The following is a 62,746-nucleotide window of genomic DNA, read 5'->3' as shown; positions in this document are numbered from 1 at the left end:
CTGCCAACTGTTGTAGAGTCAATAAATAGGGTTGCTGATGATGATTTAAATCATGTGCAGGCCTCAAAACCGTTAAATGTCCATTTTGCAAGGTTGTGAGAAACATATGCTATACGGATAAAATACGGATTACTTACGGATGCTTACATGTGCAAAATACGCGGCCACACCTTGACAACGGATGACATACGGATCACTATTCAGGGACCATTTCTGCATATTATGACCGTACGTTAAGTGTGACTCCAGCCTATTTGTCACACACATCTATATATCTGCCTATTCTGTATGTATTTACTGTAAGTAAACCATTTATTCTAACCTTTTCTTCTATCTGTCTAATATAAATACATATATATATATGTGTGTGCCACTGACATGTATATATATATATATATATTATGTGTGTATATATCATATTTTTCGGATTATAAGACGCTTCGGATTATAAAACGCACCCCAAATTTTGAGGAGAAAAATGTTTTTTTAATAAAATGGTGGTGCTTTTTATAATTCATGCATCTTAATGCTTACCGGTGGTGGTGGCTGCAGTGAAGCAGGGTCCCAGGGTTTTTTCTGGAGGAGGAAAGAGTGGAGCGTTGCTGCAGGCTGGGATGAGGGGTATTCTGATGTGCGGCGCACCGCTGCAGGTGTGCAGTGCTGCTTCTGTCCTGTGTCTGGTGGTGCTGCCACTGCTGCCCTTTGTCTGGTGGTGCTGCCACTGCTGCCCTGTGTCTGGTGGTGCTGCAGTAGTATTCGCAGGATGCAGTGACGAGACAGAGATGGAGCAGGCTTAAATGTAACTTTTATATAGGGGCTATTTGAGTAACTAGCAAGCTGACAACAGTTGTCCTCGCAGGGATTCAAATAATAATACACAGATAACACGATATTAACTACCCGGTCAGAACCGGTAACTATAAGGCTGCGGTATGGCGACTATAACTCCAAGAACTATAATTAGTTAACTACGACGTGTCATCTATCCTTCTCTGACGTTCGGCAGAGTGGTTGCAGGTGTCTATTCGGCGTCTCAGCCGCTGGGCCCAGACGACGAGGAGTTGACGTAAGCTTCTGGCATTCCTACGCCCAGGTGGAGCCAGGGCACAGCAGACCCCTAGAGAGTTCCTCAGCATTGGGCCTTCCAGTGGAGGCAGAAAGGCTGCAGCCGGAGCCTGGACATATGAGCTGCAGCTGCAGGCCGGAGTTGGGTGGCGGCGGCCGCGGGTGGCAGCACGCAGGCTGCAGCCACAGGCTGGAGTCGGGCAACAGTGGGTGGCAGCGGGTAGGCCGCAGCCGCAGTCTGGAGTCGGGCAGTGGCCACAGTTGCAGGCTGGAGTTGGGCAGCGGCAGCCGCGGATCGCAGCAGGCAGGCTGCAGCCGCGGGTCTGAGTGTCGGGAGCGCGGTTGTCCGGTTGGCGTCCCCCTGCTGGGCTGCTTGGTGCCATGTGCTCCCTAATACCAGTGAGCCCGCGTCCAATCTCTCTGGTAGGTGCTCACGCCTTCCGGCTCTCTGGCGCCACCTAAGCTTCCTGTTCCTTTTCTCCCACTCTGTTGAGTGCCCTCTGCTGGCGCTCTGAGTTTCTTTTACACTTGCTTCGCCCCCACTCCTTCTAGAACTGTCCCTGGTCCATTCTCAAATTATGTCCCCTGGAAACAGTTCCCCTAGGAACCCCGGTGACAGTCTCTTTGGTTCTGGCCCGGTTACACATTGGAAACTCTCCCCCCTACACTGCCGACGCTGCTGAGGGCTCTGCTGACAATTTGTGAAAGGCCAAACCCCAGCAGTCCCATGGTTTCCTGCGCGGTGGACTCCGGGAAAACGGAAGCCGGAGTGCGACGCATGCACAGATGGAGATCTCGGTACCAAGTTCTTGGGAGATGAGATTTCATCATTTGAGCGCCTGTTATGAAGTCAGGTATAAGGGGTAAAGGACAGGGATTGTGAACTGTGATTTTATTACTCTCTCTAAGATCCAAGCACGGGCGCACGGTGACTGGAGAGGTGGACGCCGAATATGAGCCTCAGCCGAACTTTGGAAGGGTTTAAATAAAGGAGATTTCGGCATTTTCGCTCCTGGTATGGAGTCGATAGCACAATCATATGCCGCCATATAGTAGCCGTCCGGTAACTGGTGATAATCCCCTCATGTGTGGGGTCTATTTGTCTCCAGAGAAATCACACGTTACATTCCACACACAACACTGTGTAGAAAAGGCGGCGCGGGGGAATTGTGCCAGTAGTGAGGGGGAATAATGGCGGGAAGGTCACTGACTGAGGAGAAGGCTCCATGTCTGCACTCCGGAGATCATGTGACCCCTGACTCCTCCCCTCCTGTGACCTCATCACAGGTCCTGTGCGCACAGAGCAGCCATATATGTGGAGTGCGGCTCTGCGGGTGGAGGTAAGTGCTGGAGGCTCCATTATTCTCTATGTGGAGTGCGGCTCTGCGGGTGGAGGTCGGTGCTGGAGGCTCCATTATTCTCTATGTGGAGTACGGCTCTGCGGGTGGAGGTCGGTGCCGGAGGCTCCATTATTCTCTATGTGGAGTGCGGCTCTGCGGGTGGAGGTCGGTGCTGGAGGCTCCATTATTCTCTATGTGGTGTGCGGCTCTGCGGGTGGAGGTCGGTGCTGGAGGCTCCATTATTCTCTATGTGGAGTGTGGCTCTGCGGGTGGAGGTCGGTGCTGGAGGCTCCATTATTCTCTATGTTGAGTGCGGCTCTGCGGGTGGAGGTCAGTGCTGGAGGCTCCATTATTCTCTATGTGGAGTGCGGCTCTGCGGGTGGAGGTCAGTGCTGGAGGCTCCATTATTCTCTATGTGGAGTGCGGCTCTGCGGGTGGAGGTCGGTGCTGGAGGCTCCATTATTCTCTCTGTGGAGTGCGGCTCTGCGGGTGGAGGTCGGTGCTGGAGGCTCCATTATTCTCTATGTGGAGTGCGGCTCTGCGGGTGGAGGTCGGTGCCGGAGGCTCCATTATTCTCTCTGTGGAGTGCGGCTCTGCGGGTGGAGGTCGGTGCTGGAGGCTCCATTATTCTCTATGTGGAGTGCGGCTCTGCGGGTGGAGGTCGGTGCTGGAGATTGTTCTCATTACTGAGCGGAGACTCTTTTGGGGTCTTTGTTGCCACTTTATAAGAATCATTGTGTTTTTGTTCTGTTTCCTGTAGAAAACACATACGACCCAACTATGGAAGTCAGGAAGGGAGGAAACAGATTGTTCTCCTAGTACAGGGCCCCTTTCTTGGCCCCTGCAGTTTAATGCCCCCATTATGCCCCTTATGCAGTATATATGATGCCCCCACACAGTATAATGCCCCCATTATGCCCCTTATGCAGTATATATGATGCCCCCACACAGAATAATGCTCCCATTATGCCCCTTATGCAGTATATATGATGCCCCCACACAGTATAATGCTCCCATTATGCCCCTTATGCAGTATATATGACGCCCCCACACAGTGTAATGCCCCCATTATGCACCCTTATGCCGTATATATGACTCCCCCACACAGTGTAATGCCGCCATTATGCCCCTTATGCAGTATATATGATGCCCCCACACAGTGTAATGCCCCATTATGCCCCTTATGCAGTATATATGATGCCCCCACACAGTGTAATGCCTCCATTATGCCTCTTATGCAGTATATATGATGCCCCCCACACAGTGTAATGGCCCCATTATGCCCCTTATGCAGTATATATGATGCCCCCCACACAGTGTAATGCCCCCATTATGCCCCTTATGCAGTATATATGATGCCCCCACACAGTGTAATGCCCCCATTATGCCCCTTATGCAGTATATATGATGCCCCCACACAGTGTAATGCCCCCATTATGCCCCTTATGCAGTATATATGATGCCCCCACACAGTGTAATGCCTCCATTATGCCCCTTATGCAGTATATATGATGCCCCCACACAGTATAATGCTCCCATTATGCCCCTTATGCAGTATATATGATGCCCCCACACAGTGTAATGCCCCATTATGCCCCTTATGCAGTATATATGACGCCCCCACACAGTGTAATGCCCCCATTATGCCCCTTATGCAGTATATATGATGCCCCCCACACAGTGTAATGGCCCCATTATGCCCCTTATGCAGTATATATGATGCCCCCCACACAGTGTAATGCCCCCATTATGCCCCTTATGCAGTATATATGATGCCCCCACACAGTGTAATGCCCCCATTATGCCCCTTATGCAGTATATATGATGCCCCCCACACAGTGTAATGCTCCCATTATGCCCCTTATGCAGTATATATGATGCCCCCACACAGTGTAATGCCCCCATTATGCCCCTTGTGCAGTATATATGATGCCCCCACACAGTGTAATGCCCCCATTATGCCCCTTGTGCAGTATATATGATGCCCCCACACAGTGTAATGCCCCCATTATGCCCCTTGTGCAGTATATATGATGCCCCCACACAGTGTAATGCCCCCATTATGCCCCTTATGCAGTATATATGATGCCCCCACACAGTGTAATGCCCCCATTATGCCCCTTATGCAGTATATATGATGCCCCCACACAGTGTAATGCCCCCATTATGCCCCTTATGCAGTATATATGATGCCCCCACACAGTGTAATGCTCCCATTATGCACCTTATGCAGTATATATGATGCCCCCACACAGTGTAATGCCCCCATTATGCCCCTTATGCAGTATATATGGTGCCCCCCACACAGTGTAATGCCCCCATTATGCCCCTTGTGCAGTATATATGATGCCCCCACACAGTATAATGCCCCCATTATGCCCCTTATGCAGTATATATGATGCCCCCACACAGTGTAATGCTCCCATTATGCCCCTTATGCAGTATATATGATGCCCCCACACAGTGTAATGCTCCCATTATGCCCCTTATGCAGTATATATGGTGCCCCCCACACAGTGTAATGCCCCCATTATGCCCCTTGTGCAGTATATATGATGCCCCCACACAGTGTAATGCCCCCATTATGCCCCTTATGCATTATATATGATGCCCCCACACAGTATAATGCCCCCATTATGCCCCTTATGCAGTATATATGATGCCCCCACACAGTGTAATGCCCCCATTATGCCCCTTATGCAGTATATATGATGCCCCCACACAGTGTAATGCCCCTTATGCAGTATATATGATGCCCCCACACAGTGTAATGCCCCCATTATGCCCCTTATGCAGTATATATGATGCCCCCACACAGTGTAATGCCCCCATTATGCCCCTTATGCAGTATATATGATGCCCCCACACAGTGTAATGCCCCCATTATGCCCCTTATGCAGTATATATGATGCCCCCACACAGTGTAATGCCCCCATTATGCCCCTTATGCAGTATATATGATGCCCCCACACAGTGTAATGCCCCCATTATGCCCCTTATGCAGTATATATGATGCCCCCACACAGTGTAATGCCCCCATTATGCCCCTTATGCAGTATATATGATGCCCCCACACAGTGTAATGCCCCCATTATGCCCCTTATGCAGTATATATGGTGCCCCCACACAGTGTAATGCCCCCATTATGCCCCTTATGCAGTATATGTGATGCCCCCACAGTGTAATGCCCCCATTATGCCCCTTATGCAGTATATATGATGCCCCCCACACAGTGTAATGCCCCCATTATGCCCCTTATGCAGTATATATGATGCCCCCCACACAGTGTAATATCCCCATTGTTCCCCTTATGCAGTATATATGATGCCCCCCACACAGTGTAATGCCCCATTATGCCCCTTATGCAGTATATATGATGCCCCCACGCAGTGTAATGCCCCATTATGCCCCTTATGCAGTATATATGATGCCCCCCACACAGTGTAATGCCCCATTATGCCCCTTATGCAGTATATATGATGCCCCCACACAGTGTAATGCCCCCATTATGCCCCTTATGCAGTATATATGATGCCCCCACACAGTGTAATGCCTCCATTATGCCCCTTATGCAGTATATATGATGCCCCCACACAGTATAATGCTCCCATTATGCCCCTTATGCAGTATATATGATGCCCCCACACAGTGTAATGCCCCATTATGCCCCTTATGCAGTATATGACACCCCCACACAGTGTAATGCCCCCATTATGCCCCTTATGCAGTATATATGACGCCCCCACACAGTGTAATGCCCCCATTATGCCCCTTTTGCAGTATATATGATGCCCCCCACACAGTGTAATGGCCCCATTATGCCCCTTATGCAGTATATATGATGCCCCCCACACAGTGTAATGCCCCCATTATGCCCTGTAAGCAGTATATATGATGCCCCCACACAGTGTAATGCCCCCATTATGCCCCTTATGCAGTATATATGATGCCCCCCACACAGTGTAATGCTCCCATTATGCCCCTTATGCAGTAAATATGATGCCCCCACACAGTGTAATGCCCCCATTATGCCCCTTGTGCAGTATATATGATGCCCCCACACAGTGTAATGCCCCCATTATGCCCCTTATGAAGTATATATGATGCCCCCCACACAGTGTAATGCTCCCATTATGCCCCTTATGCAGTATATATGATGCCCCCACACAGTGTAATGCCCCCATTATGCCCCTTATGCAGTATATATGATGCCCCCACACAGTGTAAAGCTCCCATTATGCACCTTATGCAGTATATATGATGCCCCCACACAGTGTAATGCCCCCATTATGCCCCTTATGCAGTATATATGGTGCCCCCCACACAGTGTAATGCCCCCATTATGCCCCTTGTGCAGTATATATGATGCCCCCACACAGTATAATGCCCCCATTATGCCCCTTATGCAGTATATATGATGCCCCCACACAGTGTAATGCTCCCATTATGCCCCTTATGCAGTATATATGATGCCCCCACACAGTGTAATGCCCCCATTATGCCCCTTATGCAGTATATATGGTGCCCCCCACACAGTGTAATGCCCGCATTATGCCCCTTGTGCAGTATATATGATGCCCCCACACAGTGTAATGCCCCCATTATGCCCCTTATGCAGTATATATGATGCCCCCACACAGTATAATGCCCCCATTATGCCCCTTATGCAGTATATATGATGCCCCCACACAGTGTAATGCCCCATTATGCCCCTTATGCAGTATATATGATGCCCCCACACAGTGTAATGCTCCCATTATGCACCTTATGCAGTATATATGATGCCCCCACACAGTGTAATGCCCCCATTATGCCCCTTATGCAGTATATATGGTGCCCCCCACACAGTGTAATGCCCCATTATGCCCCTTGTGCAGTATATATGATGCCCCCATTATGCCCCTTATGCAGTATATATGATGCCCCCACACAGTGTAATGCTCCCATTATGCCCCTTATGCAGTATATATGATGCCCCCACACAGTGTAATGCCCCCATTATGCCCCTTATGCAGTATATATGGTGCCCCCCACACAGTGTAATGCCCCCATTATGCCCCTTGTGCAGTATATATGATGCCCCCACACAGTGTAATGCCCCCATTATGCCCCTTATGCAGTATATATGATGCCCCCACACAGTATAATGCCCCCATTATGCCCCTTATGCAGTATATATGATGCCCCCACACAGTGTAATGCCCCATTATGCCCCTTATGCAGTATATATGATGCCCCCACACAGTGTAATGCCCCCATTATGCCCCTTATGCAGTATATATGATGCCCCCACACAGTGTAATGCCCCTTATGCAGTATATATGATGCCCCCACACAGTGTAATGCCCCATTATGCCCCTTATGCAGTATATATGATGCCCCCACACAGTGTAATGCCCCCATTATGCCCCTTATGCAGTATATATGATGCCCCCACACAGTGTAATGCCCCTTATGCAGTATATATGATGACCCCACACAGTGTAATGCCCCCATTATGCCCCTTATGCAGTATATATGATGCCCCCCACACAGTGTAATGCCCCCATTATGCCCCTTATGCAGTATATATGATGCCCCCACACAGTGTAATATCCCCATTGTTCCCCTTATGCAGTATATATGATGCCCCCCACGCAGTGTAATGCCCCATTATGCCCCTTATGCAGTATATATGATGCCCCCACGCAGTGTAATGCCCCATTATGCCCCTTATGCAGTATATATGATGCCCCCCACACAGTGTAATGCCCCATTATGCCCCTTATGCAGTATATATGATGCCCCCACACAGTGTAATGCCCCCATTATGCCCCTTATGCAGTATATATGATGCCCCCACACAGTGTAATGCCTCCATTATGCCCCTTATGCAGTATATATGATGCCCCCACACAGTATAATGCTCCCATTATGCCCCTTATGCAGTATATATGATGCCCCCACACAGTGTAATGCCCCATTATGCCCCTTATGCAGTATATGACACCCCCACACAGTGTAATGCCCCCATTATGCCCCTTATGCAGTATATATGACGCCCCCACACAGTGTAATGCCCCCATTATGCCCCTTATGCAGTATATATGATGCCCCCCACACAGTGTAATGGCCCCATTATGCCCCTTATGCAGTATATATGATGCCCCCCACACAGTGTAATGCCCCCATTATGCCCTGTAAGCAGTATATATGATGCCCCCACACAGTGTAATGCCCCCATTATGCCCCTTATGCAGTATATATGATGCCCCCCACACAGTGTAATGCTCCCATTATGCCCCTTATGCAGTATATATGATGCCCCCACACAGTGTAATGCCCCCATTATGCCCCTTGTGCAGTATATATGATGCCCCCACACAGTGTAATGCCCCCATTATGCCCCTTATGAAGTATATATGATGCCCCCCACACAGTGTAATGCTCCCATTATGCCCCTTATGCAGTATATATGATGCCCCCACACAGTGTAATGCCCCCATTATGCCCCTTATGCAGTATATATGATGCCCCCACACAGTGTAATGCTCCCATTATGCACCTTATGCAGTATATATGATGACCCCACACAGTGTAATGCCCCCATTATGCCCCTTATGCAGTATATATGGTGCCCCCCACACAGTGTAATGCCCCCATTATGCCCCTTGTGCAGTATATATGATGCCCCCACACAGTATAATGCCCCCATTATGCCCCTTATGCAGTATATATGATGCCCCCACACAGTGTAATGCTCCCATTATGCCCCTTATGCAGTATATATGATGCCCCCACACAGTGTAATGCCCCCATTATGCCCCTTATGCAGTATATATGGTGCCCCCCACACAGTGTAATGCCCCCATTATGCCCCTTGTGCAGTATATATGATGCCCCCACACAGTGTAATGCCCCCATTATGCAGTATATATGATGCCCCCACACAGTATAATGCCCCCATTATGCCCCTTATGCAGTATATATGATGCCCCCACACAGTGTAATGCCCCATTATGCCCCTTATGCAGTATATATGATGCCCCCACACAGTGTAATGCTCCCATTATGCACCTTATGCAGTATATATGATGCCCCCACACAGTGTAATGCCCCCATTATGCCCCTTATGCAGTATATATGGTGCCCCCCACACAGTGTAATGCCCCATTATGCCCCTTGTGCAGTATATATGATGTCCCCACACAGTATAATGCCCCCATTATGCCCCTTATGCAGTATATATGATGCCCCCACACAGTGTAATGCTCCCATTATGCCCCTTATGCAGTATATATGATGCCCCCACACAGTGTAATGCCCCCATTATGCCCCTTATGCAGTATATATGGTGCCCCCCACACAGTGTAATGCCCCCATTATGCCCCTTGTGCAGTATATATGATGCCCCCACACAGTGTAATGCCCCCATTATGCCCCTTATGCAGTATATATGATGCCCCCACACAGTATAATGCCCCCATTATGCCCCTTATGCAGTATATATGATGCCCCCACACAGTGTAATGCCCCATTATGCCCCTTATGCAGTATATATGATGCCCCCACACAGTGTAATGCCCCCATTATGCCCCTTATGCAGTATATATGATGCCCCCACACAGTGTAATGCCCCTTATGCAGTATATATGATGCCCCCACACAGTGTAATGCCCCCATTATGCCCCTTATGCAGTATATATGATGCCCCCACACAGTGTAATGCCCCCATTATGCCCCTTATGCAGTATATATGGTGCCCCCCACACAGTGTAATGCCCCCATTATGCCCCTTATGCAGTATATATGATGCCCCCACACAGTGTAATGCCCCATTATGCCCCTTATGCAGTATATATCATGCCCCCACACAGTATAATGCCCCCATTATGCCCCTTATGCAGTATATATGATGCCCCCACACAGTGTAATGCCCCTTATGCAGTATATATGATGCCCCCACACAGTGTAATGCCCCCATTATGCCCCTTATGCAGTATATATGATGCCCCCACACAGTGTAATGCCCCCATTATGCCCCTTATGCAGTATATATGATGCCCCCACACAGTGTAATGCCCCCATTATGCCCCTTATGCAGTATATATGATGCCCCCACACAGTGTAATGCCCCCATTATGCCCCTTATGCAGTATATATGATGCCCCCACACAGTGTAATGCCCCCATTATGCCCCTTATGCAGTATATATGATGCCCCCACACAGTGTAATGCCCCCATTATGCCCCTTATGCAGTATATATGGTGCCCCCACACAGTGTAATGCCCCCATTATGCCCCTTATGCAGTATATATGATGCCCCCACAGTGTAATGCCCCCATTATGCCACTTATGCAGTATATATGATGCCCCCCACACAGTGTAATGCCCCCATTATGCCCCTTATGCAGTATATATGATGCCCCCCACACAGTGTAATATCCCCATTATGCCCCTTATGCAGTATATATGATGCCCCCCACACAGTGTAATGCCCCATTATGCCCCTTATGCAGTATATATGATGCCCCCACACAGTGTAATGCCCCATTATGCCCCTTATGCAGTATATATGATGCCCCCACACAGTGTAATGCCCCCATTATGCCCCTTATGCAGTATATATGATGCCCCCACACAGTGTAATGCCCCCATTATGCCCCTTATGCAGTATATATGATGCCCCCCACACAGTGTAATGGCCCCATTATGCCCCTTATGCAGTATATATGATGCCCCCCACACAGTGTAATGCCCCCATTATGCCCCTTATGCAGTATATATGATGCCCCCACACAGTGTAATGCCCCCATTATGCCCCTTATGCAGTATATATGATGCCCCCACACAGTGTAATGCCCCCATTATGCCCCTTATGCAGTATATATGATGCCCCCACAGTGTAATGCCCCCATTATGCCCCTTTTGCAGTATATATGATTCCCCCCACACAGTGTAATGCCCCCATTTTGCCCCTTATGCAGTATATATGATGCCCCCCACACAGTGTAATATCCCCATTATGCCCCTTATGCAGTATATATGATGCCCCCACAGTGTAATGCCCCCATTATTCCCCTTTTGCAGTATATATGATGCCCCCACACAGTGTAATGCCCCCATTATGCCCCTTATGCAGTATATATGATGCCCCCCACACAGTGTAATATCCCCATTATGCCCCTTATGCAGTATATATGATGCCCCCCACACAGTGTAATGCCCCATTATGCCCCTTATGCAGTATATATGATGCCCCCACACAGTGTAATGCCCCCATTATGCCCCTTATGCAGTATATATGATGCCCCCACACAGTGTAATGCCTCCATTATGCCCCTTATGCAGTATATATGATGCCCCCACACAGTATAATGCTCCCATTATGCCCCTTATGCAGTATATATGATGCCCCCACACAGTGTAATGCCCCATTATGCCCCTTATGCAGTATATATGACGCCCCCACACAGTGTAATGCCCCCATTATGCCCCTTATGCAGTATATATGACGCCCCCACACAGTGTAATGCCCCCATTATGCCCCTTATGCAGTATATATGATGCCCCCCACACAGTGTAATGGCCCCATTATGCCCCTTATGCAGTATATATGATGCCCCCCACACAGTGTAATGCCCCCATTATGCCCTGTAAGCAGTATATATGATGCCCCCACACAGTGTAATGCCCCCATTATGCCCCTTATGCAGTATATATGATGCCCCCCACACAGTGTAATGCTCCCATTATGCCCCTTATGCAGTATATATGATGCCCCCACACAGTGTAATGCCCCCATTATGCCCCTTGTGCAGTATATATGATGCCCCCACACAGTGTAATGCCCCCATTATGCCCCTTATGCAGTATATATGATGCCCCCACACAGTGTAATGCCCCCATTATGCCCCTTATGCAGTATATATGGTGCCCCCACACAGTGTAATGCCCCCATTATGCCCCTTATGCAGTATATATGATGCCCCCACAGTGTAATGCCCCCATTATGCCCCTTTTGCAGTATATATGATTCCCCCCACACAGTGTAATGCCCCCATTTTGCCCCTTATGCAGTATATATGATGCCCCCCACACAGTATAATATCCCCATTATGCCCCTTATGCAGTATATATGATGCCCCCACAGTGTAATGCCCCCATTATTCCCCTTATGCAGTATATATGATGCCCCCACACAGTGTAATGCCCCCATTATGCCCCTTATGCAGTATATATGATGCCCCCCACACAGTGTAATATCCCCATTATGCCCCTTATGCAGTATATATGATGCCCCCCACACAGTGTAATGCCCCATTATGCCCCTTATGCAGTATATATGATGCCCCCACACAGTGTAATGCCCCATTATGCCCCTTATGCAGTATATATGATGCACCCACACAGTGTAATGCCCCATTATGCCCCTTATGCAGTATATATGATGCCCCCACACAGTGTAATGCCCCATTATGCCCCTTATGCAGTATATATGATGCCCCCCACACCGTGTAATGCCCCATTATGCCCCTTATGCAGTATATATGATGCCCCCACACAGTGTAATGCCCCATTATGCCCCTTATGCAGTATATATGATGCCCCCACACAGTGTAATTCCCCCATTATGCCCCTTATGCAGTATATATGATGCCCCCCACACAGTGTAATGCCCCCATTATGCCTCTTATGCAGTATATATGATGCCCCCACACAGTGTAATGCCCCCATTATGCCCCTTATGCAGTATATATGATGCCCCCCACACAGTGTAATGCCCCCATTATGCCCCTTATGCAGTATATATGATGCCCCCACACAGTGTAATGCCCCCATTATGCCCCTTATGCAGTATATATGATGCCCCCACACAGTGTAATGCCCCCATTATGCCCCTTATGCAGTATATATGATGCCCCCACAGTGTAATGCCCCCATTATGCCCCTTTTGCAGTATATATGATTCCCCCCACACAGTGTAATGCCCCCATTTTGCCCCTTATGCAGTATATATGATGCCCCCCACACAGTGTAATATCCCCATTATGCCCCTTATGCAGTATATATGATGCCCCCACAGTGTAATGCCCCCATTATTCCCCTTTTGCAGTATATATGATGCCCCCACACAGTGTAATGCCCCCATTATGCCCCTTATGCAGTATATATGATGCCCCCCACACAGTGTAATATCCCCATTATGCCCCTTATGCAGTATATATGATGCCCCCCACACAGTGTAATGCCCCATTATGCCCCTTATGCAGTATATATGATGCCCCCACACCGTGTAATGCCCCATTATGCCCCTTATGCAGTATATATGATGCCCCCACACAGTGTAATGCCCCATTATGCCCCTTATGCAGTATATATGATGCCCCCACACAGTGTAATTCCCCCATTATGCCCCTTATGCAGTATATATGATGCCCCCCACACAGTGTAATGCCCCCATTATGCCTCTTATGCAGTATATATGATGCCCCCACACAGTGTAATGCCCCCATTATGCCCCTTATGCAGTATATATGATGCCCCCCACACAGTGTAATGCCCCCATTATGCCCCTTATGCAGTATATATGATGCCCCCACACAGTGTAATGCCCCCATTATGCCCCTTATGCAGTATATATGGTGCCCCCACACAGTGTAATGCCCCCATTATGCCCCTTTTGCAGTATATATGATTCCCCCCACACAGTGTAATGCCCCCATTTTGCCCCTTATGCAGTATATATGATGCCCCCCACACAGTGTAATATCCCCATTATGCCCCTTATGCAGTATATATGATGCCCCCACAGTGTAATGCCCCCATTATTCCCCTTTTGCAGTATATATGATGCCCCCACACAGTGTAATGCCCCCATTATGCCCCTTATGCAGTATATATGATGCCCCCCACACAGTGTAATATCCCCATTATGCCCCTTATGCAGTATATATGATGCCCCCCACACAGTGTAATGCCCCATTATGCCCCTTATGCAGTATATATGATGCCCCCACACAGTGTAATGCCCCATTATGCCCCTTATGCAGTATATATGATGCCCCCACACCGTGTAATGCCCCATTATGCCCCTTATGCAGTATATATGATGCCCCCACACAGTGTAATGCCCCATTATGCCCCTTATGCAGTATATATGATGCCCCCCACACCGTGTAATGCCCCATTATGCCCCTTATGCAGTATATATGATGCCCCCACACAGTGTAATGCCCCATTATGCCCCTTATGCAGTATATATGATGCCACCACACAGTGTAATTCCCCCATTATGCCCCTTATGCAGTATATATGATGCCCCCCACACAGTGTAATGCCCCCATTATGCCTCTTATGCAGTATATATGATGCCCCCACACAGTGTAATGCCCCCATTATGCCCCTTATGCAGTATATATGATGCCCCCCACACAGTGTAATGCCCACATTATGCCCCTTATGCAGTATATATGATGCCCCCACACAGTGTAATGCCCCCATTATGCCCCTTATGCAGTATATATGGTGCCCCCACACAGTGTAATGCCCCCATTATGCCCCTTATGCAGTATATATGATGCCCCCACAGTGTAATGCCCCCATTATGCCCCTTTTGCAGTATATATGATTCCCCCCACACAGTGTAATGCCCCCATTTTGCCCCTTATGCAGTATATATGATGCCCCCCACACAGTGTAATATCCCCATTATGCCCCTTATGCAGTATATATGATGCCCCCACAGTGTAATGCCCCCATTATTCCCCTTTTGCAGTATATATGATGCCCCCACACAGTGTAATGCCCCCATTATGCCCCTTATGCAGTATATATGATGCCCCCCACACAGTGTAATATCCCCATTATGCCCCTTATGCAGTATATATGATGCCCCCCACACAGTGTAATGCCCCATTATGCCCCTTATGCAGTATATATGATGCCCCCACACAGTGTAATGCCCCATTATGCTCCTTATGCAGTATATATGATGCCCCCACACCGTGTAATGCCCCATTATGCCCCTTATGCAGTATATATGATGCCCCCACACAGTGTAATGCCCCATTATGCCCCTTATGCAGTATATATGATGCCCCCACACAGTGTAATGCCCCATTATGCCCCTTATGCAGTATATATGATGCCCCCACACAGTGTAATGCCCCATTATGCCCCTTATGCAGTATATATGATGCCCCCACACCGTGTAATGCCCCATTATGCCCCTTATGCAGTATATATGATGCCCCCACACCGTGTAATGCCCCATTATGCCCCTTATGCAGTATATATGATGCCCCCACACAGTGTAATGCCCCATTATGCCCCTTATGCAGTATATATGATGCCCCCACACAGTGTAATGCCCCATTATGCCCCTTATGCAGTATATATGATGCCCCCACACCGTGTAATGCCCCATTATGCCCCTTATGCCATATATATGATGCCCCCACACAGTGTAATGCCCCATTATGCCCCTTATGCAGTATATATGATGCCCCCACACAGTGTAATGCCCCATTATGCCCCTTATGCAGTATATATGATGCCCCCACACAGTGTAATGCCCCATTATGCCCCTTATGCAGTATATATGATTCCCCCACACCGTGTAATGCCCCATTATGCCCCTTATGCAGTATATATGATGCCCCCACACCGTGTAATGCCCCATTATGCCCCTTATGCAGTATATATGATGCCCCCACACAGTGTAATGCCCCATTATGCCCCTTATGCAGTATATATGATGCCCCCCACACAGTGTAATATCCCCATTATGCCCCTTATGCAGTATATATGATGCCCCCCACACCGTGTAATGCCCCATTATGCCCCTTATGCAGTATATATGATGCCCCCCACACAGTGTAATGCCCCATTATGCCCCTTATGCAGTATATATGATGCCCCCACACAGTGTAATGCCCCATTATGCCCCTTATGCAGTATATATGATGCCCCCACACAGTGTAATGCCCCATTATGCCCCTTATGCAGTATATATGATGCCCCCACACAGTGTAATGCCCCATTATGCCCCTTATGCAGTATATATGATGCCCCCACACCGTGTAATGCCCCATTATGCCCCTTATGCAGTATATATGATGCCCCCACACCGTGTAATGCCCCATTATGCCCCTTATGCAGTATATATGATGCCCCCACACAGTGTAATGCCCCATTATGCCCCTTATGCAGTATATATGATGCCCCCACACAGTGTAATGCCCCATTATGCCCCTTATGCAGTATATATGATGCCCCCACACAGTGTAATGCCCCATTATGCCCCTTATGCAGTATATATGATGCCCCCACACCGTGTAATGCCCCATTATGCCCCTTATGCCATATATATGATGCCCCCACACAGTGTAATGCCCCATTATGCCCCTTATGCAGTATATATGATGCCCCCACACAGTGTAATGCCCCATTATGCCCCTTATGCAGTATATATGATGCCCCCACACAGTGTAATGCCCCATTATGCCCCTTATGCAGTATATATGATGCCCCCACACCGTGTAATGCCCCATTATGCCCCTTATGCAGTATATATGATGCCCCCACACCGTGTAATGCCCCATTATGCCCCTTATGCAGTATATATGATGCCCCCACACAGTGTAATGCCCCATTATGCCCCTTATGCAGTATATATGATGCCCCCCACACAGTGTAATATCCCCATTATGCCCCTTATGCAGTATATATGATGCCCCCCACACCGTGTAATGCCCCATTATGCCCCTTATGCAGTATATATGATGCCCCCCACACAGTGTAATGCCCCATTATGCCCCTTATGCAGTATATATGATGCCCCCACACAGTGTAATGCCCCATTATGCCCCTTATGCAGTATATATGATGCCCCCCACAACGTGTAATGCCCCCATTATGCCCCTTATGCAGTATATATGATGCCCCCACACAGTGTAATGCCCCATTATGCCCCTTATGCAGTATATATGATGCCCCCACACAGTGTAATGCTCCCATTATGCCCCTTATGCAGTATATATGATGCCCCCACACAGTGTAATTCCCCCATTATGCCCCTTATGCAGTATATATGATGCCCCCACACAGTGTAATGCCCCATTATGCCCCTTATGCAGTATATATGATGCCCCCACACAGTGTAATGCTCCCATTATGCCCCTTATGCAGTATATATGATGCCCCCACACAGTGTAATGCCCCCATTATGCCCCTTATGCAGTATATATGATGCCCCCACACAGTGTAATGCTCCCATTATGCCCCTTATGCAGTATATATGATGCCCCCACACAGTGTAATTCCCCCATTATGCCCCTTATGCAGTATATATGATGCCCCCACACAGTGTAATGCTCCCATTATGCCCCTTATGCAGTATATATGATGCCCCCACACAGTGTAATGCTCCCATTATGCCCCTTATGCAGTATATATGATGCCCCCACACAGTGTAATGCCCCATTATGCCCCTTATGCAGTATATATGATGCCCCCACACAGTGTAATGCTCCCATTATGCCCCTTATGCAGTATATATGATGCCCCCACACAGTGTAATGCCCCATTATGCCCCTTATGCAGTATATATGATGCCCCCACACAGTGTAATGCTCCCATTATGCCCCTTATGCAGTATATATGATGCCCCCACACAGTGTAATGCCCCCATTATGCCCCTTATGCAGTATATATGATGCCCCCACACAGTGTAATGCTCCCATTATGCCCCTTATGCAGTATATATGATGCCCCCACACAGTGTAATTCCCCCATTATGCCCCTTATGCAGTATATATGATGCCCCCACACAGTGTAATGCCCCCATTATGCCTCTTATGCAGTATATATGATGCCCCCACACAGTGTAATGCCTCCATTATGCCCCTTATGCAGTATATATGATGCCCCCCACACAGTGTAATGCCCCCATTATGCCCCTTATGCAGTATATATGATGCCCCCACACAGTGTAATTCCCCCATTATGCCCCTTATGCAGTATATATGATGCCCCCACACAGTGTAATGCTCCCATTATGCCCCTTATGCAGTATATATGATGCCCCCACACAGTGTAATGCCCCATTATGCCCCTTATGCAGTATATATGATGCCCCCACACAGTGTAATGCTCCCATTATGCCCCTTATGCAGTATATATGATGCCCCCACACAGTGTAATGCCCCCATTATGCCCCTTATGCAGTATATATGATGCCCCCACACAGTGTAATGCTCCCATTATGCCCCTTATGCAGTATATATGATGCCCCCACACAGTGTAATTCCCCCATTATGCCCCTTATGCAGTATATATGATGCCCCCACACAGTGTAATGCCCCCATTATGCCTCTTATGCAGTATATATGATGCCCCCACACAGTGTAATGCCTCCATTATGCCCCTTATGCAGTATATATGATGCCCCCCACACAGTGTAATGCCCCCATTATGCCCCTTATGCAGTATATATGATGCCCCCCACACAGTGTAATGCCCCCATTATGCCCTGTAAGAAGGTGACCGGATACAACACACAGACAAACCGGAAGTAACCAATATAATTATTTATTTCCCTGATAATGGGAATTGTGATCACTATGGCAACAGTGACTAATGCAAAACAGGGTGATTTCGAGGTGAAATATACAATATCAGATATACAATGAATTCTCCGGCTCACTCTCACTGTAATAGCCGCCTCTAACCAAATGTTACTTTAGTTACTGACAATGGTGACTTTCCTGACACATATAGTTGACAACACTGTCTCTTCTGTGAACACAGGCCATAGTGAGGTCTCCACCTTTTCCTGTTAGGCCAAAGTCCTCCTAAAAAAGTCTATCAAGGCTCGCTGGGCCGCGTTCACTTCAACCAGTTTTCACCTTGTCTTTTGTACTACCCTGGACCAACACCTATACTGACGTCAGTGCTGGAAGCAATGGCCCGGCTCACTCGCACCTCCTGCTTTTTACTTCAGATGTATACTATGTAGCAATATGTTATATGATGATATGGCCTCTCAGGGTCTCACTACCTTTGTGTGTACTATAGTCATGTTGGAAACTTTTTGGCTGTTGTGAAAGAGAACTCTTGTAATGGTGGATTACACATCATGAAATATACAGCCTGGAGATACCCACAGAGTGTGATCCATGAAAGGAAACAACTAACAGAACATACTACTGAGCGGAATCTCCTCACAGATCACTGGCACATCCGTCTCTTCTACCAAAAGTAATAAGAGCTGGGACTCTGCTCTTGCCTGGCCTAGTCTGGACATTGGGACTCGTCTGGTGCCGCCTGGGTTCTGCCCCACAACCAGCTGACTCGGGTACTTTACCATGGTCCAGTACCTCAGATTCTTCACTGGCACCCTGTTTTTTTTGCTTGGCGCCAAATCTGTTCTGGCTTTGGAGCTATGGCCTTTATAATAACAGTAAACTGCATCATCAAGGTCACCTGACCTGGTGTACCATCTAGACTCTTCCTTCATGAAACTCTCCCTCTTCCCATTGACTCCATAGAATCCCATCTGGATGGCATATGGCAGTCTTTTTGTACAAATGCCACACAACCCTGAGGATTTGTTCTTATGACACACTTTTTTACACCCCTTATACAGTACGAGTATATATGATGCCGCTCACACAGTATAACGTTTCCACAGTATTGGCATCTCTCACACAAAAGATATTTCTACAGTATCGCTATACCCCCACACATAGTATAATCTTCTCACAGTACCAACATACCACCATACACAGTATAATCTTCTCACAGTAACGCCATTCTCTCCACACAGTATAATTTTTTTTATAGTACCATCATCCCACCACACACATAGAATCATAGAATTGTAGAGTTGGAAGGGACCTCCTGAGCCCTCTGGTCCAAACCCCTGCTTAAAGCAGGATACACTAAATCATCCCAGTCAGATATCTGTCCAGCCTGTTTGAAGACTTCCATTGAAGGAGAACTCACCACTTCTCGTGGCAGCCTGTTCCACTCATTGATCACTCTAACAGTCAAAAAGTTTTATCTAATATCTAATCTGTGTCTCCTCCCATTCAGTTTCATCCCATTGCTTCTAGTCTTTCCTTGTGCAAATGAGAATAAAGATGATCCTTCTGCAAGGTGACAGCCCTTGAGATATTTGTAGACAGCTATTAAGTCTCCTCAGTCTTCTTTTTTGCAACTATTCCCAAATCCTGTAACCGTTGCTCATAGGATATGGTTTGCAGTCCAGTCAACATTCTGGTCGCTTTTCTCTGAACTTGCTCCAGTTTGTTGATGTCTTTTTTAAAATGTCGTGCCCAAAACAGTATTCCAGATGAGGTCTGACCAAAGAGGAGTAGAGGGCAATAATGACTTCACGTGATCTAGACTGTATGCTTCTGTTAATACATCCTAGAATTGCATTTGCCTTTTTTGCTGCTGCATCACACTGTTGACTCATGTTCAGGCTGTGTTCTATTAGTATACCCAAGTCTTTTTCACATGTTGCTTAGGCTAGCTTCACATTTGCGTTTAAGGCCGCAGCGACGGCCTGCACACCGCCGCCGCTAAGCCCCACCCCCTGCCACACCTCCTCCGGTAGCTCCGCCTACGGGCGCATGACGCTGCATGCGTCCTGCGTCCCCTATCTTTAGCACTGGGGACGCAGGCCGTGCGCAGGTATGCATTGGCGGTGCATGCGTCCTTTTGACGCTGCGCCGACCACAACCTGTTGCAATTGGTGCGTTCGGCGCAGCGTCAAAAGGACGCATGCGCCGCCAAACGCATACCTGCGCACGGCCTGCGTCCCCAGTGCTAAAGATAGGGGACGCATGCAGCGTCATGCGCCCGTAGGCGGAGCTACCGGAGGAGGCGCGGCAGGGGGCAGGGCTTAGCGGCGGCCGTGCACAAGCCGTCGCTGTGGCCTTAAACGCAAATGTGAAACTGCCCTTAGCCCTATTCCTCCCATTCTGTATATGCTTTTTTCATTTTTATTGCCCAGATGTAGTACTTTGCATTGTTCCCTGTTAAAAACTATTCTGTTAGTTGCTGTCCACTGCTCAAACTTATTTATATCTTTTTGAATCCTCTCTCTCTCTTCACTGGTATTAGCTATCCCTTCTAGCTTTGTGTCATCAGCAAATTTAATCAGTTTACCCTCAATTCCTTCATCTAAACCAGTGATAAAAATGTTGAACAATACAGGGCCCAGGACAGAGCCCTGTGGTACCTCATTTGAGACATTCTTCCAACTGGATGTACAGCCATTAACGACCACTCTTTGGGTCCAATCACTAAGCCAGTTATGAATCCATCTAACAGTTGCCTTGTCCATTCCATACTTAGCCATTTTTTCAATAGGGATTGTATGAGATACTTTGTCAAATGCTTTGCTGAAGTGTTTCCTCACTATCTTTCTGTTTATAGATATCCTGGATTCTTCTATTCCGTTATTAGGACAGTGAAGATCAGTTGATGTTACATTTCCTTTCTGAGAAAAAACAGATGCAAAATAGGAATTTAAAAGTTCGGCCTTGTCAACATCCTTTCTTACCAGTTCATCATTTTCATCCTGTAAATATCCTATAGCATCTTTGACTTTTCTTTTACTTTTGACATATCCCCCAAATTCTTTTTAATTGCTTTTGATGTCTCTTGCAAGCCTTAATTCATTGTCAGCTTTAGATAATCTGATTTGTGCCCTACAGGTACTGCAAACAGCATTATATTCTTCTTTAGATATGCCTCCCTCTTTCCATTTTATAAACATTTCTTTCTTCCTTTTTAGCATGCGTTTACGTTCTGTGTTCATCCATCCTGGTTTCCTTAAATGCTTCCTATTCTTCCCTTTTTTTGGAATTGTTAATGATTGTGCTTTGAGAATTTCATTTTTCAAGTTTTCCCATCCTTCCTGGACATTTTTGTCTTTAAGGATATCCAGCCATTGGATCCCTACAATTCTTTTTCTGAGTCCCTTAAAAGCTGCCTTTCTGAAATCTAACCTTGACGTCTGAGTCTTCACAGGTCTTCCTCCTCTAGTTATCCAAAATTCTAAAATAGCATGGTCGCTACCTCCTAGGGTCCCAGCCACTTTTACCTCCTCAACCATTTCCTCCCTGTTTATAAGGATTAGATCCAAGGTAGCAGATCCCCTTGTTTTCTCCCCTACCTTTTGGAAGATAAAGTTGTCAGCAAGAGAGGATAAGAATTTCCTTGACCTGATAGTTTTGCCTGAGAGAGATTCCCAACAAATGTCTGGATAGTTGAAATCTCCCATGACAACTATGTCATATTTTTTGGAGAACTTGGCCATTTGATGCATAAAGAGTTCATCCATATCTTCAGCTTGCACAGGCGGCCTGTAGTAAATGCCTACAATGGTGTCCTTTCCATTGTTCTGTCCTTGTATTCTTAGGCTGGTTTCACATTAGCGCTTTTTAAGCGCACGCACGGCCGGGGGTAGCTCCGCCCCCGAGCCGGCTCTCTGCCCGGCGTGCCCGCCCCTTGCTTGTAGCGCCGCCTCTTAGCGGAGAGCGGCGCCTGCGATCGGCGCACCCTATCTTTAGCATAGGGTGCGCAGATCGTGTGCAGGCCGTGCGCTAGTTGCGCTTTGACCTGCGCTGCGCACTTTAGACGGTGCGCCGTGCGCGCCAAAATCCAAAAAGTTCCATTTTGGCGCGCACGGCGCACCGTCAAGAGTGCGCAGCGCAGGTCAAAGCGCAACTAGCGCACGGCCTGCGCACGATCTGCGCACCCTATGCTAAAGATAGGGTGCGCCGATCGCAGGCGCCGCTGTCCGCTAGGAGGCGGCGCTACAAGCAAGGGGCGGGCACGCCGGGCAGAGAGCCGGCTCGGGGGCGGAGCTACCCCCGGCCGTGCGTGCGCTTAAAAAGCGCTAATGTGAAACCAGCCTTACCCAAACAGTTTCCACAGAACTCCCAGTCTCTGAAGCTTCAATCTCTGTGCAGATATACGCGTTTCTAACATACAATGCAACACCCCCTCCTCGTTTATCAAGTCTGTTTCTTGCAAAAAAGTTGTATCCTTCTAGTCTTGTATTCCAATCATGTGTATTGTCCCACCAAGTTTCAGTGATTCCAATATATAGTAAAATGCTCCCACAGTACCCCCATCCTCCTACACAGTATAATGTTCCCACAATAGCAGCTTGCCATACACACAGTATAATGTTCCCACAGTGCTGCCTTTCCTCCACTTTCTAATGTTCCCACAGTACTTCCCTCATGCACAATATGGTACCATCCACCCCACCCACAACCTCACAGCTAATTAACAAATACTCACTTAGCCTCATTCTTGGTGCAAATACTAATGAAGCCAGAATCTGAGATATTTTTTCCATACAATAGCTGGATAGGCGGGAGCGTAGCATCCGTATAGGTAGCCCACTCGGTCCCTATCATGCCCATGAATTGAGAGGGCTCAGTGGGGTTTGGTACCAGTCACCCTCTCCTTTCCATCATCACAATTGCAGGGATTTCCACATTCCCATGACGGTGATACCATTGAATAGAATAGTGAATCAGGGAGTCGGAAGCTCCTGATCCACCATTCAGCCTTCACCTGTGAGTCTGAGACTCCGTGCACTGCAGGCACAATGACATCACTACATCACACCTGTAGTATGGAGCCTCAGATCTCACACTGCACAGACCAGAGCAGCACATCTCAGGATCAGGTTTGGGGGAGTAGTGTGTGTGTTTGTTGTATTTTTTTGTTTTTTTTAAATATCAGGAATTGTGGGGGCTTAATTTTAACCCCTTTCCTACATTAGACGTACTATTCCGTCCCTGGGACCTAAGTCCCAAGGACGGAATAGTACGTCTAGCGCGATCAGCTGCGCTCACGGGGGGGAATGCAGCTGATCACGGCCGGGTGTCAGCTGATTATCACAGCTGACACCCGGCACAATGTGTCAGGGGTGGTCACGGACCGCCCCCAACACGTTAACCCCTGGCACACCGCGATCAAACATGATCGCCGTGTACCGGGGGTTAAAGGAAGCATCGGTAGGGAGGGGGCTTCCCTGTGACCCCCACAGCAGCACGATGTGCAGCGCCGCTGAGGGGGTCGCCTTCCCTGCAGGTCCCCGGATCCAATATAGCGACGGGGACCTTCGGAGGCCTGCAGAGAGCCGGCTTCCTCAGTGCCTGCAGAGCGCAGGCATGAGGAAGCCTGAAGCAGTGCCTGTGACAGATCGCTGATCTGTCACAGCGATCTGTGATGTGACAGATCAGCGATCTGTCACAGGACAGTGATGTCCCCCATGGGACATTATAATAAAGTGAAAAAAAAGTGTAAAAATAGTTTTAAAAAAAATCGCTAAATAAATTTAAAAAAAAAATTCCCTAATTCATTTTTTGAAAATAAAAAACAATAAAAGTACATATATTTGGTATCGCCGCGTCCGTAATGACCCACCCTATAAAACTGTCCCATTAGGTAACCCCTTTAGCGAACCCCTTAAAAAATAAAAATAAAAAACGAAGCAAAAAATGATTTATCATACCGCCAAACAAAAAGTGCAATAACGCGCGATCGAAAAGACGCATATAAATATCCATGGTACCGCTGAAAACGTCATCTTGTCCCGCAAAAAAACGAGCCGCCATACAGCATAATCAGCGAAAAAATAAAAAAGTTATAGCTCGCAGAATAAAGGGTTGCAAAAATAATTATTTTTTATATAAATTTGTTTTCATTGCATAAAAGCGCCAAAACATAAAAAAAGACATAACTGAGGTATCACTGTAACCGTACTGACCCGAAGAATAAAGCCGCTTTATCAATTTTACTGCATGCGGAACGGTGTAAACGCACCCCCCCAAAAGAAATTCATGAAACGCTGGTTTTTGTTCATTCTGCGTCCCAAAAATCAGAATAAAAAGCGATCAAAAAATGTCACGTGCCCAAAAATGGTACCAATAAAAACGTCAACTTGTCCCGCAAAAAATAAGACCTCACATGACTTGGTGGGTCAAAGTATGGAAAAATTATAGCTCTCAATGTGGTGATGCAAAAACTATTTTTATAAGAAAAAGCGTCTTTTAGCGTGTGACAGCCGCCAAACATAAAAACCGCCATAAATAGTAAATCAAACCCCCCGTTATCACCCCCTTAGTTAGGGAAAAATAATAAAATAATTTTTTTTTTTATTTATTTCCATTTTCCCATTAGGGCTAGGGTTGGAGTTAGAATTGGGGGTTTCCACTGTTTGGGCACATCAGGGGCTCTCCAAACACGACATGGCGTCCGATCTCAATTCCAGCCAAAAAAGCTAAATGGCGCTGCTTTCCATCCGAGCTCTGCCATGTGTCCAAATAGTGGTTTACCCCCATATATGGGGTATCAGCGTACTCAGGACAAATTGCACAATAAGTTTTGGGGTCCTGTTACTCTTGGGAAAATAAAAATTGGGGGTGAAAAGATCATTTTTGTGGAAAAAATATGATTTTTTAATTGTACCGCTGTACGTTATAAACTTCTGTGAAGCCCTTGGGGGTTCAAAGTTCTCACCACATATCTAGATAAGTTCATTGGGGGGTCTAGTTTCCAAAATGGGGTCATTTGTGGGGGGTTTCCACTGTTTAGGCACATCAGGGGCTCTCCAAACGTGGCCTGGCGTCCAAACTGAATTCCAGCCAATTTTGCAGTGAAAAAGTCAAACGGCGCTCCTTCCCTTCTGAGCTCTCCCATGCGCCCAAACAGTGGTTCCCCCCCACATATCAGGTATCAGCGTACTCAGGACAAATTGCACAATAACTTTTCCAGTCCAATTTCTTCTGTTACCCTTGGTAAAATAAAAAAAATTGGACCTGAAGTAATTTTTTTTTTGTGAAAACAGTTAAATGTTCATTTTTTTTTTTTAAACATTCAAAAAATTCCTGTGAAGCACCTGAAGGGTTAATAAACTTCTTAAATGTGGTTTTGAGCACCTTGAGGGGTTCAGTTTTTAGAATGGTGTCACTTTTGGGGTATTTTCTGCCATATAGACCCCTCAAAGTGACTTCAAATGTGATGTGGTCTGTAAAAATAAAATGGTGTTGTAAAAATGAGAAATCGCTGGTCAACTTTTAACCTTTATAACTTCCTAACAGAAAAAATTTTGGTTCCCAAATTGTGCTCACCAGGATCCATGGAAGCGTTCCAGAGTTATGACCTCATAAAGGGACAGTGGTCAGAATTGTAAAAATTGGCCTGGGAATTAACGTGCAAACCACCCTTGGGGGTAAAGGGGTTAAGAGAAGAGCTGTTGGGACTTTCGTACTGAATGTGTTGCTGGTAGGGGCCATTATACTGAGTAAGGGGCTGTGGTGGACTGTAAATTCCTCCATACTGACAGGGGGTCGTTATTTTTTGTAGCAGGTTGTGGTGGCCATAATACAGTGTGAGGAGCTGTGGGGGCCATCATCATGTGCACAGCAGTTTTTATTTCCCATAGAGTAACATTGTACTGTAAATCACTAGGAAATCTGCAGCGGATCTGCAGCAAATCCGCAACGTGTGCACATACCATAAAACACAGGCGGCTCCTGAACATATACTGTGCGCCCCCAAAACTGGGATGTATAATCACGGTAGTTTACATTAATGGGATTCTTTGGTTAAAACAAGTTATCATTGATCCATGGGCTCCACAGGATAGATGATAACTTAGGTCCAACCATTTTAAACTGCACAGATCAGAAGAATGAGGAAGTTTATTCCTGATAGGACACTTATCCCCATTTTAAAATGGAGTGGCAGGTGGAAAATCTGGCCGCAGCGCCATTCATTCTCTTTGGGGCTTCCAGAAAAAGACAAGTGCAGCTGCTGAGGGAATGAATGGATCAGTGATCGAGTTGTACATGCCACTCCGGTCTAACTGAGGATGAAAAGTTCCACATTTTGCTGATTGGGTGCAAGTAGTCATACCCCACTAATCATTACATTATCGTTTGTCCTGTGGAGAGATGATTACTTTTTATCACAGGAGAACCCCTGTAACTGCATCTCTGACACTGTGATCCAAGCATTTAATCTCTAATGGAAATAAAAAATCTTCTCCAAATTAATATCAGAGAGAACAAATGACCGTCATACACAACACAATCCAATATACAAAGACCAATAATACCACATACTGAGAATAAATACCACCACACTATGACCAGACTACATAGTGACCGAATAATACCACATATAAGGAACAAATACAGCCACACCATGACTGAACCACAGTCACCGAATAATACCACATACAAGGAACAAATACAGCCACACCATGACCAGATCAAACATTAGCACCACAACATAGTGACCAAATAATATCACATACAAGGAATAAATATGCCACACCGTGATCATACCATAGACTGATCAACTAATATGACATATTACCAGATTATAGGGACAAAATAATACCACATACAAGGAGAAATACTGCCATGCCGTGACCAGACCACAAATTACCACCACATAGTGACCGAATACTACAATACTGATCATGAATACAAACCACAATACTAACACTGTTATAACCACCAGTGACTTTATACACAGGAGCTCAGAATATAGTGTCAGTGTACAGGTAATACAGTGATCACCAGTAACAATTTACACAGTAGCTCCATACATAGTGTCGGTGCACGGGTAATGCAGTAATCACCAGTGACATTATACACAGGAGCTCTGCATATAGTGTACAGGTAATACAGTGATCACAAATTACATTATACATGAGAGCTCTGTATATAGTGTACAGGTAATAGTGATCACCAGTGACATTATACACAGGAGCTCTGTATATAGTGTCAGTGTACAGGTAGTATACAGTTATGGCCAAAAGTATTGACACCCCTGCAATTCTGTCAGATAATACTCAGTTTCTTCCTGAAAATGATTGCAAACACAAATTCTTTGATATTATCTTCATTTAATTTGTCTTAAATGAAAAAACACAAAAGAGAATGAAGCAAAAAGCAAAACATTGATCATTTCACACAACACTCCAAAAATGGGCCAGACAAAAGTATTGGCACCCTCAGCCTAATACTTGGTTGCACAACTTTTAGCCAAAATAACTGCGACCAACCGCTTCCGGTAACCATCAATGAGTTTGTTACAATGCTCTGCTGGAATTTTAGACCGCTCTTCTTTGGCAAACTGCTCCAGGTCCCTGATATTAGAAGGGTGCCTTCTCCAAACTGCGATTTTTAGATCTCTCCTCAGGTGTTCTATGTGATTCAGGTCTGGACTCACTGCTGGCCACCTTAGAAGACTCCAGTGCTTTCTCTCAAACTATTTTCTAGTGCTTTTTGAAGTGTGTTTTGGGTCATTGTCCTGCTGGAATATATATAAACTTGGCACACACCAAGTTTATATATATTTAGTTCACGGATTGGGATCCTACTTGGGCACCACCTACAATTCTCAGGGTTGTGCCAACGGTTTTGTTCTTATATTGTCCTGCTGGGAGACCCATGACCTCTGAGGGAGACCCAGCTTTCTCACACTGGGCCCTACATTATGCTGCAAAATTTGTTGGTAGTCTTTAGACTTCATAATGCCATGCACACGGTCAAGCAGTCCAGTGCCAGAGGCAGCAAAGCAACCCCAAAACATCAGGGAACCTCCACCATGTTTGACTGTAGGGACCATGTTTTTTTCTTTGAATGCCTCTTTTTTTCTCCTGTAAACTCTATGTTGATGCCTTTGCTCAAAAAGCTCTACTTTTGTCTCATCTGACCAGAGAACATTCTTCCAAAACGTTTTAGGCTTTTTCAGTAAATGTTTTGGCAAACTCCAGCCTGGCTTTTTTATGTCTCGGGGTAAGAAGTGGGGTCTTCCTTGGTCTCCTACCATACAGTCCCTTTTCATTTAGACGCCGACGGATTGACACTGTTGTACCCTCGGACTGCAGGGCAGCTTGAACTTGTTTGGATGTTAGTCGAGGTTCTTTATCCAACATCCGCACAATCTTGCGTTGAAATCTCTTGTCAATTTTTCTTTTCCGTCCACATCTAGGGAGGTTAGCCACAGTGCTATGGGCTTTAAACTTCTTGATGACACTGCGCATGGTAGACACAGGAACATTCAGGTCTTTGGAGATGGACTTGTAGCCCTGAGATTGCTCATGCTTCCTCACAATTTGGTTTCTCAAGTCCTCAGACAGTTCTTTGGTCTTCTTTCTTTTCTCCATGCTCAATGTGGTACACACAAGGACACAGGACAGAGGTTGAGTCAACTTTAATCCATGTCAACTGGCTGCAAGTGTGATTTAGTTATTGCCAACACCTGTTAGGTGCCACAGGTAAGTTACAGGTGCTGTTAATTACACAAATTAGAGAAGCATCACGATTGATCGAACAGTGCCAATACTTTCGTCCACCCTCTTTTGGTGTGGAATTATATCCAATTTGGCTTTAGGACAATTCTTTTTGTGTTTTTTCATTTAAGACAAATTAAATGAAGATAATAATACCAAAAAATTTGTGTTTGCAATAATTTTCAGGAAGAAACTGAGTATTATCTGACAGAATTGCAGGGGTGTCAATACTTTTGTCCACAACTGTAGGAATCACTAATAACATTATACACAGGAACTCTGTATATAGTGTCAGTGTACAGGTAATGCAGCATTACGAGTGGCATTATACACAGGAGCTTTGTGTATAGTGTAGAGGTAATGCAGTGATCACCGGTGACATTACACAGGAACTCTGTACACAGTATATAATATGTGTGTGTGTACATGTAATACACTGACTCACCAGTGACGTTTGTAGTTGAAGTCCTTCATCTTTGCTTTTCTTTAACCAGCACAGACCACCATCACTTCTTCCAGCCAGGACTCATCTCTGCAAAAAATGACAGTCATCAATAGCTGATCGCTTCTAGAGCACTTTCCCTACTTTTTCCCTGACTTCTACACTACGTCAGATGAAGAAAAAAAGCGACATAGTGCCACCCTGAACAGTAACAGGATCCCCATTTCGCTCACTCCATGAAACATAGTTTACTAAAAAGTTAATTATATTACAGTAGTAATAATGTCCCTAATTGGACCCTAAAGAAATTATGTTTTCCACTTGTCACCATAAACTAATATAGCATGTTCCTCATTCTGGCCTTCAAACAGTAATTTAGTCACTCATCCTGACCCCCTTTATTTAATAATCTTGCCCAGCCTGGCTACCTTTATTTTATAATATGCTCCAGCCTGGTCTCCTATGTCATTTGTCCAGCCTGGCCCCCAGATATCCATCCTGCCCCTCCAGCTATACATAGTGGCCCTTATATATCTCTTATACTGCCCCCCATATATCTTTCCTGGACCCCATATATCCTTCCTGGTCCCTTCTCCTGGCTCCGCCATATATCCATCCTGGCCCCCCATATATATGCCCCCTGGTCTCTTGTCCTCCCCCATATATGCAATCTGGCCCCCTCATATACTGTATATCCATCCTGGCCCTTCCCCATATATATCTATCCTAGTCCCTCCCCATATATCCATCCTGGATCCCCCATATATGTATCCTGGACCGCCATATACAGCTCTGGCAAAAATAAAGAGACCACTTTCAAATGTTCAGTTTGTCTGATTTTTCTCTTTATAGGTATATTTTTTAGTAAAATGTAAATTATTCTTCTAGTCTATAAACTTCTGACAACATGTCTCCGAATTTCCAAGCAATAAATTTTGTATTTTTTATGATAAGGAAAAATTGTAAAAATTAAAAAACAGTGCTTTCAGACCTCAAATAATGCAAAGAAAACAAGTTCATAATCATTTAGAAAGAACAATACTAATGTTTTAACTAAGGAAGAGTTCTCAAATCAATATTTTGTGGAATAAGCATGATTTTTAAAAACCGCTTTCATGAGTCTTGGAATGCTTTCCACCAGTCTTTCACACTGCTTCTGGTGCAAAAATTTAAGCGGCTCTTCTTTGTTTGATGTCTTGTGACTATCCATCATCCTCTTGATTACATTCCAGAGGTTTTCAATGGGGTTCGGGTCTGGAGAATGGGCTGCCCATGACAGGGTTTTGATGTGGTAGTCTCTTAATTTTTGCCAGACCTGTACAGTATATGCATCCTGGTCCCTTGTCCAGCCCCCCATAAATCCATCCTGGCCCCCCATATATGCATCCTGGATCCCAATATATGCATCCTGGCCCGCGGGATATATGCATCCTGGTCCCTTGTCCTGTCCCCCATAAATCCATCCTGGCCCCCCTATGTGTATCCATCCTGGCCCCCCTATGTGTATCCATCCTGGCCCCCCTATGTGTATCCATCCTGGCCCCCCTATGTGTATCCATCCTGGCCCCCCTATGTGTAGCCATCCTGGCCCCCCTATGTGTATCCATCCTGGCCCCTTGTCCTGCCTTCATGTGAGAGAGAGGACAAAAAAAAGATTCCTGTTACCTTCCTGCGCTGACAGGTTTCCGTTTTGTGTGCTTGTTGGCAAAGAGGATGAGACAGCATCCCCAGAGGCCAACATTCCTGAGTTGGAGGTGTTCGGGGGAAACTTTGGAACAGCCCAACTCATGCATTTAACTCTAAAAGAGGCATTTGATAATGTGACTGTACTTAATTGTGTTGCTCATGAGTTGGGAGCTGACACCCGATTCCCATATTTTGCCATGAATGGGTAGTTGATATATCAGGTCACAAAGCTGAGAGGGGAGGTAATTGAGCAGTTACCGGTGCCAGGGTCGTACAGACGCAGAGTGTTAGACATGGCCCATACACATGTGTTAGGAGGTCACCTGGTCATAGAAAAAACCCAGGAACGGATCCTTCAGAGGTTCTACTGGTCTGGTTGTCATTGTGATATTGTGAATATCTGTAGGTCCTGTCCCACCTGTCAGCTGACTTCCCCAGTGACCCACTTTCATAGCCCCTAAGTGCCGTTGCCCATTATTGAGATGCCATTTGATCGCATAGCCACGGATCTTGTGGGACCCCTGGTCAAGTCTGCCAGAGGACCTCAGTATATCTTGGTGGCACTGGACTATGCTTCGTGTTACCCAGAGGCTATTCCACTATGTAACTCCTCTGCCAAGTATATCGCCCGAGAGTTGGTCTATGTCTACTCTAGAACGGGGTTACCTAAAGAGATCCTGACGGACCAAGGGACCCCCGTTTATGTCAAAGGTGATGAAGGAGTTGTGCAAAACCTTGCAAATCACACAACTCCGGACCTCGGTCTACCATCCACAGACGGATGGCTTGGTAGAAAGATTCAATAAAACCTTGAAGGCCAAGTTGAAGAAGGTCATAGAGAAGGACGACCGGGACTGGGACTGTCTACTACCGTACATTCTATTCTCCATCAGAGAAGTCCCACAGGCCTCTACTGGGTTCTACCTTTTGAACTCTTGTATGGCCGACACCCCTGTAGGCTCTCAATGTAGCAAAAGAGACATGGGAGTCTACACCCTACCAGAGTGTAATCGAGAGTGTGGCCCAGATGCAAGAGAGGATTGCCAAGGTGATGCCCCTCATGAGAGAACACCTCTTCAAAGCTCTAGAGGTGCAGTCGAGGGTGTATAATAGGTCGGCAAGGGTGAGACACTTTGACCCTGGGGATCGAGTACTGGTGCTGGTACCTACGGTGGAGAGCAAATTCTTGGCCAAGAGGTAGGGCCCCTATGAAAGAGTTGAAAAGGTTGGAGATGTCAACTATAAAGTCCACCAACCAGGGAGATTGAAGCTCTACCAGGTATACCATGTCAAACTGATTAAGCCACGGCAAGATAGAGAGCCCGTGGAAGCTCTGTATTTGGTGGCCAACCCAGAAGCAGACGTGGAGGAAGTTAACATGGCAGAGATGCTGTCACATGCCCAAAAGCAACAGTGCCGAGAGTTGACAGCTGTTTCGGGGTGTTGCCCCTCATCAGTGTGGAGTAGGATTCTGGCTAGGTGGGTGCAATGCCTAGTAGACCAACATCACGAAACAATCACTGACCTCAGGGAGACCAGTCAAAGAAAACACTGCGGCAGCCGGCAAAGGCACTCAATCACAGTGAAATCCAAGGTGCATTGCTCCCTGGGAAATACGAATATGCAAATAAAGTCCATGGAGCCGTATTTGAGACTCTTAAATGAGGCTCCACAGACTTTATTTGCATATTAGTTGGGAACAGAGCATTTACAGCTTCCCGTTCCTCTGGTTTCTGCTGCAGGACCATCAGCATCCAAACAACCTTGGATACCGGACTCTGGACCATGTGCTACAGCTAGAAGTGAGCCTGAACTCCGCTCAATCCTTCAGCTCCTCTCTCCCACGTCCACACACTTCGCCTTCTCCACACGAACTTCACTAACTTCCCTCTCCTGGCCACAGAGAGCAGCTCCTCCCCCCCAGTTTGGTTCAGAGCTCCCTCTTCAGGCCTGGAGTGGGAACTGTGCTGTGTTGCTGGATTTACCTGATAGAGAGACCCTTCATTGCTCCCAAGCATGACATCACACTCCCTAGGAGGAAGGTAATACCACTGTGGCGACCATACTCCTGGGGGCACCACATTCCCACTAGTGCAATTCAGTACTCTCAGACTGAAGAAAACATGCAAACATATTAAGCAAATAAACAATTGTAACTGTTACAAGATTTCAAAAAATGAAAAATTACAAAAACCAAAGCTCAAAAATAGTCCTTGTGACGATTAGTCCATGCGTCAATGTCCATGGTCCATTTCCTGAGCAAGTTGGTAACTATGTTCAAGGATTGTTTTGGCCACACATAGTCCTGTGGCCCAATTGTCCATCAAAAACAAACTGAGATTGCTCAAAAGATTCTTACAGAGTCTCTGTAGGCACATAAGCTTGAAAAGTTGCATATTTACATTTTACCATTTACATAACTTATTTATATACGAAACCTTATGGGCGGTATACCTTTGTACTACGGACAGACCTACGTATCACCGGTGTTGTTGGGGACCTTACTGGATGCCTTGTGTTAACTACTACTGGTGTAGTGCGTGTTGTACTGGCTACACTACTGGTGGTTCTGCGTAGCACAGGGATACTAGATTTCCTAGGACCACTTCTACTCACCGTGAGCATGACAGATTCACCACTGGCAGGGCGAGGATTCTCTTGCTCCACTGCTGGTGTGGCATCCACTGCCTGTACTTGCTGGTTTTCAGGGTGGTCTGGAGTCACTTCTTGCACTACCAGTTGGGGGAAGGTCAAAACTGGCACCACTATGGCTTGATTCGCTCTAGTCCAATTTGCAGGGAATTCTCCGAGTACAGTGCTGACCTTTTCTTCTTCCTCTATGGGCTGAAGGTTGTTTTGCCCTCCCATCTTTTCCTTTAGTTGGTCAGGGCACAGTTTCAGATGATCCCTCGACACTGCTGATGAGGTTTTTCCTCCATCCTTACTGATAAGGCACACTTTGGCGTTGTCAAAGTTTGATGGTAGGACGGTGTAGGGTTCAGCTTCCCATTGGTCATCCAATTTATGCATTCTCCTTTTCCTCTTTAGGACCTGTTCTCCTGGTGACAAGGGAACTACAGGTGCATGTTGATTGTAGTTCTTTTCCTGTTTTTTTTTCTCGCCTGAGCTAGACTCTTTTTTTCTACGCACTCTTGTACTCTTCGGTACTGCTGATGCCTCTCTGTGTCCCAGTCAGCATCTGGTGATGTCACCTCAGGTGTCAGGACTCCCATATCCAAATCAATAGGCAGCTTGCCAGGCCTCGCTCTCATTAGGTAGGCTGGAGTGCAGTTGGTGGAATTCACAGGAATGTGATTGTAGAGGTCTACCAGATCTGGCAACTTCTCTGGCCACAGATTCCTCTCTTCCAAAGGCAAGGTCTTCAGTAGATCGATCACCACTTGATTCATCTTTTCACACATGCCATTGGTCTGTGGATAATACGGTGTTGTCCTGATCTTCTTGCAACCATACAAGTTACAGAATTCCTGGAACACTTCTGCTTCAAAGGCAGGACCTTGATCGGTAAGCACTCGCTCGGGATATCCGTGTGGTCGACAAAAGTGCTGTTGGAATGCTCTGGCTGCTGTCCTGGCTGTTTGATCCTTGACAGGCACGACAACGAGGAATCTCGAGTAGTGGTCAATGATGGTAAGAGCATAAATGTAGCCTGAACGGCTTGGGACCAGCTTCACATGGTCCAGGGCTACCAACTCGAGTGGCTGTTTAGTTATTATTGGCTGCAAAGGAGCTTGCTGGCTGTTACGGTCCTTCCTGCGCAGGTTGCATTGTCCACACTCCCGGCACCAATTTTCAATGGCCTTTCTCATACCAGCCCAGTAGAATCTCTCCCGGAGCAAGGCCTCCAACTTCTTCCATCCGAAGTGTCCAGCTCCATTGTGGTATGCTTCCAAGACCTTTGATGCCTCCCTCTTTGGGACTACTACCTGCCAGACCAGCTCATGAGTGCGGGCATTGATACTCCTCCGACACAGCTTCCCCTCATAGATGAACAGCCTGCCTCTTTCCTTCCACAACTGCTGGGTTTCTTCAGGAGCATCTGGACCTGGGCGTGAGTCAGCTTGTGACAGTAGCTCCTTTACCAGGCGGACTGCGGGGTCGCTCTCCTGCGTTTCTGCCCAGGCATGTTGAGGCAACGGATTTAGGGTGGCCTCTTTCACGATAGATCATCTGTTTCTCACTCCTTGGGCACGTTGGGCCGCAATTGGCCTGTGGAAGGCAGGTAACTCTATTTCTTCGAGTGCCTCAGGGTCTTCTCCCCCCATCTGGCAGATTGGGCATCCTGGACAGTGCATCAGCATTGGCATTCTTGTGCCCCGCTCGATACTTGATGGTAAATTCATAGTTAGACAGCCAGGCCATCCATCGCTGCTCCAGTGCACCTAGTTTTGCAGTTTCCAAGTGAGTCAGCGGGTTGTTGTCCGTGAAAATGGTAAACTTGGCTGAAGCTAGGTAATGCTTGAATCATTCAGTCACAGCCCAGACTATGGCGAGGAACTCCAGTTTGAAGGAACTATAGTTGTCAGGGTTCCTTTCAGTGGGACGAAGCTTCCTGCTGGTGTAGGAGATCACTCTTTCTTTGCCATTCTCTACCTGTAACAGTACTGCTCCCAGTCCCACGTTGCTGGCATCAGTATACAGAACAAATGGTTGGTCATAATCTGGGTAGGCCAGAACTTCATCTCCTGTGAGAGCCATTTTCAGTCGAGTGAAGGACCTCTCCAGTTCCTCATTCCATTCAAATGTAGGACTCTTCTTCCTGGCTTTCTTGGGCTGGCCCACCAGAAGATTTTGCATAGGTGTGGCTATCTCAGTGAAGCCTTTGATGAACCTTCGGTAGTAGCCTACCAACCCGAGGAATTGACGTACCTCATGGAGGTTGCTGGGCTTCTGCCAGTCTTGGATGACAGTGACGTTGTCAGGATCCAGTGCTTGTCAGGATCCAGTGCCACACCTTCTGCGCTCACCACATGACCGAGATACTGTACCTTGGGCTTCAGGAGGTGGCATTTGGATGGCTTCACTTTCAGGCCAAAGTTGGACAAGGCTTCAAACATCTCAGCCAGGTGCTCCAGATTGTCTTCATAAGTCTTGGAGAAAACAATGACATCATCAAGGTACAACAGAACCGTCTCAAAGTTCTTGTGTCCAAGACAGCACTCCATTAGCCGTTGAAATGTCCCTGGGGCGGAACAGAGCCCAAACGGCATGTAGTTGAACTCGCAGAGACCCATTGGTGTAGTAAACACTGTTTTCTCCTTGTCTACCAATACCCACTAGTGAGATCCAAGGTGGAAAAATAGTTAGCAGTTTTAAGTGCAGCTAATGACTCTTCAATTCTGGGTAATGGGTAGGCATCTTTATGTGTAATGCTTTTAATTTTTCTGTAATCAACACACATTCTCATGGTACCATCTTTCTTTTTCACAAAGACTATTGGGGCTGCCCAGGGGCTACAACTATCTCTGATCACCCCAGCTTCCTTCATTTCCCGCAACATACTTTTGGCACATTGATATTGTGTTGGGGGTATAGGCCGGTACCTTTCTTTAATGGGCGGATGATTTCCAGTGGGGATATGGTGTTGAACCCCTTTTGCCTTCCCAAAGTCTAGAGGGTGTTTGCTGAATACCCGTTCATACTCCTCCAGCTGCTTTACAGAGCCATTGTCCCCTGCCTGATCGGATGAGACCAAGGGCTCTGCTGCCTGTATTGTGTTGATACTGACAGTAAACAGCTTAGCAACTGTGGCATACCGAGGTATTGTGGCCTCCTCTTCCCCACAATTCAAGAGGTGTACAGGTACTCTCCCTTTGCGGACATCAACTACCCCTCTGGCTGTCAGGGCAGTGGGCCGGATATCAGAGTACACTGGCTCTACCAATGCTTGGTAATCTTTTCCTCTGAGGCCTATGGCTGCCTGACAGCAAATTAACATTTCACATCTGGAGGGTATCGCAATGGGGAAAGAATCACTCACTCTGACGCTGCCAATTTCTCCCCCAGACAGTTCTACCTGTTGTCTTTGCATCAGGGCCTTGATCTCCTTCTGCAGGACTCGTTGCTCACTGGAACCAGCAGTCTCAGCTACCTGTTGCAACAAAACAATAACCTCGGCAAGACAATTTTCAATCACATAAGTACCTAAGGTCATCATGGGGTTACATTCTCGTCGATCAATGTCTACAACTATCAGACCTTGAGATTTTAACTCCACTCCCACGTTATTGGTAATCTCTTTACATCCTACTTGTGGCAAAGACTGACCATTGCTGGCAACTAATGTCAGCTCATCACTTGGGCTGCGAGTAAGCACAGAGTCAGCCCAATACCGTTTGTAAAGGATATATGGCATAGTTGTCACCTGAGAGCCAGTGTCCAGCAAAGCATTCATGGGGATGCCGTCAATCACCACTGGGAGGACCGATCGCTCTCCAACATACTTGGCTCACCAGTTCTTTGGGCCTTGTGGTCCTACTCCTGGGGGTTGGCCCTCTGCCCCAGGGGTTGCTCGTTTAAATAACAGAATCTTGCGATGTGGCCTGCCTTGCGGCAGTGACGACAGATGGGACGTCCGTTCTGGTCATAGCGATCGTTGTCTCTCCCTCGGAGTGGCGGGATCCTCTTCTTCCGTAGCCATGGGACATCCTCTGGACTAGAGGCCAGCTGGATCTTCTCCTTTGGGGACACCTGCATGGTTTGCACAGTTTTGGCAAGTGCAGCCATATTTTTGGTCAGCTATTGGACCTGAAGGCGCAGTTCTTCAGATGGATCACCATCTAGAGTCTATGCGTCAGCCTCCACAGGGCTCGGAGGGAAAGATGCTGCTTCTTGGTGGTATGTGATCGCTGGGCGCCTAGGGGGCGCTGGCCGGCTGACATTTGGTTCATGCAGCACCCGGATAGCCCTGTCTTTAAAGTCTGCAAAGTCTAGATCAGGGTTCTATAGGGCTATGATGTGCAGCTGTGCTCTGTGGGTACTGGATAGGAGTCCCTCAATAAATTGCTCCTCAGTCTGTCTCCTTCTTTCACACTGTCTGTGTCAATCTGCTTTATGGCTCGCAGCACCTCCTGCAGGTTAAGAGCATAGTCCCGTATACTGTCCTGCACCCTTTGTTTACACCCAAAGAATCTTTTTATTTCAGCTGCAGTGCGGGTGTCAAAGGTGCTTCTTAGCTTAGCCAGAATTTTTTTTTAACAGTCTCTATCAGTGTCCTGCCAGGACTTTACTTCTCTTTGCGCTGCACCACTTACAGTTGTGGCCAAAAATATTGACACCCCTGCAATTCTGTCAGATAATACTCAGTTTCTTCCTGAAAATGATTGCAAACACAAATTCTTTAGTTATATTATCTTCATTTAATTTGTCTTAAATGAAAAAACACAAAAGAGAATGAAGCAAAAAGCAAAACATTGATCATTTCACACAAAACTCCAAAAATGGGCCAGACAAAACTATTGGCACCCTCAGCCTAATACTTGGTTGCACAAACTTTAGCCAAAATAACTGCGACCAACCGCTTCCAGTAACCATCAATGAGTTTCTTACAATGCTCTACTGGAATTTTAGACCATTCTTCTTTGGCAAACTGCTCCAGGTCCCTGATATTTGAAGGGTGCCTTCTCCAAACTGCCATTTTTAGATCTCTCCACAGGTGTTCTATGGGATTCAGGTCTGGTCTCATTGCTTGCCACCTTAAAAGTGTCCAGTGCTTTCTCTCAAACCATTTTCTAGTGCTTTTTGAAGTGTGTTTTGGGTCATTGTCCTGCTGGAAGACCCATGACCTCTGAGGGAGACCCATCTTTCTCGCACTGGGCCCTACATTATGCTGCAAAATTTGTTGGTAGTCTTCAGACAACATAATGCCATGCATACGGTCAAGCAGTCCAGTGCCAGAGGCAGCAAAGCAACCCCAAAACATCAGGGAACCTCTGCCATGTTTGACTGTAGGGACCGTGTTTTTTTCTTTGAATGCCTCTTTTTTTCTCCTGTAAACTCTATGTTGATGCCTTTGCCCAAAAAGCTCTACTTTTGTCTCATCTGACCAGAGAACATTCTTACAAAACGTTTTAGGCTTTTTCAGGTAAGTTTTGGCAAACTCCAGCCTGGCTTTTTTTATGTCTCGGGGTAAGAAGTGGGGGCTTCCTGGGTCTCCTACCATACAGTCCCTTTTCATTCAGACGCCGACGGATAGTACGGGTTGACCCTGTTGTACCCTCGGACTGCAGGGCAGCTTGAACTTGTTTGGATGTTGCGTTGAAATCTCTTGTCAATTTTTCTTTTCCGTCCACATCTAGGGAGGTTAGCCACAGTGCCATGGGCTTTAAACTTCTTGATGACACTGCGCACGGTAGACATAGGAACATTCAGGTCTTTGTAGATGGACTTGTAGCCTTGAGATTGCTCATGCTTCCTCACAATTTGGTTTCTCAAGTCCTCAGACAGTTCTTTGGTCTTCTTTATTTTCAACATGCTCAATGTGGTACACACAAGGACACAGGACAGAGGTTGAGTCAACTTTAATCCATGCAACTGGCTGCAAGTGTGATTTAGTTATTGCCAACACCTGTTAGGTGCCACAGGTAAGCTACAGGTGCTGTTAATTACACAAATTAGAGAAGCATCACATGATTTTTCGAACAGTGCCAATACTTTTGTCCACCCTCTTTTTTATGTTTGGTGTGGAATTATATCCAATTTGGCTTTAGGACAATTCTTTTTGTGTTTTTTCATTTAAGACAAATTAAATGAAGATAATAATACCAAAGAATTTGTGTTTGCAATCATTTTCAGGAAGAAACTGAGTAGTATCTGACAGAAATGCAGGGGTGTCAATACTTTTGGCCACAACTGTAGCTGCCCAATAAGGATGTTCACTTTTTGGCTTTCAGACAGAGGATACACCTCAAACAAACTGCACTGTCTGTCTTTGAATTCACTCAGGGTATGTGACTCCCCTGAGTACTGCGGTAACCAGGCTGCTCCCAATATATAGGGCATGGACAGCGGCATTATGGAGACTGCTGTGGTGGGCGCTGGTTCTTGTGGTGCTCAGGAGGCGGCGCTGGCCACTGGATTCTGCGGTGCCATTGGAGCCGCAGCTGTGCTTTCCCCTGCATCTTGCGGCACTGTGAGGGGTGCGGTGGTGTTCATCGCTGCATCTTCTCTTGCCTCAGACATTCCCCCCCCCCCCCTAGTTAACGTTGGCCAGGCACTGTGTTGCGCTGGCTTACCGGTCGCCGCTCCGCAGGCTGGATGATCGGGGGACGCCGGGACTGCAGGCCTCTGCTCCTCACTTCCCGCCCGTTGGTCTCTTCGCGCGCAGCACTTCACTTTTCGCGCTCTCTTGCAGGTCTGCCCATTATGGCACGCCCCTTTGGCTTCCCGCACGCACCAAGTGGCGGGGTAATGGCAGCAATTGCACAATAAGTCTATGACACACAATACAGTCTCTGGCACACAGGACTCGGTGGCACCGGGCTTCATAAATCCTGTTTGTGACGCCAAAATGAATCGCCCACCAGGGCAGTGGGGTTGCTCGGTACCGGGCCGGTGTCTCAGAGGGACGTGTCATGGTGGCAGTGACCCAGTCCGTGGCCCTGGACGTCCATGCAAAAGGGATGAAACGTGGCTGAATAAAGGTTATAGGCGGATGATACGTGACGCCACCTGTGGTGCTTGGCAATGAAGGGGTTAAGCCGACGCTGCAGGCAGATCCTCTGGGACAGATTGTATAAGGCAGCAAGATGTAATAGCTCCCCACAGGTAGAGCTGTAGTCCCAGGGCAGTAGTATTAGGTGTTGAGGAAGAGGGTGCACTGTTAGGCACAGAGATGTAGCAGTGCTGAAGGGGTTGCAGGAAGAAGGCAATGACACAACAGGGTGCATTTTCCTTTACCTTTACTTTGCTTTGTAAGTGCAGTCCAGGATCCAGATTACAGATGAAACAGGAGTTGATCAGCCTGGAAGCAACTTAGGAATCTCTCTATGCAAATGGGTTGTGTAGTCTCCTTCCTAGCGCTTATCCGAGGTACTTGCAGTACTGAGTTACACTGAAGTTCCCCTTGCTTGCTCTCTTTTAGATCTCACCCCGTATAGGAGGCTACGGCTGCCTGCCATTTCTGGCTCACACATGTTACTGCTGTGCCTCCGAGTCTTAGTTGGGAACAGAGCATTTACATCTTCTCGTTCCTCCGGGTTCTGCTGCAGGACCATCAGCATCCTTACAACCTCGGATACCGGACTCCGGACCATGCGCTACAGCTAGAAGTGAGCCTGAATTCCGCTCAATCCTCCAGCTCCTCTCTCCCACGTCCACACACTTCGCCTTCTCCACATGAACTTCACTAACTTCCCTTTCCTGGCCACAGAGAGCAGCTCCTCCCCCAGTTTGGTTCAGAGCTCCCTCTGCAGGCCTGGAGTGGGAACTGTGCTGTGTGCAGGATTTACCTGATAGAGAGACCCTTCATTGCTTCCAAGCATGACATCACACTCCCTTGGAGGAAGGTAATGCCACTGTGGCAACCATACTCCTCGGGGCGCCACACATGCCCCACTGAAGTGGATAACTGAGAAGAAAGGGAACAATGCCCAAGTGACCAGGTGGTTCCTAGCACTTTAAGATTTTAGCTTCCATGTGTAGCACAGTCCAGGGAAACTGCATGGCAATGCTGATGCTCTGTTGAGAGATCACTGTTTGTTGGAAGAAGGTGCCAAGCCCCCCCCCCCCCAGCTTTAGGCAGAGGGGAGTATGTAAGATGGCCACCACACAAGTCCTTGAGGTGAGATATGTGTCATTGCAGCTAATAGCTGCGGTGATGTGAGCTCAGAAGCATGCTCCAGCACATATAGCGCTGAGAGAGTTATTAGGCCATTCCAGTGATGGGTGGGATTGACTGCTTACATGTCCCATTCCCAGGGTTGTGGTTTGGCAGATAAAATGGAGGTTAAGTCTCTTATTCAGTTTCTGGAGCTGGAGATGTGTGGGTCTCCTGTGTGTTGGTCTGTGCTAAGGCCTAAAGAATCGGACACTATTCTGAGCTGGTGGGCCCGCTGTATGTTGTATGGACTTTTTAAATTATGTTTTCTCTTTGTGCCAGAAAAGGTTGTTCTTTTCTTTTTCTATTCTGAGCTGTTTATGAAGTTTAAATATATTTGCCTAGACATTGCAGCAATACCGCTTTCTGTGCCTACCTCAGCGGCAGCCGAGTGAGTACAAACCTCTACAGGGGTTAAAAGGTAACTTATTGGACGCTGCCTCTGGCCCGGCCTAATAGACCTTCATACATTGCAGCCCAGACACCATTATTAGGCGTGTAAGTATTGTAGTAACTAGGCCGCCCCATACTATCGAGTACTTGGGGGCGGAGGGCATTCAGCCGGACTCTGTCCTACCTTCTTAGATCTCATGTTTGCTTTTCACATCAGCAAGTGATTAAACAACCAGCGTTTTTGTCGTAGCCGCACCTGTGCCGTCCCTGCGGTGTACATCTATATTATGGTGCCCAAAAGAGTTAATTTGTAAAAAAAATTAAAAAAATGTTTCACTTTTTAAAATACAATAAAATGTGTCTTCTGCTTTGTTTTTTTTATCTTTACAAGAATTGCTGGAGCCAATTTTTCTTTTGAAACATTTCAATATCTGCTTTTTTTTGGTGTTTTTCTTGTGATATAGGAAATTCTTAAGGCCAAAAATAAACCCCATAAATCACTGTATATGGAGAGTTTTGGGATCAGATCATTTCTGCCCGTGTTAATTGTGGAAACAAAAGCTTTTCCTTAAACTTCTGTGTGTGAATCAGACCTGAGATCTAACGTGATAGAAGATTCCAGAGCGGGGAAGACGGGAAACCTTCATATAGACGGCCGGTGGGGATGGAGTCAGTGACGGACTCTGGACAAATCTATTTCTAGAGCCGTAGTAGAAGATGAACATGTCATCCTCATCATGAAGTAGTTATTTCTCCTGTCCCGTGTAATGAATATCTCCTGCAGTATTGCTAATGCCGATTCCAGTGTCGGTAATGAGACGAGAATTAGCGTTATGGAAGATGAGTCTATGAGGAACGTATTCAGCTGCCGACTCCGAGGAGGAAACTGCTTGTTGTCTGTGGCCTAAATATATAGGTTTTATTAGTAGATGGAAAGAAGAAAACTAAGTGCTGTAAAATAATAAATCTCTTCATATGTTGTTAGGGTTGGCGGAATGCATTAAATAATAATACTGTAATAATAAAGTGCAATTGCAAACCGAGGTCCACCGTGCAGAGATATATAACTGCTGCTAGAGAGCAATGGTGGAGCTAACCAGCGAGCGATCACCAAGAACACACTGTGTTAAACATCACACAATGTGAACAGAACTCAGAGTACCCAGCTCAGTTTATTGACCGAGAGGTAGTGCTTAAAGAGAGCAAGGTGTGACACCCTGTTAAATGTCACAGGGGGAAATTAGCACGTGGGCTGAGCTCGCTCTGCAACTAAGCGGTGCTAGTCATACACATAGAAGAAGCAGATGCAGTGTTAAGGAACTCAAGTGATGCTAAGTACAATACCCTGTTAACCTCACAGGGAAGTATAGCCCTTACACGGGAAGAAGCAAATACTGATCACACAGTCAGCGAGTACACTCAACAAATCTCTTCTCCGGAGGAGCCGGAATTCTAATGGCTTATTGCTGGCCCTGAACTCACGCAGACTTCCCTCTGATGGCTAAATACAGTGTGTATATATACACACACATTAAAAGTAAATGATACTAGCGCGCTCGCGTGCGCCGATGGAAGCCTTTTATACCTTAAGCTCCACCCCAAACACTCACACCCAGTAGGCTGAGTCATCGCTCGCGGGCCAATCAGGAGCTGCCAGCTCACCAGAGCAGCTAACGTCCAACCACCAATGAAATTACGACACATCATGGACATGCTCAGTAAGGTGATTTCTGGACTTAGACTCCAGAATGCAAGGCTGCACCTGTGCACCACTGGTTACTATAGATTTGGCCAGCAGTAACCAAACATATCCCATGATCCTGAGCAAGAGGCTGGGACTGACGTCTGTGCTGAGCAGCACTCGCAGTGGCTGGACCTGAATGGGCGACCACAGTGCCAGGCAATGCTTGGGATCTATCCCATGCAGCAGGAGAATCCTAACTCCTAACATCACCCACCGCTAGCGTCCCCCCCCCTCCCCCTTTGATGTTCGCCACACTCGAAGGCCGCAATAAGCTGAGGGGCACGAATATGTTCAATAGGCTCCTAGTTCCTATCCTCTGGTCCATGGCCCTTCCAGTCCACCCAAAAAAATGTTTTTGCTTCTCACCACTTTAGAACCGACAATAGTAATGACCTCAAAGTCATCCGATGATGTATCTGAACTCCCCGCAGGAGTCCCAAAAGACCTGGTTATAAACATGGGCTTTAACAGAGACACATGAAATGTGTCGGTGATGTTCAAATGCGGTGTAAGGCTGAGACGATAGACTACAGGATTCACCTGCTCAAGGACCTTGAAAGGACCTAGGCAGCAGGGAGCAAATTTAATAGACTCTGCACGCAGCCTGATGTTACGAGCTGACAGCAACACTAAATCGCCAGGGGCAAAGACTGGAGCATGACGACGATGCACGTCGGCAGAAGCCCTCATAATGCACCATTTTGGAAAACTGGTCAGTGACTACCCCATCAACCCTGTTGTTACGGGACTTAGGCAGGTCCACTATAAAGTCCATCCCGACCATCTCCCAGGGCAAAGGATGAAGCAAGCCCGTAGTTCTCTGCCTGGAAGGTCGATTCCTGGCACACGAGACACAGGCTTGCACGTATTCCATCACATCACGCGCCATCCGAGGTCACCAATAAGACCTCGCCAGAAGCTCAGTGATCCTCTTGATGCCGAAATGCTCATCCAGTTTGGAAGTGTGTGCCCATGAGAGAACCTTCGGCTGCAGATTAGGTGGTACATAAGATTTGCCCGTAGGTTCCTGCTCTAGCGACAACGCTGCCACCGTTCGAAGACTCTCCGAAGGGACTATTAGACATGGCTTGTCCCCTTCCTCGGATGAGACTACTGAATGGGACAGAGCATCGGCACGAATGAATGTGAAATTAAATCAAGAGAATCAAGAGAATAAGGACCACCTAGCCTGGTGAGAATTCAGTCGATGAGCAGTCTGCAAGTAAAGCAGGTTTTTGTGGTCTGTGAAGATCTTAAAGGGATTCCAGCATCCTTCTGATATAGGACTGCTCCAGCACCAATGGAAGAGGCATCCACCTCCAGGATAAAAGGCTTATCCACATCAGGCTCATGTAGAATTAGCGCCCTAGCAAAATGGGATCTCAGGGATGTAAAGGCCTTGGAGACCTCCTCAGACCACTGCTTAGGATTAGCTCCCTTCTTGGTGAGAACTACCAATAGAGTTGCTAGGGTAGAGAAGTGATAAATCCCATAAAGCGCTGCACTGCTTAAAGGAATGAGGCTCCTGCCAGTTGAGCACCGACTTCAGCTTGGCAGGGTCCATAGCCAAACCCTTGGCGAAATAATATATGCTAGAAACGGTAAAGACTCCTGCTCAAACACACATTTATCCAATTTAGCATAAAGAGAAGTGGCGCTTAAGAGTTCAGAGACAAGTCTAACTTGGTAAATATCCTAGCACCCTGCAGCCTATCAAAGAGCTCGGAGATTAGTGGCCAAAGGTATTTATTTTTGATGGTGATGGCATTCAAAGCCCTATAATCAATGCATGGATGTAGTTCCCCACTCTTCTTTTGGTCAAAGAAGAAACCAGCCCCAGCAGGAGACAACGACTTCCTGATAAACCCCCTCCCCAAATTCTCCCTGATGTACTCTGACATAATTTCAGTCTCTGGGAGAGACAAAGGGTAGACATGCCCATGAGGAGGCTCTGCCCCGGAATGAGGTCTATAGGGCAATCACAAGGGCGATGGAGAGGAAGTCTCCGTGGCCTTCTTGGAAAACACGTTGGCATATTGCCAGTAGTGCTTAGGAAGGGAGGTTAGATCTGAAGTGACCTCAGATGATCCAACCTGAACTTGGGCCCTAAGACACTGTCCCTCACATGAACTACTCCATCCCTGTATGCTCCCTGTTGCCCAATCAATATGAGGTGAATGGCGGCAAAACCAAGGTATGCCCGAAAGTACTTTATCAATACCCTCTGGAATGACTAATAAGGAAATTATCTCCTGATGTTTTGGAGACATCAAGAGAGAAAGAGGAATGGTTAGAGCAGACCCATTAACCGCACGGATGATGATTGGCTTTGGGAGCATCATTAGGAGTATTGCGTGCCATTGGACGAAGTGGGAAGACAGAAAATTACCCTCAGCCCCAGAATTCATGCAAGCCTCAGTATTGTGAGTAGTCGACCCATACAACATAATTTGGAGGACATATCTGCCGTGTTGTGAGCTCATCTGTTCATTCATCTTTTGTGTCCGAGGATCTCCCTCTTCTGGTGAAGGAAGGTAGTAAGGATGATTTGGATGAAAGAAACCAAACACCTGATCAGGTGGATCGTGATTGGGTAACGGGAACTACAGACTGGATATAAGGCAGCCGACGCCCTTCTGAGTCGCTGGTGATTTCTCAGCTGGATTCTTGGAGACCAGTCTGATTCCTGCTTCCCAAAGATAAGTTTTTGCTCTGCTATTGAACTTATTAGTTTTGGTTTTGTTTACCTTGCTTTTTGAGTTCAGCCATCCCCGACCGGGGGTGTGCTGGATTCTTTTTCCTTGATCAGTGTTCTCTTTTGCTCTGCTTCCAGAATATTCTGAGTGCTGATATAGGGTTTGAAGTCTAGTGACTTCAGGGTCCTTTTTGCTTATCAGTTGTGTTGGTAGTATTTTTCGGCAGGGTTTTCTCCGATTGCAGACAGCAGCTTTTCTGTCCTGTCCTTTTTAGTTATCTTGGGCCCCATCGTTTGCTCAACCTATCTTTCTATCTGTGTTAGTGTTTTCATCTTGCTTTACCGTCATTATATGTTGGGGGCTGCCTATTGCTTTGGGGTCTGCTCTGGGGCAGTCAGTTTTTCTCTTTTCTCTCTTTAGGCTTGTGTAGATCTCCGGCTGTGACAAGGTGTCTCGGATCACCGTAGGAACACTCCACGGCTACTGCTAGTTGTGTGATAGGATCAGGGGTCTGCAATCCGCTAGTTTTCAACCTCTCTGATTTTCTGGGCTGAGCTTGTGTTTTGTTTTTTTTCCTCCTCGGTGACTCAATCATAACACTGCCGTGTCTAGTGAGCCTCCTCCGATAGCGACTAGACGCAGTCATTTCCCTGATGCCTGGGACATTTATAAGCGTAATGACCTACTTGCCTACAAACAAAGCAAGTCAGTTGTGGACGTACAGAACGGGCTTTAGGTTCTGCTTGAGAGACCTCCATGGACTCCACAGGCTCATTCATCCATGCCGGAGACTCCAAAGGATTGGTAAAGTTTGGGGCTAACCCAATCCTTTGTCTACACTGGGCTCGATCCAATCTTCGTTCAGCATGCTGAAGAATGATGCGAGTGGACACCGATATTAAAGTCCTCCAGTGTAGTAGGAATCTCCCTAGTCACCAAAGCATCTTTTACTTCAGGGGTGGGGATCGTATACGGCCCGCCATATCATTTGATCAGGCCCGCAGCCGCTCCAGAGCCGCGATCGGGTACCTTGTTGCAGGAGCCAGAGCAGCACTCTTGCTCTGCTTCCTAGCCCGGCCCGCTGGATACTGCACACTGATACGTGCACGCACTGACGGGGACTGAGCACACCCCGCTGGACCCCAGCGGCCCCCGCGCACTGATACTAATGAAGAGGACGAGTAACCGTGCGTCAGAGTGTGAGCTGCGCTGGACTGGCCTGCGGCTTGCCTTCTTCATCACCCCAGCCTGCCATCTTCATCACCCCGGTCACCGGAGTGGTGGTGATCGTGTGCTGCTGTGCGTGCGGTGCGGGGCCTGGGGGCCATCCAGGAGTCACTGTGTTCAACACCAGGTCAGTATGTGCTGCCTAATGGGGACCTGTGCTGCCTAATGGGGACCTGTGCTGCCTAATGGGGACCTGTGCTGCCTATTGGGGACCTGTGCTGCCTAATGGGGACCTGTGCTGCCTATTGGGGAGATGTGCTGCCTAATGGGGACCTGTGCTGCCTATTGGGGAGATGTGCTGCCCAATGAGGACATGTGCTGCCTAATGGGGACATTTGCCTGCCTAATGGGGACCTGTGCTGCCTAATGGGGACCTGTGCTGCCTATTGGGGACACTTGCCTGCCTATTGGGGACCTATGCTGCCTAATGGGGACATGTGCTGCCTATTGGGGACCTGTTCTGCCTAATGGGGACCTGTGCTGCCTAATGGGGACATTTGCCTGCCTATTGGGAACATTTTCCTGCCTATTGGGGACCTGTGCTGCCTAATGGGGACATTTACATGCCTATTGGGGACCTCAGAGATTTAGTTTTCATAGCCTCAGCTGCATGATTTATGGCTGCTGGACAGCCTGAATACATGTGAGAAATGCCTGTTTGTTAAGGAATCCCCACATGTTTTCAGGCTGACCAGCAGCTGCAAATCATGCAAATGCATCGACAAACTAAATCTCCGAGCACGCCAAAATACTCAAGGAGGACACCCGAGCATGCTCGGAAAAACCTGAGCAATGAGTATACTCGCTCATCATTATTAATAGTTTTATGCGGCCCCCAAACGCTATTATAAAATTCCAAATGGCCCTCGGCAGAAAAAGTTACCCACCCGTGCTTTAGATGGTCAGCAAGGACTCTCCAGAATATGGGAATCAGGACCTCATCAGGCCACTCCAACTCGGAAGCTAAAGTCCGGAACTGGATGGCAAACTGGCTGACCATTTAAGAGCCCTGGCTTAACGCCAAGAGTTGGAGCGCGGTGTCATGGGTCACTCGATGTCCTTAAAAGATCTGTCTCCGGGCACCCAGAAAGCAAGAGGTGCTCTGAACCACCTGGCCATTACACTCCCAAAGCGGCGTAGCCCACGCCAACACCCTGTCTGCGAACAGAGACAGCACAAATCCCACCTTGGGAAACGTGAGGCCAGTAGCTCCAACTGTATAGCGCACTGATTCACGAATCCCCTGCAAGCCTTGCTGTCCCCAAGAACTTATCGGATAGCGGGAAATGTGAGAAAGACGAAACAGGGGTTGCAGCAGAAACCCTGGCAGCAGCCTCGCTGGCTGCTTGTGCCGCTACTGCTGTAAAATCCACAGCTGAAGTTGCTCGCTCAAGAGTGGACAACCTGCCCTCCAGCTGCTGGATGTACCACTGAAGACGCTGCTCATCCGCTATTACTAGCCAGATCCTGGCACTAGTATACTGCACTAAATAGAAATAATAATAAACCAGGGGTCCACCGTGCAGAGATGTATAACTGCTGCTAGAGAACAATGGGGGAACTAACCAGCGAGCGATCACCAAGAACACAGTGTGTTAAACATCACACAATGTGAACAGAACTCAGAGTACCCAGCTCAGTTTATTCACCGAGAGGTAGTGCTTAAAGAAAGCAAGGTGCTAAGACCTGTTAAACGTCACAGAGGAAAATTTGCACGTGGGCTGAGCTTCCTCTGCTACTAAGCGGTGCTAGCCGCACACATAGAAGAAGCATATGCAGAGTTAAGGAACTCAAGTTAAGCTAAGTACAATACCATGTAACCTCACAGGGAAGTATAGCCCTTACATGGGAAGAAGCAAATACTGATCATGCAGTCAGCGAGTACACTCAACAAATCTCGGCTCGGAGCCAGAATTCTAATGGCTTATTGCCAGCCCTGAACTCACGCAGACCCAGATCAGACTTCCCTCTGATGGCTGATACAGTGTATACACACACACACACCAAAAGTAAATGATACCAGCGAGCTCGCGTGAACTGGTGGAAGAATTTTATACCCTAAGCTCTACCCCAAACACTCACGCCCAGTCGGCCGAGACATCGCCCACTGGCCATTCCGGAGCTGCCACCTCACCAGAGCAGCTAATGTCTGACCACCAATGAGATGACGCCACATCACGGACATGCTCAGTAAGGTGATTTTTGGACTTAGACTCCAAAACGCAAGGCTGTACCTGTACACCACTGGTTACTATAGACTTGGCTGGAGAGCCAGCAGTTACCAAACGTATCCCATAAGCCCGAGTAAAATGCTGGGACCGATGTTGTGCTGAGCAGCACTTGCAACGGCTGGACCCGAATGGGAGACCACAGTGCCAGGCAATGCTTGGGATCTATCCCGCGCAGCAGGGGAATCTCAATGCTTATCCTATGTTTCCCTTATCATCTCCAGTAATTGTATTATTACACAGGATTTTTGTGATGTTACATTAGCTCATTTTCTTCTCATTCAGGTCTCTACAATATCGGATCCTCCCAGTGAAGAAGAGAATTTTTCTGATTTACCCATCAAGAATTGATATGGACAGAGACAAGATGGCAGAGAGGATATTACACCTCACCCTAGAGATTCTCTTCCGGCTTACTGGAGAGGTGAGAGATTCTGATGACGTCACATTACATCATTCTTATCTATGGGAATAACAGATGGACAGAACTGGAGAGGTGAGGACTCCGGAAATGTCTGTAGTGAGATTTATTAATGTGTCTCTCCATATCCAGGATTACACAGTAGTGAAGAAGGTCTCTAGTGAGCGCTGTCAGGACCCTGTGTCTCAGGGTTTGGGAAGACCCCTGAGCCCAATCACGTGGCCTCCACCTCACCCCCTTATACATGAGGACATCAATGACAGAAAGGTCCTAGAACTCACCTACAAGATGATTGAGCTGCTGACTGGAGAGGTGACACTGCTGGGAATGCTGGGACATTATACAGTAACGCTATTAAGGGATCGGGGGATGATGGTATTATTGTATGTGTCAGGTTCCTATAAGGTGTCAGGATGTCACTGTCTATTTCTCCGTGGAGGAGTGGGAGTATTTAGAAGGACATAAACATCTGTACAAGGACGTCATGATTGAGGTTCCCGAGCCCCTCACATCACCAGGTAATAAAGAGGACTAAATACACAGCCTATAATTATCTGTATGTAAAGAATAAATTCAGTATTTACATGTGTTTCCTTCAGATCTATCAACTGAGACAACACCACCAGAGGGATGTCCCCATCCTCTTCTTCCACAGGACTGTAAGAAAGAAGATCCCAATGTTCCTCAGGATGATCAGGTAGATGGAGAGAAGTTGTCATGAGATCTCTCCCATGATATGTAGGCGGCTGTGAAGGTCTTGTGTCCAGTATTGTTTTATCTCACCATCCTAGTAGCTCTTCTCTGAACTTGTTCCCGCTTTTCAATGTTTTTTTTCTAAATGTGGTGCCCAGAAATGGACTCAGTATTCCAGAAGAGATCTGACCAAGAAGGAGTAGACGAGAATAATTATTTGATGTGATGTAGACTCTATACTTCTCTTAATACATCACAGAACTTGTGTAATGAGAGCGGTGGAGATGGCAGGATTAGAGCTGATCATAGATGTGACTTCTCCATCTGTCTGTGACTTTTACAGTATTTGTTTCAGGGTGAAGATCTGACCCATATTAATACTACAGAGACATATGTGAGGAGTGATGAGCGGTGTAAAGAGGAGATTCCTACATTTGACTACCCAGGTGAGTAGTAACCAATGAATGCAGAGAAGTCACAAATTCTTCTCAGTCACCGGCTGTGACTGCTTTATCGGTGGTGTAGTCCGGCTGTATCACAATCGTGCGATCACCAGTATTCCTCTAGACCACAACACTCTCCCCCGCCAAACTCTATTCAAATGACTTTGGACATTGAAAGCCCTTTTCTATAGAACTTACAACCTGGAAGATCCATCTACCTCAATTAGAAAATGCTGACTGTTACCTGCCCAGATCTGTAAACTATGAAATCAAATGACAGTGTACGTAGAATTTGCTGACAAGTTAGAAAATCACTTGAAGAAAAATATTATGATGGGTCTGTAAGAGAAAGTGGAGGGTAATGATGCTGTTGGCTTCCTAGAATCCTGATATCTTACTGGATAAATCTACCTTCTCTCCCTTCTGTACTGCTGAATGTCCTCATATGGTCCCTACAAGACCAGGTCCAGTCTCTGACCAAACTTCACTTTTATGATCGACAACATTAAATGTGCAGTGAGGCCAAGTGTGAATTTCTGTGCAATAGCCACAGAGTTTCCCTTTATCCTGACTTTTCAATTTCTTTTAACACCAACTAACTTGAAGCCGGATTGCGATAAACTACATAAAACACATTACACCTGTGCCATGATATATCTCTAAGCTGTATGTGGTTGATGGCTGTAATATACATTTATTCACACCTGCAGGAGATGTGTTGGCATGGCTCGAGCCCTGGTTTCATGAAATCAGCCAACACCATAAATTACATTATGTTTTCAAGCCTTAGGAATTGACATTACTGCACAATGTCTTCCGATATGGGGAGCAATAAATAATTTCAGAACTCAGTAGCTCCAATGGTCCACCATAAATAAGTGCACCTCTGGCTTAGTGATGGAGCTCTCCCTCCAAACATATGTTGTTGTTGGGGATATATCATGTTTTCTTATTCTAGTTCTTTTTGTACAGGTTCATTTTGTATGGTAGTTTGATGATGGTGGGGTCGGCCTGACTCGCTTATGTGAGTCTGCAACTACCTGGTAGCCTTTAAAATAAGGTCTCCACTACCTCTGCCAAATGCCTGAGATCTAAATTTAAGACATCTCAGCTCTGCACTATTATAAATAGTTCTCTATGAATGTCTAATATTTCTTCTTGAAACTCATCTGGCAGAAAATATTGGCCATTACGATAGTTTAGATTGCAAAGAGCCACTGAGCCCCATAGTCTTAATTACCAAGAGAGTTTTCACCAGGATAATAGGAAACCAGTGGACCTTACAAATTATTATCCAATGTCTCTTGAATGCAACAATACCCTATATATGGTTATACACTACTATCTGGGCACATGGCAGTGTTGAGAAGGGAAGGAGCGCCATTTAGCTATTTGAACGCAGATCTTGCTGGAATAGTTTGCAGACACAATGTATTGGGAGCACTGTCGTGGTCACCTGGCAGATCAAAAGATATCCCCCACAAGAAAGCTTGGCTCTATCTACTCCATTTTCCATATCCCAGTGATTGCCTTTCTCATCATCCTTTAACCCCTCTACATGGACCTGGACTTACACAGGGACCCCTAGGCTTGGGTAATGGTGTTACCTGCTATTCTGTGGTGTGAGATGGTAAGAAGAATAGTCAAATAGTTGCATCATAACCAGGAGGGCAGAGAAAGTACAAAATCAGAAGACACAAGAGTAGTCAGTATGCCGGCCGGGATTACATCAGGAAATAAATACAACAGCTGGGAGCTGAGCACAGAGGACTGAACCAGAGGAGATCAAGGCTGTATCTGGCAGATTCCGGCACTATGCTTTAAGCTTTAGTAGGGTTCGGTGCTTTCCAATTGGCTTAAGCAGGTAGCAGATTGCTCCAGCTGGACAGCGCACAAACCCATACTGCCTAACTGGGTGGAACTACTGGTCTCAGACACCCTAATCTTAGTGGCTGGACAGAGCAAGTACCACCCAGAGCTTCTGGTTTCGACATCTCCTCTATTACCAGCAACGCCTGCACAATAAATGAGGTGCCGCCTGGTGATGAATCAAACATCTCAGGACCAAATTCCAGTGGAGATGGAACATCACCATTTGCAGATATTCTAATATAACAAAATTACTGAAAACTAAAGCAGTAGAAATCCCCATAAAGTGACCTCATTTTAGAAATTATAACCCTCAGTGAATTATTCTATGGGAGTAGTGGCTATTTTGACTCCACAGCCACATTACGGAAGTTAGCTCGCACTGGTTGTTGCAACGTGAAAATTGCACATTTGCCATTTCATTATCCAACACATAGTGCTCAGATTGTACTCCAAGAAAAAACACACACAAAGTGGGTTTGTCTCACTGTAGTAATGCCAAATATATGGATGCTAAATGTGGTTTGGGCACACTACAAGGCTCAGAAGTGAGTGGAAATTTGACTTTGAGAGAGCAGATATTGCTGGATTGGTTTATGGAAGCCATATTGCTTTTCAAGAGCTTTTGAGCCACTAATAATGTGGAAACCTTTGTTTTTCCACTGACAGATGATGGGCCTTAGTGATGTCTTGTATTTCGTGAGATGAGTAGAAGTTTTATTGGTATAACTTTCCCTTGTATAACATTGTTTGGTGGCTTTTTATTCCATGTTTGGGAGGCAGAATGAACAAGCCGTTGAACACAACGATGCACTAGTTCATGCTGTGAGGCGTTTGATAGGACTGTGAACTGTCATTGTCTTGGTGAATAATTCAATACTTTTAAAAAGCTTGTAATTTTTACAGACAGCTTAAGTAGAAATGTTCAAAAGTATAACATTTGAGGATATTTTATTCAAAACTATAAATTGGTTTTATTTTTAGCAGATGACTGCACGAGGAGATCAGAGGGACAGCTGACATCTTCAGTTTTTAAATCGGATGCTCTTGAGATCACCCAGGATTCAATTGAAATGAATGCCATTACTCTAGATATACCATCATCACTTCACAGCAAGGATCTATCATCTGATCCTTTGAAACAGGTTCTGTCTTCTGGTTCATTACCAACTACTAAGCAAAATCAAAGTAGCAATATAAGCATTAAAAAACTAATTGATTCTAAAAGAAAGAAGCCATTTTTAAATTCAAAATATGGAAATAGTTTTCTCAAAAAGACTTTTCTTAAAAATGAAATTCACATAGCAGAGAATAGATTTTCATGTTCAGAATGTGGGAAATGTTTTAACCATAAATCAAATTTGGTTAAGCACCAGAGAACTCACACAGGGGAGAAGCCTTTTTGCTGTTTAGAATGTGGGAAATGTTTTAACAATCAATCAAATTTTGTTAGACACCAGAGAACTCACACAGGGGAGAAGCCTTTTTCCTGTTCAGAATGTGGGAAATGTTTTACCCAGAAATTAGATTTGGTCAATCACCAAACAACTCACACAGGGGAGAGGCCTTTTTACTGTTCAGAATGTGAGAAATGTTTTAACCGGAAATGGAGTCTTGTTATACACCAAAGAACTCACACAGGAGAGAAGCCTTTTTCCTGCTCAGAATGTGAGAAATGTTTTAACCAGAAATCAGATTTGGTTAAGCACCAAAGAACTCACACAGGGGAGAAGCCGTTTTCCTGCTCAGAATGTGGAAAATGTTTTAAATATAAATCAGATTTGGTTAAGCACCAGAGAACTCACACAGGGGAGAAGCCTTTTTCCTGTTCAGAATGTGGAAAATGTTTTGTGAAGAAATCATCTCTTCTTAGTCACCAAAGAACTCACACAGGGGAGAAGCCTTTTTCATGTTCCTAATGTGGGAAATCCTTTCCATCGAAATCAACTCTTAAAAAACATCAAGGAAGTCACACAGGGGAGAAGCCTTTTCATGTTCAGAATGTTTGAAATATTGTAACTGAAAATTGTATCTACTTAAAGGGGTTGACCACTACTAGGACAATCCCTTGTCATTCATAATGTTTGGCCATGTTAAAATAAAAACACTCATTGTACAAGAATGATCAGTACTAATTATGTTGAACAGCCATGTCGGACTCAGATTTTCATGTTCAGAATGTGGGAAATGTTTTAACCAGAAATCAGATTTGGTTAAGCACCAGAGAACTCACATAGGGGAGAAACCTTTTTGCTGTTCAGAATGTGGGAAATGTTTTATCCAGAAATCATATTAGGTTAGGCACCATACAACACACACAGGGGAGAAGCCTTTGTGCTGTTCAGAATGTGGGAAATGTTTTACAAAGAAATCAGATCTGGTTAAGCCCCATAGAACTCACACAGGGGAGAAACCTTTTTCCTGTTCAGAATATGGGAAATTTTTTAACCAGAAATCACATTTGATTAATCACCAGAGAACTCACACAGGGGAGAAGCCTTTTTCTGTTCAGAATGTGGGAAATGTTTTAATCAGAAATCAGATCTTGTTATTTACCAGGGAACTCACACAGGGGAGAAGCTTTTTTCGTGTTAAGAATGCGGAAAATGTTTTGTGAAGAACTCATCTCTTCTTAGTTACCAAAGAACTCACAGAGGGGAGAAGCCTTTTTCATTTTTTTTATGTGGGAAATCCTTTCCACTGAAATCAACTCTTAATAAACATCAGTGAAACCACCTGGGTAGAAAATCTTTTCGTGTTCAAAATGTTGGAAATATTTTAACTGAAAATTGTATTTTCTTAAAAGGTGTAAGTTAGCACTCACTGAATGTGTTCGGGAACACTCACTTGGCAGTGGAATAAAGGCACACAGGATCGATTTTCCAGTTAAACAGACCATGCGGTTTATTTCAACACAGTACAAACCCACATAAAGTACAGTCTATTTCAATAAAAGATACACCTATCTGCCGTTCATACAGCCCCCTTATCCGAGGTTACTTTCCAGGAGCTCCACTCCACACACTGACTTCTTGTCAGTCCTGACTTCCAGGGAAGCTGCCTTACTGGGATCACTGAGCCATACTATGACTTGCTCAACAAGCTCAAACCTGTCAGTACCAGACCCTCAGAAGGACTGTAGCTTTCCCCAACGCAGATAGCCATCATGGACTCTGCAGGCACATGACCTCTTCCATGTGCTTTCCAGTAAAACCTGTTTGCTTGCAGGACCTTCCAACACAGAGACCATGTGACCAAACAATAGTCTCGTTATAACCCATGAGACACACCCATTGATGGGAGGTGTGTGGTTAGCCAGACCCGCCCAGCTCTCCGTCTAACCCTGCAAGCACAGCCCACATAAAATAAGTAAGGCTCGTGGAACTACAGGTCCCAGAGAAACATTACAGGCTTACAGCGTAGAGAACCTCTGCCTCTGCGACACATAGCGGCCATTCACAATAACGCAGGTCACTGTCTCACAAGGGGTTGACCACTACTAGGACAAACCCCTTGTTATTCCTCATATTTGACCATGTTAAAATAAAACCACTCATTGTACGAGAATGATCAGTACTAAATATATTGAACAGCCATGTTGGACTGAGCTGCATTCTTGGAAAAACTTTCGCCAACAAACTTTGCAGCTAGTGAGATAACCTTATGGGAGCTCTAGCCAGAATGGAGACATAAAATGACATCAGAGCCATTAGTAGGTATGGCTGGCATACACAAAGGTTAATAGGAGTAGCTGCATTGTGAGAGTAAATAAGTGGTGTCATATGGTAGTAAGTAGTGTCTGTGACAAGGACAATACAGTTGTCAATATCTGAAGAGTTATGTGAGTAACGACAATAGTTAAAAGGGACATGGGGATTTATGGATTGTAATGGAGTTTGGTGAAATTCTCCTAAATATTATCATGTTGTATTATCACTTTCTTCAGTATTCTAAAAGACATATCTTTCCCTGCAGTATGAGGTAATCATGTCTACACCTTTTGCTGTTATATGTAGTTCCTTTGTCTAACCATATATATATATATATATATATATATATATATATATATATATATAAAAAGCCCAAATCAGGTCCTACATATATTCAGAAGTAGAAATATACAACATAGCCTACAAATGTTAGTCCCATAAACAAAATTTCAGTATGAAATATATCTTTATTTCAACAAACCACAAAAAAAATGTAAAAAGAGATTATGCAGAGAAAAATCATCGGGTAAGTATATGAAACGTATGGAACTCTGTCCCAAAGTGTAGTTTAGAAAAATTATATATATATATATATATATATATATATATATATATATATATATATATAATTGTAAGTGGAAAACCCATATGGAAGAAGTATAACAATTATATACCATATCATTACATATCTCAGGTGTAAGGTCTCCGCAGAGTGATAAATGGCAATTCACAATAAACCCAGATACAAAAATATATATAGAACAGGTTTACAATTCACACATGAATAAATATTAATTTGTAGACTAATAAAGTGACAGTGCTCATGTAAACATTCAAAAATATTACAAACAATAAATGTTATAAACCCGATTCCATAGGTCGTGTGTGGCATTATGTGCATGACCCGGTCACTGCTTTAAATAGAGTCTTCATTGCTAGTGCATAAATCCAAAAACAGCAGATGGTGGGGGAGGAGGAAATGAACGAGGTGGTGGAATGGGCAATGATAATGGGGGAGAAGGCAATGATGGAGGTAGTGGAAAAGACAATGATGCTGGTGGTCAAAAGGGCAATAATGGGGTGGTGGGGAGGAGGAAGTGATGGAATGGGCATTGATGGGGTGATGGAGAAAAGGCAATGATGATGGTGGTGGAAAGGGCAAAGATGGGGATGGTGGGGTGGAGGAAATGATGGAGGTGGTGGAATGGGCAATGATGGGGTGGTGGGGAAGGAGGCAATGATGGGGGTGGTGGAAAGGGTAATGATGGGGTGTTGGGGGTGAACGCAATGATGGAGGTGGTGGAATGGGAAATGATGGCGGTGGTGGTAAGGACAATGATGGTCGTGGAAAGAGCAATAATGGAGGCGGAGGGGGGAGAAGGCCATGATGGGGTGGTGGGGGAGAAAGCAATGATAGAGGTGGTGGAAAGGGCAATGATAGGGGTGCTGGGGGAGAAGGCAATGATGAGGGTGGGGAGAGGACAATAATGGGATGCAAGGGGAGGAGGACAATGAGCGGTGTGGGGGATTGGAAAAGGAGGAAGGGGATTTATAATGGATTTAGGAACAGAGGGAGGTTGAGGAAGACGTTATCGCTTATTATGTTTAATACAGTCCCATAGTATATAGTGTACTCACTTATTATACATAAATACAAAGATTCCAAAAGCAAAGTGCACAAAATTAAATAAATACTTAAATAAACATTAAATCCAAACTATCATCATCATCAGTGCACAAATGGACAATGCTAAGCGACAAATCGGACATTAAAATAACCAACGACGAAAAAGGAACCCGAAAGAATGTCCAATATTCAAATATATGAAAATATTTTTTGTGGAATACACAAGCCATAAGGTGGGGTGGGAAACAAAATACCAGAAAAATAAGGCAACACAGGGGACAATGATTGAAAAATAACGTGGTCAATTAATATTATAGCAGAGTATCGTTGTCGTTGAAGTACAATATAACAATAATCAATATGAAAATATTAGTACCACAAAAATGCAATAAAAAAGTGCTGATGTGCAAATATTTGCAAGCATATGGCAGGTATATGTAAAGTGCAAATTACAATATTAGTACCACAAAAATGCAATCAAAAAAGTGCTGATGTGCAAATATGTGCACTAGGGTGACCGGATCTCATATGGAGGGGAAAAAATGTCAGAATCTTGTTCGTCTGGACCCCACAAAACGATTCCCCTTTCCAGATATTGAGATAGCCAAAATTTTAGCTCGATCAAACGACGTTAACCCGTGCTGCTCGTCGCTCAAAGTTTGAAAAAATCCAAATTGAGGTATTTTAAGATTTAGGTATTTTGCATAGTCTGTTAGACTATAAAGAATGTGACAACAACATTGCAGAAATAGCCCTGACCAAATTTTCGAACCATTTGTGGTATTTGAATGCAGAGTTGGTGGGATTATCGTTTTTTGATCCCACCATTACAGACAATGAAAAGTTGTTAATGGCTAATAAATTGCTCAGTAGCACAGATGAACCATCAGAGCACGCTAACCTACATGAGTTGATAATTTTACATAGTTATCTAATCTATTCTAGAGCTTTTGTTAAAGTAGTTTTTGAAACGTCAGAATATAATGCTCGGCATTTGCTTACAACTTGCAGGACATATTGCTTTTGTTCTTCATCTTTTGTCAGAAGGTCGTTACAGTCGGTAACTTCCTACCTCTTTTAATTTTTCTTTCCTAACTTTTGGATTTACAACCCTAGCGTGCTCTGATGGTTCATCTGTGCTACTGAGCAATTTATTAGCCATTAACAACTTTTCATTGTCTGTAATGGTGGGATCAAAAAAACGATAATCCCACCAACTCTGCATTCAAATACCACAAATGGTTCGAAAATTTGGTCAGGGCTATTTCTGCAATGTTGTTGTCACATTCTTTATAGTCTAACAGACTATGCAAAATACCTAAATCTTAAAATACCTCAATTTGGATTTTTTCAAACTTTGAGCGACGAGCGGCACGGGTTAACGTCGTTTGATCGAGCTCAAATTTTGGCTCTCTCAATATCTGGAAAGGGGAATCGTTTTGTGGGGTCCAGACGGACAAAATTCCGACATCGATTTTTTGCGGTCACCCTAATGTGCACGCATATGACAGGTATATGTAAAGTGCAAATGCAAGATTATCAATCAAAAAGGGGCTTAGAATATTGTATTGTTGGTTACTTATTATAAATAGCACAGCCCCTTAGTATATAGTGTACTCACTTATGTATAGCGCCATCTCTCAGTATATAGTGTAGTCACTTTTTACAGTGGGGAAAAAAAGTATTTAGTCAGCCACCAATTGTGCAAGTTCTCCCACTTAAAAAGATGAGAGGCCTGTAATTGACAGCATAGGTAGACCACAACTATGAGAGACAAAATGAGGAAAAAACATCCAGAAAATCACCTTGTCTGATTTGACAAGATTTATTTTGCAAATTATGATGGAAAATAAGTATTTAGTCACCTAAAAACATGCAAAATTTCTGGATCTCACAGACCTGTAACTTCTTCTTTAAGAGGCTCCTCTTAACTCTGTAGTAATGGCACCTGTTTGAACTTGTTATCAGTATAAAAGACACCTGTCCACAACCTCAAACAGTCACACTCCAAACTCCACTATGGTGAAGACCAAAGAGCTGTTGAAGGACACCAGAAACAAAATTGTAGCCCTGCACCATGCTGGAAAGACTGAATCTGCAATCGGCAAGCATGTTGGTGTGAGTAAATCAATTGTGGGAGCAATAATAAGAAAATCGAAGACATACAAGACCACTGATAATCTCCCTCGATCTGAGGCTCCACGCAAGATCTCACCCTGTGGGGTCAAAAAATGATCACAAGAACGGTGAGCAAAAATACCAGAACAACATGCGGGGACCTAGTGAATGGCCTGCATAGACCTAGGACGACCGTAACAAAGGCTACCATCAGTAACACACAACGCTGCCAGGGACTCAGATCCAGACGTGTCCCCCTGCTTAAGCCAGTACATGTCCGTGCCCATCTGAGGTTTGCTAGAGAGCTTTTGTATTATCCAGAAGAGTATTGGGAGAATTTCATTTGGTCGGATTAAATCAAAGTAGAACTGTTTGGTAGAAACAAAACCCATGTTTGGAGGAAACAGAATGCTGAGTTGTATCCAAAGAACACCATACTTATTGTGAAGTATGAGGGTGGCAACATCATGCTTTGGGGCTGTTTCTCTGCAAAGGGACCAGAACGACTGATCCGGGTACATGAAAGAATGAATGGGGCCATGTATCGTGAGATTTTGAATGCAAACCTCCTTCCATCAGCAAGGGCATTGAAGATGAAATGTGTATCGGTCTTTCAGCAACATTATGATCCCAAGCATACCACCAGGGCAGTGAAAGAGTGGCTTCGTAAGAAGCATATGAAAGTCCTGGAGTGGCCTACCCAGTCTTCAGATCTCAACCCCTTAGAAAACCTTTGGAGTGATTTGAAAGTCCGTGCTGCCCAGCGATAGGCCCAAAACATCACTGCTCTAGAGGAGATCTGCATGGAGGAATTGGCCAACATACCACCAACAGTGTGTGCTAACCTTGTGCAGACTTACAGAAAATGTTTGACCTCT

General features: G+C 45.9%; 1 protein-coding gene across 1 annotated transcript; it reads left to right on the top strand.

Moving 5' to 3' along the window:
• Positions 1-2,256: 2,256 nt before the first annotated feature.
• On the top strand, positions 2,257-57,148 carry LOC141093952 (uncharacterized). The gene is made up of 7 exons (XM_073579630.1): positions 2,257-2,405; positions 51,273-51,411; positions 51,541-51,720; positions 51,803-51,926; positions 52,008-52,105; positions 52,457-52,547; positions 55,401-57,148. The coding sequence occupies exons 1-7, from the start codon at positions 2,257-2,259 to the stop codon at positions 56,330-56,332; spliced, it is 1,713 nt and encodes a 570-aa protein (XP_073435731.1). The 3' UTR covers positions 56,333-57,148.
• The last annotated feature ends 5,598 nt before the right edge of the window (positions 57,149-62,746 follow it).

The sequence above is a fragment of the Dendrobates tinctorius genome, unplaced genomic scaffold, assembly GCF_039654945.1.
Source record: "Dendrobates tinctorius isolate UK_male_01 unplaced genomic scaffold, ASM3965494v1 ptg000063l, whole genome shotgun sequence".
Classification (NCBI taxonomy): Eukaryota; Metazoa; Chordata; class Amphibia; order Anura; family Dendrobatidae; genus Dendrobates; species Dendrobates tinctorius.
Note: the sequence above shows the minus strand (reverse complement) of the source record. Positions and strands in the feature narration are given on the sequence as shown.

Coding starts and splice junctions, on each gene's coding strand:
- LOC141093952 (XM_073579630.1), top strand. CDS start 2,257: ATGGCGGGAAGGTCACTGACTGAGGAGAAGGCTCCATGTCTGCACTCC. Junction 51,721..51,802: donor TTGAGCTGCTGACTGGAGAG/GTGACACTGCTG, acceptor TGTATGTGTCAG/GTTCCTATAAGGTGTCAGGA. Junction 51,927..52,007: donor CGAGCCCCTCACATCACCAG/GTAATAAAGAGG, acceptor TGTTTCCTTCAG/ATCTATCAACTGAGACAACA.